Source organism: Corvus moneduloides, chromosome Z (genome assembly GCF_009650955.1).
Source record: "Corvus moneduloides isolate bCorMon1 chromosome Z, bCorMon1.pri, whole genome shotgun sequence".
Lineage (NCBI taxonomy): Eukaryota > Metazoa > Chordata > Aves > Passeriformes > Corvidae > Corvus > Corvus moneduloides.
The window spans coordinates 28,051,795-28,123,883 of NC_045511.1; the positions used below are offsets into that span (position 1 = coordinate 28,051,795).

Here is a 72,089-nt window from a genome sequence, read left to right on the forward strand (position 1 = left end):
CCACAATCTCTTATGACATTTTTGGAGAAAAAACAAGAAAAAAGGGTTCTTCAGACACAAATAGATTAAACCAGAATTTGTTTTAACTGGGGAACAAAATATTTAGATATATTAGAGAAAAATTTATCAGTGCTTTCATATCAAAGGAATGGAATAGGAAATTTATTCAGAAGAGTTTTCTGGAGCCCTGTCAGGAGCAATACAAACAAAAATTATTCTGACTTTGGGGAAGGCTGTGGGATTACTGATTTCTAAAGTTCTCTCAACTATACTTTTTTTGATTCTGTAATTACTGATATTCTTATCTACATGAATGCCCTCACATTTTAAAATAAATCCTTTTAAGGGATTCTTTTCAGGGATATCTTGTTGTATTTTCCTTCTAAATTTTAAAAAGGAACACTTCCTTTAGTTGATGTTAATTTTTTTGATAAAAGCAAATAATGAAAAGTGGTAAACTTATTTGCTTGCTTTCATGGCTAGCATTCATTGTCCAACAGGATTTTAAACAGATGTGACCAGGAAGGGTCAGTTATGCTAGGGTGTTTTGTTCTCTTAATGATGTCTTTTTGCATTTTGACTGCTGTGACATCAGTTAAGCAATAGGACATTCAATTAATCATTCAAATAACAACATAGAATATATATAAATTCTGTACAGAACATCCTGTATATATATTCTACAAATACACTCCAGTCTTAGTGCCTTTTAAGATTTGGTTGACATACTTTTGAGCAGATATGTTCATATTCTTTCTTACTCCTTACAGGAAAAATTATACATTCTTTCTGAGTATTACTTTGGTTTAGTTTGAAAATTCAGTGCTAATTTTTTTCAGGTTTTTTGTAATATTTTCACATGACTTTACTATCATTACCACAACCTTGGGGAACGAGAAAAATAATTTCTTACAGAAAAACTGGGCAAAGAGCTGACTTGAGTTTGTTTCTGTTCTGAGCATGACTCCATGAAGGCTGTGCACTCTATGTAATGATGTATTTGAGACGCAGTTAGCTCTACAGTTCGCATCTGAATGCTCACTGCATGTATACCATATCCTCTGTGTGACTGCACAGAATCTAATGGCACCATGTGGAGACAAGGAATTTTCAATAGGATAGAGAATAATTTAATATTGCTTTTTTCATGTATGCACCAGTATGAATGCATTACATCTATAGGTGCCACAGGTTTGGGTGGGGTTTTTTTGTTGCAACACCAAATAGCAAAATGACAGTATAGCTCAGAAAAGAGAGCCTTTTGTGTAGTATTAGCTAGTCATAAAGAAAAATCAATACAGAGAAAACACTTTGAACTCAGGTTATAGATGTATGTGACCTTGAGTGATCTAAAAAAAAAATCGCATCAGCAATCAAAGCTAGACTATAACGAACTAAATGCTTTGCTTAGTCTTTTTGCCATGTTTTACAGCATGCTACTTTAAAGACTACCACCTTAGAAAGTAACAGCCAAACTAGCAGTAAAAATGTTGGTTTCAGCGAGATTGTTTTTAACAGATGTGCAATATAAGAGGAGATATCAGGAAGGTGGAAAGTTTGTAGCAGAGAGGAAAACTTGTCAGGGATGTCTGTACCTAAGCAGTCAAAGGTTAAGATTAACCATTGACAAGCATGTGAATATGAAGATATGAGAGAGGACAGTAATTATTGAGATAAAATAACTGAAAAACACCTGAAGTAACATGGAACGAAAAGGGCAGATATTAAAAAAAAAAAAGCAGAAGATATTAATATCTGTGTGCTAAAGAAGTTTAAAACTGTATTTTAGAAAGTTTGGCAATATGAGTAATATATTAGCATAGTGTGGAAAGAAGAAAGAAAGAAAGAAAGAAAGAAAGAAAGAAAGGAAAAGAAAGAAAGAAAGAAAGAAAGAAAGAACGAAAGAAAGAAAGAAAGAAAGAAAGAAAGAAAGAAAGAAAGAAAGAAAGAAAGAAAGAAAGAAAGAAAGAAAGAAAGAAAGAAAGAAAGAAAGAAAGAAAGAAAGAAAGAAAGAAAGAAAGAAAGAAAGAAAGAAAGCAAGAAAGAAAGAAAAGAAAGAAAGAAAGGAAAGAAAGAAAGAAAGGAAAGAAAGAAAGAAAGAAAGAAAGAAAGAAAGAAAGAAAGAAAGAAAGAAAGAAAGAAAGAAAGAAAAAGAAAAGAAAGAAAGAAAGAAAGAAAGAAAGAAAGAAAGAAAGAAAGAAAAGGAAAGAAAGAAAGAAAGAAAAGAAAAGGAAAGAAAGAAAGAAAGAAAAGAAAGAAAGAAAAGAAAGAAAGGAAGAACTATTAAAAAAGAAAAAGAAAGAAGGAAAAAAAGAAAGAAAGAAAGAAAGAAAGAAAGAAAGAAAGAAAGAAAGAAGGAAAGAAAGAAAAGAAAGAAAAGAAAGAAAAGAAAGAAAAGAAAGAAAAGAAAGAAAGAAAGAAAGAAAGAAAGAAAGAAAGAAAGAAAGAAAAAGAAAGAAAGAAAGAAAGAAAGAAAGAAAGAAAGAAAGAAAGAAAGAAAGAAAGAAAGAAAGAAAGAAAGAAAGAAAGAAAGAAAGAAAGAAAGAAGGAAAGAAAGAAAAGAAAGAAAAGAAAGAAAAGAAAGAAAAGAAAGAAAAAGAAAGAAAGAAAGGAAGAAAGAAAGAAAGAAAGAAAGAAAAAGGGAAAAAAGGGAAAAAAAAAAGGGAAAAAAGGAAGGAAGGAAGGCAGGCGGGCAGGTGGGCAGGTGGGCAGGAAGGCAGGCAGGAAGGAAGGAAGCAGGAAGGAAGGAAGGAAGGCAGGAAGGCAGGAAGGCAGGAAGGAAGGAAGGAAGGAAGGAAAAGAAAATGGGATGAAAAGGATAAAATCCGTGTATAAATATGACTGCTGATGTTAGCTAAAGTAGAAAGTTTGTGTGTTTAATATAGAGAAGAAAGTGAACTGACAGCTGAAGAAATGGAAAAAGACTGTCATTGAGTATAGTGGGCACTCCGACAAAGGAATACCTTCCAGCATGGGGACCAAAGATGGCAATTAATATCATCAGGTATTGCTCTCTTCTACAGGTAACACAGAAAACTGAGTATCCCATTGCAGTTCTGCAAGCACTGATCTCTGTATTTGATGTACGGGCATGTGCATATGTAATTGTGATTATCACTTCATGTATTTACAAAAAATGCAGCAGGATGCTGGTAGAGATTCCCTGATCAGCTTGCAGCAGCCTACCTATGAGACTCAGGCTTAATCATAAAGTCTTCAATCTGTCCATTGCCCTCCATATCCATTGCCCTCCATACCATGTCACCAGTATAAATCAGAAGGGATTTGTTAACAAAGGAGTAAGTGCAGAACCCATCACATAAGTATTACCAGTAACCAATGGTATGAACAGTCAAATTTTGTCCAGTCACGAACCCATAGTACATGTAAAAAAGTAAGTGTTTTCCTTGGACTGGTGCCCTCAAGGCTACAAGTGTCACTACCTATGAGAATGCATCCAGTGGTGATGTGTTTCATACTAACTATGTGGATTTCTATAAAGTTACTTTTGGTGTATGACACAGACTCATCTAGTTATTGTGAATGAGTTTGGAGATTGCAATTCTGCAGGACCAACTGCTGCACTCAGTCAAGGTTTGCTATGTTCCTGGACTAACAATCACATTAACTTCACTGACCCCATTAGATATATCAGATCACAAAATCCAGAGGGTGGAAAATGAGACTGAAATTCAATCAAAACACACCACAGATGAAAAGGCCACAACTGTTGATCTCAGGAGGTACAACCTTTAAAATAGACCTGAAGTACCACGTATTAAGTTATAGCAAATAATTAACAAACAATAAATTAGACTGCAAGATTCATATCCCAAGTATTACCCCATAAAATAGATACCAAAATATCTCTGCATTATTCCATAGGAGCCAGAATTACTAATCCAGCCTTACCATAGTGTGTCCATGTCTGAGTGACACTCAGTGGTGGTTTGTTAAATGATTATGACATTACGAAGTCCTGATTAAACATTCCAAATTAAAAAAAGGGGGCATAATATCAGCCATGAAAAAAAGGAGTTTAAGCTGAGCAGTGGGTAAATGGAAGAGGGGGCAAAGAGGAATGTTTGGTCCTGGAACAGATTTCCTTGGCAAGATTCTGCTTCTTCTTAGCTTCAGCCAGGACAGGCAAGTTTTTTTTTCAACACCTGGACAAAAAAGAAGTGGCATATCCTAGACACTCCAGTTACTAAAAGAGACACAATATAGATTCAGCAATTAAAAGCCTGATCACACACTCTGGTTCTCCATGATGAGTATGTATATTGGGAAAAAGAATACTTGGGTTTCTGGACAGAAAAGTTGACCAAAGAGAGGGGTTCCCAAAACCCTTTTCACAGCACTTAAAATTGAAAAGTATCTACCAGTGTCAACATCATGCTTTTCTTATTGCAAACATATAATTTCCAGTGAATGAAAATTGCATCTAAAATTGAACTATTAAAAGCTGAGGGTAACAAAAAACTTTCCATACTCAAGTTTGGATACAGAAATATGTAATTTTTAAAATATTTTTAGGCACTCCACAGACACCTACAGATACATATAAATTTTATGTTTCTGACAAAATGAGTTAATACCAAATAAAAATCCCATGATGGATTTTTCAGGCTCCAGGAAATGCACATTGAAATGTGCTACCTCAGGCAATGTTTCCTATTCTTGAGCTGTACAGACATTCTTCAAAACATGTGTACTGGCAGGACTCACACAGAAAAGCAATATATTCATCTGCATTTGACAGAGTCTGACATAAAAATACAACAAGATGAAAAAGTTCTAAACCTGCAAAATTTTATACCTATTTATAAAGTAAAGCATAAAAAGAAAATGTTTTAAAATGTCTAGTTCCTAATTTTCTTTAAAAAACTTTACCATCTTTTACTCTTAGATTTTAGTAACAACTTTCAAAGCACACACATTTATCTTTCAAGCACTCTGGTCAGGGCAAAGTACAGACACACAGACACAGGATAGGAATTAAATTTTATTTCATGCTTCTAAGAAATAAAAATTCAAAATTTTATAAGTCTTTACCCATGAGAGAAAAGACATTGAAATAAACCTCCTCTAAAAGCTGTGTAAAGTTCCAAATTCTCATTTTTGATATTGCATCTTTCCGTGGGGAAAAAAAAAGGGAAAATGGCTTATTACTTGAGATTCCACTGGTTGTAGGTAGAATCCTTGCAGTTTTCCAAGGAAAATCAGCAACACAGCAGTTTTGACTTGACATTTTTACCCTTGGTGTTACTGAAATATAACAAAATTTTAAATTACAGTAGGATATAACACAAATGTCTTTTACAAGAAAAAAAAAAAGATCATAGCCTAGAAAAATATATGTTAAATATAAATAAAATATAAAATAAATATAAATATAAATAAAATATAAAATTTATGTTAAAATTATTTGACCATGAGATAGGAAAACACCAGTATGTAGTCCAGATGAAAAGAAAACCCATTTTAGCAAATTATATGTGTAAACAGTACCACACTTAGACAGCTCTTGATTCAGAATAAGTATTCATCTGTTATCAATGCTGAAAAAACACCAGTGTCTAAGTATCAAATTGTGGGGCCCCAAATCCTTCTTCTCTCATTTCAGACTGGAAAATAGCTTGTGGGGCTGTTCTGGAAGCATGCTTGCAGCTGTGAGTGTACTCAGGTTCTGGAGTGTGACAGGAGGAAAATTTCTGTTTTCTCTAAAAGTATCAGCATATTTCCTTTGTAAAAGATTAGAGATAAATCTCAGAGCACTAAAAATCTCATCTATGTCAAACAAAGCCCTTCCTACATAACCAATTAAAGGTTAAAGGGTATAATAAGTGAAGCTTCAGGGTAATATGTATCTGAAAAGTCACTCCTGGGCAGACCTCATACTTTTTAAATTGCTTGGTCACTCTGGTCTTCTAGCATCATAAATATGTAAGACAGAAAATAATAGTGAGAGACTGTGAAAATCACACAAATCACTATAAGGGGTCCTTAATTCTGTAAAGACTTGTGTAGACATTTGTTCTCTAAAAATCTCACAAACCCACCTCCTATTTTAAGCCTTCTCCACATTTCCTTCCAACTTATATTTCCATTTCCTTGCTTTGTCCTCTTGGAATGAAGAAAATCATTTGGAATGAATTTGGGCTATGAATAGTACTTATACTAGTACAAGAACTTGTTTCATGACTTTTATCTGAAAGGCAAAAAAAAAGAGTAACTAGCATATGAGAGTGCAAACACAAAAGAGACATGCATCTTCTATTTCCACATTTTATATAAATCTAAAAGCAGATTTTGACATGAGAAGACATTTTAATTTTCACTGGAAGATATCTTTGCAAAGAAGAATATGTGAATTATAAACTGTTGAGCCTTGTGTCTCTTCATTCAACAATTTTACCCTAAGATAATTAAATCGAGGAAAAAAGCAGCCATGGACTAGATAATTTCTTTGAGTAAAAGACACAAAAATTTTGTAACATATGAATCATGAGCTTTTATGAATGCCATTAATAAAACAGAAAAGAAACTCACATGGCTGAAAAATGTTAAGGTCATGTTAATAGGTCTTCAAGTTAAAGGAAGGGTACTTTACAAGAAACTTGGGGGGAACTCATCACTGATACATCTTGCAGAATTTGTTAAATCTGTTTTTCAAAATGATTCACTTATGCCTGCTTACTTTCAATGTCGTGACACTGTTTATTTACACATAAATTATCTTGTACAATGCAAAAATAGCCAATGCAAACATAAGGAGGCATATGAATGCTTACACCCCTCTCACCCCTCGGAATCCTCTCCTCTCCTGATTTATCAAGTGAATTCTTGATGACTTCTTATAACATGTGTCTAGGAATTTCCACAAAATATATTGGTATGGTGCTCCAATTTTACAGTTCCCAAAAAAATATTCCATTTCTAATGTTCAGATCAAGCTGCAGACATCCTCTGTCCTCTAGGTCTGCTGCTGCAATCAGTCAGAGTCCCAGCAAGATACACACGGCTGTTTCATGTTTTGGAGATGCAATAACTCAGACTTTTGAAAACAGCTTTAAATAATGAGGCTATGGAGGTATCCAGAGTTACAATAGGAAAATCTTAATCATTTTCTCTGTAAAAGGGTGGATTTCGGACCACAAATCAATGGCAGTTGCACAGTGGCACTTCAGAAGAAGTCTAGATTATTATCATTACTCTATATTTCTCATACTGAAAGAAGAAAGCCTTTCTTATAGGTAGACACAAAATAGAAAATCCATATTTCAAGAAACTCTCAGGCCAAATGGAGAGATGTAAACCAATCTATTTTTCCTTACAGATTAAACAATGTGTTAAAGAACCAGAATGGAAAGTTTGGTCCCATGCAAAGGTTTCCACGGAGGGATAGGTGAATAATCCTGTTATAACTTGGATTTTATGACAGGGACTTGCCAAAGAAACCAAAGAGTGAAAAACTTCAGTGAAAGGCGATTCTTACTGAAAAACAGGGAAGATGGAGTTTTTTGTTGGAAAAAAAATTTTTAAAAAGGCTTTAAACTAGTGAGAAGAGTAGATGTAGAAATAGCTTTGGGGGGTTGTAGAGATAATAGGTAATTTTCTTCAAACTGAGCACATAATCTCATATTTGTAGGGTCACTCATTCGCTGATTTTTTGTGTCAAATCTTAGTAAAATGTCTTAGTTAAGCAACATTTTAAGGAAAAGGATTTTTCCCAAGAGCATTAGCAGAAGACTAGTCTATGTCATTACCTGTGTCCATGGTAAGATATGGAAATTTTTCAAAAAGCCAAAGGAGGAAGGAGATTTAATCGAATTGTGTCTCAGTTCAGATTGGAAGAAAATTGAAAGAAGTTGAAAAGGGAAAAAAGAAATACTCCATAAGAATCTCTGCAAGCAAGACAGATTTATGGGCATGAAAATTGTCTGTTCATGACAAACTTGAAAATTTATGTACAGGAAATATAACTTCATTGACAAAATGATGTGATATACAGAGGACATGGAATAACAATGCATGCTTAGCAAATTTCCAACATTTTTTCGCTGTATTTCTATACAGAATGCTGGACCCTTCAGTATTACTTCTCTAGTTTCATCACCACACTTTGTAATGCAAATCAGTGTGCTACAAATCAATAAAAGAAAGTTTAACACAGAAAATCTAATCACTGTGATGGTAATGGGGAAGGTCTTAGGCTTTAGGAATGATATTCAGAACTATAAAATATCTTTTCCCTCTATTGTGTATCACATTTTATAAACATGAAACTGAACCTGTAACTTAAAATACCTTGCACACATTTTTTTCTTCTACTTTTCAGATATTTTGGATGCTTGAAGAAAGAGGAGTAGTTAAGATGGAACACAATGTTTAGCTGTCACTGTGTAGAGGAAATCAAAGATCTCTAAAATAACAGCTACTTCTGAACAGGTTTTTATTAATTCATATATTTTGTTGGATTGCTTTTGGAGAAAGAAGTGATATATCAATTAGAAGGTATCATGTTAACAGCACAAAGAAGAGTTGCTCCAGGATGCCACCCACCTATCACTCTCAAGCACAATGAGAATGCCAGTCATGTTGAAGTTTTGTCATGATAGCCTACTGAAGTAACCCACAATGTTCAATTCTTGATGTAAGTCATGATCACCTGCTTCTTCATCAAAACCAAATATCCAACAACAGGCTCACAAAGATCTCATTTTACCATGCATCCTGGCAAACAAAACCAAGAGCAAAGGCAGCTTTCTGAATGTTTAGCCTATGATTTCCCTGCTTGATCCTGTATTTTATCCTTCAAACAACAGCTGGAGTAAATATTTCTGAAGCCACCTGTAGAAAACATAGAGAGAATACACCTATCAAGCAGCAACAATTTTTTAATTATTCTTTCATGCTTCAGTAGCTCTTCCCCCTCATTAACTTAAAAGTACAGCCAAATTCAAATGTTGCATTCTCTCCATTTAATCTTTCATCCTTTTCTTCTCTGTCTTCATTGTTATCCTAACAATGCTCACATATCTGAAATGACTGTCAGGGTCATAGAGCTGTTTGTTGAGTGTTCAAGGAGGCTGTTGCATGGCGAAAGAATTGGCAAACTATTTTAGACTGAGTAAAACTGTATTCTTCAAAGAAAGATGATAAATAATTTTAGGTCATACTCTATTCTTAAATTGGATATACATGAATGAGACGTCATGATAGCAATATATTTCAAAGCACTCATGAGAACAAAAGAACTCCAATACCACCTAGTGTCAGCTGGGTACACTGTCCTTCACTGAACAAAATGGTGGAGAAAAAGGTAACCATGGTGTGGAGCCCTGAAAAGACATCCTGGGGGTGAAAGAGAGGTTTCTGCAGAAAGGAGTAATATACAAGAAATTAATCAAAAATAGCTTCCTAGACTGAAGCTGGTTAAGAGAAATGACTACTGTGAAATATAGCCTACAGAGCTAGCTTCTGGGGCCTTGCTAATAAAATGCAACTTTTTCTTAACCTTGTGACAGTGAGATAATGCTGAAGGACAAAATCTTCTTGAAGGCTAAAAGTGAGATAGAATTAGCTCACTGTTTTGGCATCCAAAATCCCTGGACTGAATTTTTCAGTTCCAGTGCAGCCTAGCTGTGCAACTAGCAAATGAATTCTTCTAATGCATCAATCCAGTTCATGATAATCAAATGGAAATACTTGAAAAGAAATAGCTTAAAATTTTTATTTCTCCTTCCTTCTTTTCTGCTTCTGAAGTCTTGGTGGGAAAATGGATTTGTCCATGTTCTTTGAGAATTACATAACATGCTATATAGGCAGTGAGGGGTTTAGGAGCTTCTGGAATAAAAACAAAATACCTAGTACTTTCTGAATATAATTTTTTGATATCAGTTATAATAATTTATCATTTCATGAAGAGGTATGCCAAGTTCTTGCTAACCAAAAACTTCATATCCAAATCCATTTTCTAATTATATGTCTTATATTATTCTCTACTTACTGTTCCCTCTTTTAAATAAACACATTGTACATTTTACTATCGCACACCTAATTTCATATTTTAAACATTCCAGTCCTGTAGAAAGAAACACATGCAGGGACAAAATGTGTCACAAAACTTTCCTCACAGCCTGACTCATCTCCAGCACAAGATTATCTGTGATGACTGGTGCTGTTTTGTCAGTCAGACGTCACTTTGTCAGTGTCTCTATCCTGGCTTCCTCCACCTTTCTCTTTTTTTTTTGTCTAATTCAGGACATTCTTATCCTTTAAACTGGAATCATGTCCTTGCTAACAATATCCATAACTCAACCCCTGTGTTTAAAACTTTCTTCATAGCACTGAATTTTCCATGTTCTCTTTACTAAAAAATGACAGTTGATAACTTTATTTTAACCCACATTTTCCTATCATAAAAGTAGCAGACAACATGAAAATCAAACAAACTTGAAGGAGGTTTCTGTACAGGACTGCAAGTCTCCCATCCAACATATTTTCCTTTCTCCCAATATCTGCTAAGGCTAATCCCCTCTGTCCTCTGTTACTCAATTCCCAAAACATAAATTACCACCTTGTAGGACTGGCTTGGATTGTCAGGGAAGGGAAGGGGAAGGGAAGGGGAAGGGAAGGGATGTTTTCCATATTGATTTTGCACAGTATAAGAGGAAAACAATTCAATATCATGGCAGAAACGTTAGAAATTTGGAAAACTTCCCTGTTCTCAGGGATGCACAACCTCCAAGATAGATTGCCTGGGGACATCACAGACTTTCCTGTCCTGGATATTTTTAAAAGCAGTACTAAGAAAGAACCCTAGGGAAAAATGTGGCAAGGGCACAATTATTCTTTCCTTTGAGCATGTCTCAAGTTTATAAGAGTGATGAAAGAATAATTATCAATCTGATAATACCTCAACAACCTGGCAGCCACACAGGGAAGATTAACATCTAGATGATTCAAGCTCCATTAGAAACTAATCAAAATCAAGCCAGTTGAAAGTTATTTTAAGGTAAATTATCAAGGTTAATGACCTGCATAAAATATTCATATTTTAATGCATTAACAGTTCTTTGGATGATTTTAAGCAATCCATTGTGGCTCTTATTGTATTCCAGACCAATAAATTTGTAACAGTAATAGCCATTACTGTAACAGAGTAACACTCATTTTCTGCTCTTGTATTACTGGATTCTTTTCAGTTGACAATTTTATTGAAACAGCTAATTTAAGGTAAGGAAAAATATGACAGACAGCACAGTTTTCTCTTTAAATCAACAAATGAAATCTCTTCTTGACAATAAGAGGTCTTTGTATTATTTGCACCAACAAAAAAACAAAATTAAGATAACAAAAAGCCACTTAACAGTCACCCACAGCAAACATGAAATTAGATCTGACAGACCACTTTCTTGCTAGTGAGTGGAAAACAGGATGAGATTTTAGCATCACATTTTTAGGGCAAATAGGGGAAAAGCAGATTCAGGTTGAGGAACTGAAAGACCTCTAAACCCAGTGCCCTTTTGTCACAACATTTTGGTCTCCATCCCTAGTGTCTCCAGATGCAGCAGAATCCCATGGGAAGGCAGGTCCCTTTGGGGCTCTGCCTTTTGCCCTCTGGGCTTACCCCTCGATTGCTGTGTTAATTCAGACCAAACCCATCAGCAGAATGGACTAACATCTGCCTGCAGCTGCTCATGTCTGGAGATGAAGATGGAGCAGGCATTCATTTCTGCCACTCTACCTGATGGCTGATGGGGGTCACCATGTGTTCAAGTGCTACTGTGAAAATTGACAACACCCTTCTGCCAGAGGCCTCACCTAGTGTCACTTCAAACTCTTTCAAGGTCAAAATGAAAATTATAACCCAGTGTATCTTTTACAGCTGTTTTGTACACTTCTTTTTCAGGTGTGTACCTATCAAAAATGGTTTGTATGTAAAGTACATTTTAGTTGTCAATATTCTTTCTCATGTAAAGAAAACCAATTATTTGCAGTAATTCCAAGATCAAAAATTGCAAAGAAGGTTTTTTTTAATTTGAAAGATTATTTAATCTGAAGCTTGTCTGCAGAGGTTTTGCGGCCTTGAAGAGACTTCTAAGAGTTGACTTAATATTAACAGAACATCATTTTAATGATATTCCAAGTAGAAAACATTAGAAGGGCCATTTTCTTTAATTTGATATGATGCTTTTGTAAGAGCAACAAACTGACTAAACAAGCAGTAACTTGTGCAGATGAGCTCCCACTCTCCACAGATTTACCAGCTGTTGCACGATCAAAGATGAAATGCTAGATTAGGGGAGTGCATACATCAACTTCAAAGTTACCTCAAGGGTTAGAAAACACAAAACAACAACAGAAAAAAAACACAGAACAGAAAAGAAAAGTACAGAAAAAACAAGCTTTCTACACAATGGCCCACTGCCTAGAAACCAGCAGTGGCATCCTGTGAAAAGCATCCTCCTCTCCAGTAGAAGAGGTGGTGAGAAGAGGGAAAATGATGAAAATTAACCTTCGTTCATTCCTTCTTAGTACGATTACAGTTTTCATTGAGACTAACATAACACCCCAGCTGGTAGTTTCTGTGTATGGCACTACTACTGCTGCTATTATCATTATTAAATAGTCTACCCTAGAGGTAGTGAGGTAGGCATCTAACTATTAGATAATGTTTATTGGAAACTGATATGATCCATTTGCTACCAACTAGGCACCATATTTTCTAATATGAATTTATAAGCTAAAAGCTATGAGGCAAAGGGTAAAGGAATTTTAGTCTACAATTATGAATCACAATCTTGAAAGAAAAAAAGATAAAAAGGCAGAGAAAGAGTGAGATGATTTAAACATCAGTGGCAATCACTATCCACAAGAAACAAGAGCCAGCAAGGTTCAGAGGAGCAAAGCCCAGGGAAGAGAGCAGCTGGGCAACTGGTTGAAAGCACAGCCAGGAGTCCTGTGGGTGTGTAGATTAAAGACTGCGAAGTAAAAAGGTGTGCTCTGGAATTGCAGAGGGAAGTCTCATAGTGTCACAGATGCTAAGGCACTGAAAGTACTGTGAAACAGCACAACAGCAAAATGCACATTTTTACCACAAAGAAAACAAAGCAAAAACAAAATCTTCAAAGATATTACAAGGCCACTATTTTATGCTTCTGTAAGAAATTAGACAGAAACCACTTGAAATCACCACCAGAAAAGAAGCAGGAAAGGGTAAAAGTAAAGTGATATTAATTTCACAGGAGCTTTACTCAAACCAGAACACCATGAGAATATCTGTGATGTGCTCAGACACTCAAGGAAATGAGCCCTTATCCCAAGTGTCAGCATCCCAGTGTACCTCCTAGCAGCAAAGACAGAAAGCCAGACAAGAAAGACAAGAAAGTTAATTCAGATGAAGCTATCACTGACAGATAGAAATTAAACAGCTGGTTTTGGCCTGATCCATATCACTCTAAATGTCCTCCTTTTACCTGACAGAAGCTTGCCCTTCAACTTCATTGCTGCCAAGTGAGATCACATTTAAATTCGATGTTTCTTGATGTAAGAGAAAAGGAAAGTACCTGAAGCAAGTGTTTCCAGGAAAGTCTTTTTCTTTGAATGTTTCTCATTACCAAGGAGAGATAACAAGGGGTATCTTTGTGGCAGCTAACTCTTTGTAAGTCACATCAGAGAGAGGGCTTTTATAGAGAGGGCATTTGAGTCAGTACGTTCTCCCTGTTACCACAGTGTCTTCCTTTCCGCTTCCCCTCCCTTTTCTTTCCCCTTCCACTTCCTAGCTACAAGACTGGTCATGGTTCATTAACTACTTTATTCTGGTATGAACAATTAAAGAAAATTGATACATAAATCTCAAAATAATGTAGACCTGTCTGTGTTAAATTAAGTTAAATCAATATGTACACTAAGGGCTTATTTTTTGTTGTTGTTTTTTGTTGTTTCTTGCTTTACATTTTGTTTCAGTGTTATTTGCAAAAATGCAAGAGAGGTATCTGATAGCTGGGAATAACCTCAACTCCTCACATACAAAACCAAAATCCCTGCTTACTATCACTGGCTTATAGTTTTTCTTTTTCTTCGTTAAAGTTGGTCTTCATTTTAAAGAGAAGATCAACCAACGTAAAACTATTTGTAGCTGATCTATTGCCAGGTTATCTCAAAATGAAGCATGATGCTCCCTTGTTCTCCTTAAAGCCATAGACCTTGTATCCAGCCCCTGTTCAGGGGCCCAGAAGCAACCACTCACGTGTGTTGAAGATCCCATTTTCAATGGTTGTTACTGCTAGTAAGTAAAAGACAAGGGAAATAACAGATGAATGATAAAGAACCCCTTTCTGTGTTCCCAGTGTGCATTAAGATACATCTTTTTCTTAATAATGCAGACATAAAACCCACAGTTAGTATGTTGCCTCTAAAATTACAGAAGACTGTACTATGCCCAACAATGAGAAATCAGTGGTGCTGTAACTATTTAAGAGTTTATACTCACAACAGCTATTTTTTCTATTAGATTTAGATGAATTTTCTTTTAATAATTCTGAAATTATGACCATAACAAACAGTCTCTTTGCTGAGGAGGAAACTTGGATTCTCTTTCATCTTTATTATCAGTGTTGTGTAAACTCAGAAAATGAGACATTACACAATACTAGAAAAGACCATCAGATCTCTTACTGATGATTTAATCACATACAAAATAGGAAAATAAATAAATCCCAGAGTCTGATTCTGTTACTTATGGCCATAGTAATTCTTACACCAAAAGATCCTGAAATAATTAGGAAGTGTTCACAAACTCTGAGTGACTAGAGGAAGTAGAGATGCTTTTCCAAAGATTAAACTGCTTAAGAGACTGGCAGGGCTAAGATGGCATTCCTGTATAATCAGACATTGACAAACTCAGTTCAGCAGACCATGTGGACTTTGCACAAGTACTAGATCTGAAATTTCCTCAGAATTAAGTATGTCTTCCTTTGGGTATGGCTACCCATCAAGTCAATCAGCATGCCTGCTTTAAAATTCTGAATAAAGACATGATAGACCAGAAGAACTAAACATAAGCAAATAAATTATCTAACCATGCAATGAAGCTGTATTAAAAATGATCTGGAATTTCAAGGGAGGAAAATGATCACAAAACACAAGAATATCAAAAGTGTATTGTCTCAGCATATATAATTCTCTCGCACCAACTCAATCACCAGATTTCATAAATTTCAAATTTATTTCGAGACAATCTATCCCACATTTACATTCTTGTCGCTGCCTCCAAAGGAGCTAATACTGTTAGAGGAAAAACCAAGAAAAGACAGGTGGGGCCTAATCCAGGGTTATATTTCCTTTCCATCTGCGTAATTAGCATCCCTGTGATACTCAGCAAAACCAGAAAGACATCAAAATGAGATTATAAACAATCCTGAAACCTCCCTGGCCCAAAAGTGAGTTGAGGGTCTCTATTATCTTTCATGATCATCCCTCAGCCATAGCTGAGGTCTTTTCCAATCTAAAAAATCCTGTGATTCTGAGATCACTGATTTACACCCAGGATTGATGCAGTGCCCATTGCACTGCTTTATGCACCTTGCCCTTTGCACACAGGCAAAGTGCTACACCACAGACTACACCCACACACACCGAACACATAGTGGGCTGCTTATGGACTTTGTTTTGTCATTCTGGTCCCAGAACACACAGGCTGTGCAAGTTTAGATGAAAGGTCCAATACGCTTCCTCTTTGCATGGGCCCAGTGACAGGAGCAGGCATGCCTGGGAATGTGGAGAGCATTTTTCTCGATCCCCAACCAGTGCCTTCAGACCAGCCCAACTGAAGTAGTTAGAGTTTGCTCTGTGCAACACAATGAATTATAAAGCTGGCATCCAGTAAAGAGAAGGAAAAACTACATGCTTATTAATGGATTATTTTTTTCTTTTTCCATGATAAAAGTCCCAAATATAATGGGGTCCTCAGGTCTTATGATAAAGGTTATTACAGAGAGCAGAGGAGAATGGGTAATAGGTGTCCTTTGCTGTACATATATTCTTATAATTTTAGCAAACAGAATTTTAAATGAATTGTGTCTTTTTGATTCAGAATTACATTTAATCCCTCATGGCTTGGTTTTGGAGTCCTTGCTCTTACTTCATAGTAATGTATGGAGCTGTTGTCTCCCAGCCCTGTCCTGAATGTTAACCTCTCACACAGCAATACGTGAATCTTCCACCTTAACTAATAAAATAAAGTTACTTAAATCAGTGAAATCAAATATTTCATGTTCTTCCATAAATGTGATAGCAGTTTATGATGTACAGGCTCAAATACAGATTATATCTCCTTTGCCAAAGTTGCCTGTATATCTCAGCAAATCAGATGGATTGTTTCAATCATTCACACTTTCATTCCATCTTGTACCAGACAGGTCAGTCAGAGAGAGGTAATGAGCTCACCTTGTTGCACATGAGATATTCACCGATAAATTAATACTCAAACTCTGGCAGAAGGAGTGTGTAGGAAGAGCACCAACTGACTTTTTTGACATTTTATACTTACTCCTTTGTAACACATAAAGGAATCAGCTTTGTTCTGCACTGAAAATGTAAAAGTCATATGTTTGAATGACCACTGAAAATGCAGTTTTGTATTAAAGAGTCATAACTAGGAATAAGTTGATCCAGAGTGAATCTCATTGCTGAGTCATGTAACAGCTGTTATTGGCTTGCAAAAAGACACACTTATTTTGTTCTGTTCCCAAGAATTGAGCAGTCTTACTGATAAGTTTTTAGGGCAGATTGACTTATATAGGAGTGGGAACTAGGAGCATAAATGGTGCTTATCAGCAGGTCAATCTGTACATTTGTCTCTTTGAATGAAGTCCTGGTCCCACTTATAGTAACAATGTTGATATTGTCGGGAAATTTTTACATCTTTCTTTGGATGAACAGTACCTAACACCTGGAGAAATCCATTTTGTGACCTCTGAATCATTCACCTCCATATGGTGGTTCTGGGTTAGTTGTGGGTCTGCTGATCCTAGAGGTTTCTTCCAAACTTAATGATTCAATGATTCTACAAAAGGGATTTTTCCTGGTGTCATAGGTTAGCAAGCACAGTCCCAGAAGGGATGTCCTTGCTAAGGGGTGCTTACAGCTTCCTCTGTGACCTGACAGAACCTATCAGTTGCCCAGTTTGAATATGGACAATTCTTTGAGCCACTTAAAGTTGTGACCGCCTCTGTGATCCACACTTAAGAATAGACAAATTCCCCTCCAAGCTCTCTCTCGTTTCCGGCGCTGGGACAGGTGGCTGCGGGCCCCGTGTGGGGGCCAGCGGTCCCGGCCCCTGCTCAGGCCAGGCCGGGCCGGGCCACGGCTCCAGAATGACCCCCCCAGCAGGGCTGTGGGCAGCCAGAGCGGCTCGGAACCCCCCCCACCTCCACTGCGGCCAAGATTTCAGCAAAAGCGGCACCGCTGTCTGGCAGAGGCCAGGTGAGCCACAGTGATAAGACACACAGCTGCAAGGCCGAGGTGAGATTAACCCTTTTAGTGCTGTGAAGAGCTGAAAACATGAGGGAAGAGAGAGAGGAGATGCTTAAAGGTGAAATTCTGTTGTGAAGCTATGATATATCAGAGTATCCTGTTGTAATTTCATGAAGATACGGGGGGTGGAGTGTTCAACTCGTAAGCAAAAGCACCTGCGCTGAGATAGGCAGATGCTGACACAGCTGTAATTTCATGAGAAGTTTGGACAGGGAGAGATGGACCAGATGAGGACTTTTGCTCCAAACGGGAAAGGAGAAAACCTCAGTTCCTGGAGATGCTCCCAGAGATAGTCCTAACGATGAAGATGAGAAGACCCTTGCTCCCAGGGAAGGAAGAGGGCCTCTGTTCTTAGAGATGAAATGCTCCCAGAGGTGGGTGAAGAGAACTTTTGTTTCTGAACGGCTCAACCTTAAAATTGTACCCCAAAAACCTTCAAGAGTGGACCCTCAAAAGCAGTTGTGGGAAAAGCTGCAAGTCGGGGGAAGGGACTCACATGCAAGCAGAGAGACTCCTCTTCCTAAATGGACTGAACAATATTTGGAAGTGGGCAGCTGTCTTGTTGTGGTAATGTTTTCATAGCACGAGCAAGAAGAGACTTCTCTTTCTAAATGGACTGAACAAGGTTATTATGGAAGTGGTAAACAGACTGAACATCTTAAGGGTTGTCTTTTTACATTGTCCTTGGGAGAAGGGAGGAAGGGGAGGGGAGGAGGAGAGTTCTGAAGGTATGGTATATTTTTTTTTTTTTCCTTCTTTTAGGTCTGTTAATAAACTTGTTTATATTCTTTCATGTTTGGTGCCTGCTTTGCATTTCTCCTAATTCTTATCTCACAGAAGATAAACAGTAATGAGTATTTTAGACCAAACCACTACACTAAATTGGTGTTTCTGCCTGGTTACAAACCGAACCTACTACACCTGGCAACAAGTATGAGTGGGAGAAAGGTAAAACAACAGTGAAAAATGCTGGAAAAAAGGGTTCTAATCCACTTCAGTATTTCTAAAGTATCTGAGATGACAGCCTGTATCGTCCATAGGTGCACAGGAAGTTCATAGCCACGGTTTTATATGCACAAAACCATGACCTGTGAAACCACCTTCTTACTCACTGTGTTCATCCCCGCTGAAATTAACTGGATTTTGTACCTAATGGCTTGTGATAAAGGGAAAAAAAACAAGAACCCCGTGAAGTTCACCTGAAATCCTCTAGGTCCAAATTAAAAATCCAATGAAATTAATAATTCCTTTCAAAGATATGAGTGTTCTTAAACTCAACATACATACAATACAGAATCAGAAGCCTACTAGCATCATGTCAAGTCCATGGTAAGCCTTTAGGAAAAAGTAGTTCAGAGAGCATTCTGACTAGCTTGTCTTGATTTCTGTATACATGGCTGAATGAGAAGTTATACATAAAAAACAGAAATAAATTATAAATAATACATGTTTTTTGCACAGTGAAAATCTGAAGAGATTTAGACTGGTAAATAAATAGTACATCCATAGTTCTTGTGTGGATACAGAAAATGTCCTATGATTTTCTAAAGAATCAAAAGTAAGGGAGAAGATCTTTCAGATGAAAATACCTGGATGTACACAGAAGATATTTATAAACTTTTGTTTCTTTTTAAACAGTTTTGACATATGACATTTGGGTTTTTCTTCCTTTTCTCTTTCAAACATTTAATAACTTCACTGTTTGTTTCATTGGCCTATACATTATTTTAGAGAGTGAGATATTCTGATGGTGATACTTGGAATTTTGCTTCATGAAAAAGGTCAGCTCCAAGATGCTCATTTGTTAAAGGAATCAAAATGCCAGTGATAAAATTTTGCAAGATGTGATGTATCCATGTACCAAAGGTCATCCCTCCAGAGAGTACAAATTGGTCCAGCTCTACTGAAATAGATAAATTTATATCAATGTTTATCATTTGCCTTACAGAAACTTAGTTGTCATGTCAGGTGGTAAAAAATAAAGTGGAAAGACAGTAGCTTTACTGGTAACAGAATACTAGAAGGGACTTATATACAAGAGGACATCATAATCTTACCACAGTCTGTAGACATTTGCCCTAGACACCAGCCAGGAGCAATAGATCCCCCCACAGCTGGAGTTCTAACAGCACTTCTCTCACATTTTATAAGAAGTACATTTTTCCTCACATAAAACACCTACCTTTCCGATTTGTATTCAGTAGTGGAAAAAAGTCATTTGCTCCTATTGCAAGGTTGTATTGTTTAGGTTTTTTTCCTTGTGATCACACTTCAATATTTGTGGTTCAAAGAAAAACTGAAAATTAACTGTCAACATCTGGAAATAAACTGTGGTATGGACCGATGCCTGTCTTCCATTTGCATGACAAGATATTCCTTCACTTGGCTCAGAATGAAGAAAGTTAAGCCCCTGATCTTCAAAGAGAAGCCTCACCAACCTGCTCCAAACCTTTCAGATGATGATCTACCAGCTGTGACTATCCAAGAGCAGATGAAACAAATTTTCTGCAGTACACCAGAACTGGACAAACTAAGAGGTCTTATGGAATACTGCTAAATGAATACTGGCGGGGGGTGGGGGAGGAGAATCTGTACTGGTTTATTTTCAATGGATCTAACTCAGCTGGGGATATATGAATACAGTTAGTGGCTTCTTATATGAGAGAACAGTCACATCAAGAAAGCAAAGACAATATTTCAACCAAGAAACAGTGATTTCAGACAGAAACTGCAAGTACTCAAGATGAGAAATTGTATCAGATCCCTTGTGGGATAAGAGATTTCTTCTTAACCCTGCAGAATTGCACTGAGTCAACGAGTCTTACGCTGTCAGGAAGCCTACTCTTCAAGCATCTTCTTCACTGGGCATTCTCCCTCCAGAGAGCTGCTCTAAGATTGTTGAATTTTTTCTAAAAATGGATATTCAAGAAAGGTGCTTTTCTGGGGCATATTCTGTACTCCTACAAATGATCAGAACCATTCTAATGAATGCCTTTTGCCGCTGAGAAGAAAAAAAAAAAAAAGGAGAAATTAAAATAAATAAATAAAGAACCATTTTTCTCATCAGTCACATTATTCTCCATAAAGCTAAGAATTCCAAAGTCCCCATACACTTGAAAAGTTCTATTCATAAGTAATAAAATCAGGTTTAAAAAAGTGTAGAGCACCTAGGATACTCCTTTAACTATTTACACAAATCATTTACCACTGCATTCATTAAACATAGACAGTAAAATCAGACCAATTAGTTTCACAGTGTTCTGCAACCTTACAATTTTAATAGGAATGAAACCAATCAGGTGAATAGAAATGCAGTACAGTTAAACAGAAATTATCCTTAAAAAGAGAGAAGCAGATCTCCCCACTTCTAACTAACCTCAAAGCATGCTGTGCCGGAAGTACAACCCTGTCACATTCTATATTTTTCCAAGACCAGGTATTAAGATTAACCCTTTCATGCTTCCATTATAGCTGGAAGTATTTAACAAAACAGTCTCAGCAGACAAGACAGCAGGTGGAATCTGTATAACTCTAGAATCATTTGCATGCTTCTTTCCATGTCTACTGCCTAAAATCATCACACTCTGCTATGGATTTCCACTAATATGGAACAATGTTTGTGTTAAACCCTTAATAGCATTTATTTTACAAAAAGCATATGCCTTTCTGCCTCTGGAAAACATGAAACACCAGTTTCTGCCCTCTCTTTCATCATTTTTCAGTCAGTAACCACTTCAGTGTCTTCAGCAGTATTTCACCCTTGCAAAATGGACTGAAGGCAGAGTGACATTTCTAGAATACAAAATGGAGAGTTTTAAATTTATTTCCCCCTGACATTAAGTGTATATTTTGAACAGTGAGTCCTGATAATTATTCCTTTTTATCCTTATATCAACTTACCTTTTATCCACATATTCAACTTATGTAAATATATCCCTTTCCCTTCAATGTAGGTGGCTGTGAGGAAAAAAAATTTTTAAAAGCATGCAGCAGCATTCTGTGCTGCTTAGGAAATGACCAGTGCTTTGCTAACAAAGGGCTGCAGTCAGCCTACTCTGCTGGCTGGGATGGTTTGCCAGGATGAGCTGTGACTTGGGCCGGGTCTATCTGGTATGGCAGACAAAGGCATGCAGTATTCCAAAGCTGTGCTTCTGTGGAGCACTGCAACACTGTGCTGATGGAAATGCTGGTCCAGGCCCTCTGAAGCACAGTGCAGTGTCAGGTCAGGGCTGTACCTTATCTTCCAAGCCCTGCCTTTTTCCAAGGTTAATCAGCTTCTTAGTAGCACTTTTTTCTTTTAAGCTGACTGCAGGTGCATCTATGATCCATGCACTTGTATGGCATGAGGACACTCTGATAGTTCCAAGTATAGTCTCTCACGTAATGGGAAGATTAAGCATAAACACCTCTGAAATGGGGTGAATTGCCTATGAGTCATGAACACCTCCTACATAATCCTGATCTAATATGACAGATCAGGAAGTTAATTAAAAATTATAAAAGCTCAACTGTTTAGCATGGTGTTTGTTGCAAGCAAGCCTTCTTTCCACTCCCTCCACCTTCAGTACTTACTCAGCAATTTGACAACTTTGCATTTACACAGCATCCATAATGCAGCACAAGCTGAAATTTTTCAAGCACACCCAGAACAGCAGACTGGTGTGGCGAGGGTAATGCATTAAAGATTTTATAGCAGAAGCACTATATTACACATTTGTAAGCTTGCCAGTAATGCTTATTCTGTTCTTTACGCACACTGCATGCATCGTTATCTTGACATACAGTCACTAGTAGGCAAGAAGAAAGGATACTGTCAGTTGTCACATGCTATTTTTTGCTGGGACTTTCTGAATTGTTGCAGAAATAAAGTTTTATTATACACCAGCATATATTCCAGATACAGCCTTAAATAATCCAATGAAAAGTACAATTCTTCAGGACTTACCTTTGCATATTAGACCCCAGCAACAGAGTAAGGGTTAAAATTTTGGGGCAATAAATCTAGTCACCAGCTGCAATACTGTTTGAGAGAAATCCATTGCTGCTGTTGTCATAAGGCTGGATAGGCTTCTTAGGCAAATCACAGAAGAGTTAGACTGCCCTGGAGCCAGGACAGAGAGCAGGCAAACAAATATTTCACAATTGCTGTAGGTAGCTGTGGTAGCCCACTGCTGGATTATCAAGAAGCATTTGTTTGCTTCTGCAATTAGAGAACTGTGGAGATATTTAGCACCTTGGGGGGTTGGGGAGGGGAGAGGAGGGGGGAGGGGCTGAGATAATACTAATGGGTATACTTAGAGTAGAAAGGTATGATAAGAAAACTAAAATATTCAAAGCACCAGTTTCCTATGCAGAGAAAGTCAGTGTGCAGTTTGACAATCCACTGGTAGTTCATGCCATCCTTCTTATGCCATCATCCTTGTCTTGCAATAGGATACTCTGTCATATTCTCATATCAGCTCTATAACTCAAGAAAACAAATTTCTTTAACAATGTCTTTTTTTCAGAGAATTGAGAATATTTTTCAACTTAGGAAGCTTTCCTCAAATTCTTAATAAAAAGCCACATGAATGTACTGCTGTACACAGCACCTTGAGCAAAATAAAAGATGTATTTATCCATTTTTTTAACCAACTCTTATGAGTTTGTCTGATATTATTTTCATCCTTATTATGGTTTTACTTCATCCTGAAAAGCAGAAGAGCTGCCTGCATAGCTACAAGAAATATTGCAATTATGGTATCTAACACCTGATAAACACTGGAAATATATCTAGGTTTGATACTAAATTTCTAAATTTTTTTTGCAGACCTGAAAAAGAGCAGCTTCTTCAGAAAAATGCTCTGAAAAGCACGTGAATGTTAGGAAACTCCCCATAAGTCTCACCACTTACCTTTTAAGTGTGCCTGAACCTGATTTGTCTGTCACTGAAAACCGAATGTGTTAATACTCAGGTTGCTTATATTAATTATTGATAGTATAGGTCTGCCATCAAAGCATTATCAAAGACTGTTAATGAGTTCGACAGACTCAAATTATTTGATTCACCGGCCACTAGATAGAATTGAAAGTATTAGGCTGAAACAAGGCATTATGACAGAAACACTTGTGGACTCTTGCCCAAATTCTTGCCTTATTCTGTTTTGTGTAGATGCAGGTAATTTACTTTACTGCATTTACTTACTGCATTTGCTGAATTGCAGTATTTTAGAGGAAATGGATGGTTTTCTGAAATGTAGATCAGTTTCTTAGAATAATTTTCTCCCAGGCAAAAAAAAAGACACACACAAATACACACAGACACACACACATAAAAAATAAAAATGTGGAAGAGGGGAAGAGTAAACAATTTAAAATAAACATATATGCTTCAATTATTTCTGGATGATTCTTATGTTTTGCTGCTACCAAGGTGAAATATTTTCTTGGGGAAAAAAAAGGCAAAGGCCAGCTGAAATAATACTGAAACACTAGTTCATTTGGGGATATAAAGACTTCAGAGCCTGTTCCATAGCAAAGACTGAGAGATCCCTGAACTCTAGTCCAGCAGAAAATATAAACTTCAAGTTAAACTATTTCAGTGCACAATGTGATTTTCAGTGGAAGATGAAACTACAAAACATGCGTTCTAACTGTCACTAGTTTGTGCCCATGACCTGTGCTACTTCTTCAAGCTACTTAAACAAAACTTGTTTTCATATTCCACTTTTCACTTAAGATAAGAGAAACAGGTTAAAGTTACAAAAGCCCTTACTATTTCTAAGGAATTACTGAGCATTTTACTTAATTTTCTTTGATGTAGTAAAATCTAAGTGATGAAAAACATGTAAATGGTAAACAAAATATTGGGCATTCATGTAAAACTACCATAAACTTGCACTTGACAAATTCAATTCTAAATACTGGCATTTATAATTAATTGTAACGTGATTAGATGCACAACAAAATTCTTAAGGAAAAAAAAAAGTCACTCATTTTGAAGAAAAGCCTTCTAGACATAAAAAGACTGGACATTTTCTCATTATCTCAGTTACAAGGATTCCTGCACAGACAACTCGATTTCTCCCTAGAACTAGAGAGTGATCAGATTCTTGTGAGTCTGAAAGGAAATCTAAGACTGCATAATCTTTTCCATGGAGCAATTCATTCTGTTGTTTTGATTGGCAGACTACAACATAGAGATTTCAGGCCTTGGTTCTGTCTTCTGTAGTTTCATACTCTGACTTCTGTGTTTGGTTTTGTGTTGACTGAAAGAAGAGCCATAAGGTTTTTAAAGGAAGTCCACAGATGTGATAATATTTGAATTATATTATTTGTACCTTACTGTTATATGAACAACTACAAAAATAATGGTTTGCACTCAGATCACCAGAGTAAAGTAGAATTTTGTACTTATGACTTTCTAGAAAGTAATACCCAAACGATACTAAAATTAAGAGTCAAAAAAACATAAATGAAGTAACATATACAGTCATTTTATGAAGCTAGAATAAGCTACAATATTTTTATTTGGGAAAAAAAGGACAGTAAAGTGTAGACTTCAGTCAGCAAACTCAGATAAGATGCTGATGACTTTGGTTTAGACTGGATCACAAAGATTCCAACACAAAAACCAGATCCATCAAATAATCTGGATTAAAGCTATAAGACATACAGCACAATCTATTGTTCAATACTTTTTTCACATAGTACATTAAAGATTTGCAACTTTCCTTCCATAAGCTTTGTTTTCGTAGCCACCATATTGACTGTAACTGACTGCACTTCTTATCCTCAAAAACTTTTGAATATCTTGTTCAAAACTTTTGAGAAAATCTGATCGATACTGAAGTCTGAAAGGTATGAAATTTCTATAAATACCCTAAGAAGGCCCTAATTTATACACTGAAGCAGAGAACAGTATGATTTTAATACCAGTACATTCTGTTTAACGTTTGTTGGCTAATCAACGTGGTTACCCCAGGCCATTCGTGCCCTTTCTTAGTCAGCCGGCAGCAAAGAGGGAAGATTAAATTTAGAGGGTTATAAGGGATGGTTTAGAGCCTCCTGCACAAGAAAAGTAGTGTTATTTTGGCATCAGAGAGAAGAAAAGGAGTACTTCAGTGTTCAAAGAAGGAAGAAGAAGGGTACTGGTGTACCTAATGCATAGAGTTGAGTAAGAGATCAAACTTCATGAGCTACAGGTGGAACAATTTATTCTTATTTTTAATCATAAGGTAGGAAGTGGTAATATTATCCTCATATGCATATGAGTTCACGTCCTGTTCATCAATACTTGTGTTTTGTTGAGGAAGAAATCTTTTTGGCAGCCTCCCCAGAGATATGTATTAGAAATTACCTGCAAATCTTTTTTAAAATTGTATATTCATAACTAGAAATACACATTTTATTAATAGCTCAGTAGTAAATAGATTTATTTATGCAAGGTTCATTGGTACACTTGGAAATTTTTTATCCTGGTTATTCAAATGGATCATCTTACCTCATACACACTATAAAGATGGAAACACCTGTTTTATGTATCATGCAGAAACATAATTTAATCCCTTGAAATTATACCATAAAATGTATTTCTCATAATAAAAGTTTTTACTGAAAAAATATTTGATATGAGGCATAAGTTTTTTGACATGATTTTTTGTTTGGTTGGTTTTTGGGGGCTTTAAGGAGCAGGAGGTAGGGATTCATTTTGTTTTTGCCAAGATGCTTTTGAAGAAATGGTCATAAGGCAGCACTGAGTTTCTGAGCATCATTTGGTCTCATATTTTTTCTGAATCCATTTACACTATGTCTTTCAGTTTCTTCCCCAAGGCAAACCATTTCTGAACATCTATGAAGAAAAACGGTGATGTCAGACTCAGTTGTGCTCAATACATTCTGAATAAGAACAGGTTTGTGCTTAATTCACCTCTTTCTTACTTGCACTTCTGAAATGAGTTTTCTGTGTCAGGAAATCAATATGTTACGCAGTTTGTTGTGCATCAGTTATAATGTGCTTTAATCACCCTTGTGCATCTAGCACTTGCTACCACAGAAAGAGTTTATTGGGATGTTTGTCTCCCATCCTTTGGGCATGAAGAGTTTTGTTGAATTAGCTCCTGTTGAAAGTGCTAGAAATACACTGTAGAGTTACCAAAAGCAATAAGAAAGACAATTTACACTTGGTGTTACTATAGAAATGCATCCAAGAAAGGGGAAAATGTTTTGCTCTATTTAGTGTGTTGTGGTATATAAAAGGTTAATTCAGTGAACTGCAGAAGTCTGATTTTTCAACCTCTGATGAAACATGAAAATTATGAGAAAAGCATGTGATAATTTATTCATCATGTGGCACAATTCTTGATTCAGCTTAAAGCTGAAAACACTGATGAAATATGCCTTTATAACCACAAATGTAGCCCTAACAGTATTTGTATGAATTAAAAATACAGATTTATCCCTGAAAGGGGGAGCAGAACAAAAAGTGCTTGTTTGCTAGATGAATACCCTAACAAGTTAGGCAACAGACAGAAAGATCTGAAATTCCAATGTGTAGCTGGAATTTCAGATGTGTTTCCTCCATCCTGAGAGTTTTCAGCTGACTGGATATTATCTTGGGCTCCAATTCGGATCACACTCCCACAGGGCTCAGCTTTGCACATTGTTTTGGCTGGTGGGTGCCTGATTCCTGGCTCCAGAGCTCATGTCAGCCAAATGATAGAAATAGAGCATACCCACCACTGACTGGATTTGGTATTCAGTTTCTGGACTTTGGCATTTGCACAGTTACATGTTAGACACATCGTGTTCTGTTCTGGGCCTCCTCATCCTTTTTTTGACTTTGCTTCTTTGAGAAGACACTTAACAAGTATCCACAGGTAAGCATGATGTTAAATAACAAGTATTATCTTCAAATCTTGCTGTCCTTTAGTGAAAATATTTCTACACACACCCCCTCACTACTCCAGAAAAAAAATTAACCTTTATTCTGAAACTTTTGCTAGCCTCCCTAGCTTCACCGAACAGATGGACACACTTATAAAAAGACTGTGTTTCCTAGTTCAGCAGCATTTTGGGGATGGGAGCTCTTTCACTGCTGGCCCCATGCAGCACTCAGCTTAATTGAGTCCCAGTAATTTAGTTTCCTCAATGTAGGGGGATTGGGAGAGGAATTTAGTTAGTAATTTAATATCCCCTCAATAGAGGAGGGGGATGAGGAGAGGAAGGGAGAGAGGGAGGGGAGGAGGAGGGAAGGCAAAGCAAGGCAAGGGACTAATATGTTATCAATATGAATTTATGATTTTCCATTTGCTTCTTACTCCATCTTGTTACTATTTTTGGGTTTTAATGGAAATTTCACATTACACTTGAGGTTTTTCTGTAAGCTTAACCCCCCATTCCTTTTCTCACTCTCTTACAACAAGCCTTTTCCCCTGAATGGACTTGCCCACAGAAAGGTAGAAGAAACGATGGTCTGAGGTTTCTGGGCTGTGGATGATAAGCAGGAGGACGACATCCTGTATCACCATGAATGAAAAATCAGCACTAAACAGGAGGAGGAACAGAGTTTTATCATGCTCAACACAGTTGTCATCCTCCACCCTCAAAATCAGAAGTACCTCTCACCATCAAAACCACTGTGTAAGGGGGAATGCAGGTGCCAGGCCTCATATTCCAAAAAAATGGTGCCACTAGTTGCTGGACCCTTCAAAAATTTACAGGCACGTAAAATACGGCAACATCCAGAATTCTCAAAAATGGGCACACTCTGCTAAGTAGGAGATATATCTTGAACAAAAACCTCCAAAAAAAAGCATGTCAAGTTTTGTTAGTTTGGGATTTTAATGAGAGTGCTTCTGTTTCCTTCCTGCTTTTTGTTTCCCCTCTCAGAATATCTCTCTCATTTTCCATTCCTGTGACAGATGTTAGCTACCTGATACCAAAAAGCTGCAACCTGCAGAATATCCAGATGCTAATAACTGCTTCATTGCATTAACATCAGTTTCACATAGCAATAGAAAACCCCTTTATTGGAAGCACTCTTGTATGCTAGAAAATCAGCAGAAAATCTCAGAAAGATTAACATCAAGGAGACGTCTTAAAAAGAGATCACTTTGGAAAAAGTTCCATACATTTAAAAGGGTTCTTTATTAGCCTCTTTGAGTTGTCAAAAACACCTGCTTTTACCTGATCCTGAGAACTGACAAAATGGATGAATGTTTCAAATATGGATGGTACAAAACAAGATTGGGCAATGCAGCAGAAATAGTTACAGAAGCAGGAAAAGCTGCTATGAAGAAAGGTCAAATTTGAAAAATGTTCTGCTGTCTAATATTCTGAAGGATTAAGGAGAATTTGGGTCTTCACAGAAGTCAGTCAAAAGATTGCTGTCACATCCTGAGATGGAAGCAATCATTCGTTCACAAGTTTTCCTTCTAGACATACTCTCAATGAAATTCAGATAATTATTTCCCTGGAGCAATGCTGAGCTGCCGCTTAGAGATGCCTCCTCCAAAAGCAGAGTTAAACCCTATTAGATTAGGTTTTCTTTTTTATTTATTTATTTTATTTTCTCCTACTGCTGCTACTGTTGATCTCACAGTTACAGCTAGGAGATAGGCATAAAGTACAGTTTCCCTGCAGAAAGGGAAAATTTGATGCTGCTTCCACGTGGGCTTATTCAAGCAAACCCTGATTTCCTGGAGGGCAGAGGGGTGCATCGAGGAGGAAGAGATGAGAAGTGATCAATCACTGCTGCAGTTTCTGCATATGAAAAGAACCAGAAATCTGCCCTTTCAAGTCATTGGATCCTACTGGCATTGCAGTAGCTTAAACAAACTCAAAGGGTCAAGGTCCAAGAAGGCTCTGCATACCTCCTGGGTTTCTGCACCTGCTAGACACCACTGGGTCCAAAGATAGCAGGGAGGGTTCTGGGCTAGCTGAGCTAACTAGCAGATCTAGATGAGGAAGGTTCCACAACACTCCTTGAAGAATCAGTGCAAATACCATATGTAACCACTCCAGTTACACCTCTAAGAGAACCCAGAGGTGGGTATTTATTAAAGGACAGAAATAATGTCTTGGAAAGAGCAGGAAAGGCAGAGAAAAAAATGGATTTTCTTTTCACTAGATAACACACAGGTAACATCAGAAATGAGAATGACCTCAGTGGCAGTGTTTAAAGCAAATAAATATTTCGGTTATATCAGGTTTCCAGCAGGAAAAAAAAAAATCTCTGTTTCATTTATGAAATGACTAGGAAATCAGACAGAGCTTAAGGCATTGCAAACTTTGACAGTTCCTAATTCTTTCCCCTATCCACTTTTTTTAAAATAAATTAGGATTTGGATCAGAAAAAATTGTCTTCCTTCATCTATGATGGTTTGGGAAGGTGTGGTGTGTTGACCCTGGCTAGATGCTAAGTGCCCACCAAACTTGCTTTATCACTTCTCTCCTCCTCAGCTGCACAGGGGAGAGAAAATATAAGGAAAGGAAGTCAAATTAAGGATGGGGAGAGATCCCTTACCAATTACCCTTACCCTCACTGTCACACAGAAAACAGTCTTAACTCAGGGAAATTAGTTTAGTTTATTACCAATGACATCAGGACAGAATAATAAAAAATAAATGCAAATCTTAAAATATCTTCTCCCCCTCTCCTCCTTTCTTCCTGAACAAAACTTCACCTCCAAATTCCCTGTCTCCTCTCTTCACAGTGGTTCAGGGGGATGGGGAATCCTGGCTATAGTCAGTATAGCATAGCATAGCATAGCATAGCATGGCATGGCATGGCATAGTATAGTATAGTATAGTATAGTATAGTATAGTATAGTATAGTATAGTTAAGTCAGTCATTACATGTTGTCTTTGATGCTCCTTCCTCCTCAGGGACCTCCTCACATTCTTCTCCTGCTGAAGTGCATGGTCCCTCCCATGGGAAACTGTCCTTCACAAACTTTTTCAGTGTTGGTCCTTACCAGGGGCTGCAGTTCTTCGCTATCTGATCTAGCATGGGTCCCTTCCACATGGTTCATCCCTCAGGAACAGCCTGCTCCAGCATGGGTTCCCCATGGGGTCACAAATCCTGACAGTGAAACTGCCCCAGGGTAGGCTCCTCTCTCCACAGGTCCACAGGTTCTGCCAGGCACCTGCTCCAGTGTGGGGTCCCCACAGGGTCACAGCCTCCTTCATGGAATCACTTGCTCCAGCATGGGGTCCTCCATGGGCTGCAGGTGGATATCTGCTCCACCTTGGACCTTCGTGGGTTTAGGCGGAACATCTTGCCTCACCATGGTCTTCTTCAGGAGCTGCAGGGGAATCTCTGGTCCAGTGCCTGGAGCACCTCCTCTCTCTCCTTGACTGGCCTTGGTGTCTATGGATCTGTTTTTCTCACCTATTCTGGCTTCTCTTCTGGCTGTTTTAGCACAGAAGTTTTTCCCCTTCCTCAGTATCCCAGTATCCCAGAAGATGCTACTGCTCTCACAGATGGCTCTCTCACAGATGGGCTCTGTCTTGGCCAGTGGAATATCTGCCGTGGAACTGGCCGCCACTGGCTATATCTGACATGAGTGAAGCTTCTAGAAGCTTCACACAGAAGCCACCCCTGTAGCCCCCTGCCTCACAAATAAAATCTTGCCATGTAAACTCACTGGGTAGTTCCAGAATAGGATTATCCTCCTTGTTTAATAAGGTTTGATTCTGAACTGCTCCTCCCAAATTGAACAGCCTTGCCCTTCTGCACAGCTCCGCTCTTGCAGGGATAAAACTAGATATTAACAAGAATTTTTCCCCTGCCACTTTCTCAGGGCTTCAATATAACCTAATCTGAAGAATTCCTTACATTTAGAATCAAGTGTTCACAAACACAAAGCATCTTGTGTAGGCTTCTCCATACAGTGTAACAGAACAAAATACTCCTTTTTGGAAAAATGACAAGGAGATAGACTTTTGTCAGCATTGTGCTTAGTGCTGGGAAATAGAAAAAGCAGATAGCAGGGTGTCATGGTTTGGTATAGTTTGGGTGGTTTTTAGTTGAAGAGGGCTTCATCAGCCACAGAAGTGATTCTTTGCAAAGACGTGCTTACAGCTTCCTCTAGACCCAATAGAACCAATCAGCTGGCCAGTTTGAATATTGGCAACTTTTTAAAGCCGCTTAAGAAGCTTGACACACCTCTGTGATCCACATTTAAGAACGAACAAAGCCCGGGAAAGCTCTCTTGCTTCTGGCTCTCGGACAGGTAACTGGGGGGGCCTGCAGTGTGGCCCAGAGGGGCGGGGCTGGGCCCTGCTCGGTGCAGCCCGGCCGGGTCGGCCGCAGTGCAGCTTGGCTGAGATCTCAGCCGCTGCTGCTCGCTGGACACCCGGCACAGCCCCATCAGTGCAGGCCGGGCTGGCCGAGAGACAGCCACCCCAGAGCCCCCGCAGCCCTGCTCCGTGCAGGTGGGCCAGCAGCGCGGCTCGGCCAGGCCGGCCCTCACCCAGTGCGGCCGAAATTCATCTCAGGCCGCTGCCCGGCAAAGAGCAGGTGACCAACAGCGATAAGGGAATTCCAGCTGCGGGGCCGGGTGACATTAACCCTTGTAGGGCTGTAAGCTCCCTCCAGAACAGATGACGCCTGCAGACATCAATCCTCTCCCAAGTCAGAGGAAAAGGAAAGGTGAAGGCACGTGACGAAAACACCAAAGTCAGTGAAGAAGGAAGAGCTGAAATCCTGAGACAGGAGAAAGAGGAAGAAGCTTCAAACCTAGAAGCTGAAATTCTGTTGTAAAGCTATGGTGATGGGCTATGATACATCAGAGTACCTGTTGTAATTTCATGAAAGCATGGGGGGGTGGAGCGTTCAAACTGCAATTGTGAGCAAAAGTACCTGTGCTGAAATGAGCAAATGTTGAAGTAGCTGTGATTTCATGAGAAGATTGAACAGAGAGAGATGAAAGTGATGAAGACCCTTGCTCCCAGGGAAGAAGAAGACCTCTCTGTTCCTAGAGATGAAGATGCTCCCAGAGATGGGTGAAGAGAACCTTTGCTTGTGGACAGCTCATCCTTAAAATGGTACCCCAGTAGCTCAAGATTGAACCCTTGAAAGCAGTTGTGGGGAAAGCTGTAAGACGAGGGAAGGGACTTTCACATGTGAGCAGAGAACCAACCCAGGCGGCTGTCTGGCTGTGACATTGAAGCCATGAGAGAACTGTTTCTTGTGGAGATGTCTCCATAGCATGAGCAAGAGAGACTCTTCTCCCTAAGTGAACTGAAAAAGAGATTATCATAGAGGTCGTAAACTGACTGAAAATCTCAAGGGTTGTCTTTTTACGTTGTCAGTGGGAGAAGGGAGAAAGGTGGGGGTAAGAGAAGTGTTCTGAAGGTTTAGTCTGACTTTTTTTCCTTTCTTTTAGGTCTGTTAATAAACTTCTTTATATTCTTTTAAATTTTGTGCCTGCTTTGCTTTCTCCTAATTCTTATCTCACAGAAGGAAAATAAGTAATGGATATTTTGAACCAAATCACTACACAGGGAATAGTGGAAACACAAATGTGCATCAAGGATATTTTCTCTAGGTTGCTCAAAATTTTTCTATCACAGAAAACCAAAATATTTCTTCACTGTACTCCAGCCAATATGAACCTGAAAAATATTCAAGTATTCTGATAAATCAGTCTAAATTCAGGCAAACGAACTGCCTCCCTCCAAGATGTGATTTATGCTCTCTGTATTTCTGTGCCTTCTTTTCTATTTGGCTAACTGAGAAATCATTTTCAACCAAAAAGACTTAATCCCCTGGCAAAGGTCTGCACAAGACTTATTAAGACAAAGCAAATGTGAAGGCATCTCTCTGTTTATGAGCTAACATGTTGCAATCAGGCAATATAATTGTGATACACACTAGTCTTCCAAACTCAGGAATGATCAGCCCTTGTTACTGAAATTTGTCTAGAAGTATTTTACCTCTCCATATGTATTCTTCATATAAACACAGCACTGTCAAGAACACATTGTCATGGAGAGGAACCTGCTCTCACTACTGCTTGTCACTGCATCTCGTCTTCCACATTTTAATGAATGACCTTGGCTAAGTCTGCACAATACTTTGCAACAGTAAGTCGCAAATAAATAAAGAACAAACACACCCTGGAGAACTGCGTAGACGGAAAGAAGAGACAGAAAGGGAGAAATTCAAGTAGGTATTTCTAGTTATCTTAATTATTCTCATCTACATATTTGGAGGTGTAACATTGTCTGGGTTTTTTGACTTGTAGCCAACCTAAGCTGTCTCCAAAATTCCAAACCAAAAGTATTTCAGTCAGGCTTGTCAAGAGTACTACAAAAGCCAGTGACCTGCTAACTGGTGATACAGTGGAAGCAATGACTCAAAGTTGAATGCCTACAGTAATAGACCTGAATATGAAAAACAAAATTAGACACTAGAGGCAAAATGAATGATGACAAGGAACAATTTTATTATCCAGGAACAGAATGGAACAGAACCACCTCAAGATTTAACTCCTGAAAACTACAATAGGTTTGTGCATAAAGGTGCACTCTTTTTCTAGCCTTGACACTGAATATTGCTTCACTTTTGTAAACTGTAATATTTGTCAGAAGAAAATCCATAATATGAAACCAGGAAGGATGCTGAAGGCTTCATAGGTCACAGACATTTAGAAGTGTTCAATCCAAAAGGTTAAACCATACAGTAAGTGCTGTCCCAGGAAGAGCAGAAGCCAGTTGTCTTGGTGAAATCAAAACTTCATCCACAGCTTGCTAAAGACCATATTAACTGACTGAGAAAAAAAAGGTATGTTCACTAGCACTAGCACTGTGTGGAATGACAAAAATGGTAGACTTGACTCACAGAAAATCTGTCAAGGCTCAGTCCATGCTCAGAGACAACAGCAAGGATCTAACATTAAGGTATGCTTTTGATTTGTTTATTATCCTTCCCAATACTGATAGACCTCCCCTCCTATCTGTCCTTGGACTACAATCTTGCAATGGAGAATATAATTTCATGACCACACACTGCATATATATTTGAATGAGCAAGGTTCTTTGGTTTACTTATTATTCTTGAGGTAAGTAAAACATTCAAATTCAACACCTATAGTTAACTTTAGCTTACTTGCACACCAGGTAGAATGAAATAAAGTATCTATAAATTATTTGACTACTGCTTTCTTTTGTAGAAGTAAAGAAGAGCTGAATTGGAAGATTAGGTTCCCCCCCAAAAACCACAACAGTAGAGGAATTCAAAGTACCACAGTTACACAACATGAGGCTGGAAGGATACTATTCTTAAAGATAAGAGGAGTTTGGAATGCTGAGAGATCACAAGAAAAAAAATTGTTCAGAAAGGCTGTTTCAGTTTAAATCACTTTCTAAGCAAGTTCTCAAGAGTCAAAAAAATGGGGATTATTTTCCTACAAGCACATATTTTTTAATTTCAAATCCAGAGGCAAAGTCACAAACCCATTTCACTCTGGTGTATAAATATGAGATGCAGTGTCCATGTAGCAGAAAATTAATAAAGGTATAAGGACTCCTTTTGTAGATTCCTTTCCATATTTCATCCAGGAGACATTGCCACTGAGGTTGTCAAAATAACCTTTTCCAATCCTCCCTATTATTTAAGCATCTCTAGCACATTAAGAAAAGGAAAAACATTAGCTTCATGCAGCTTGTTTATATTTAGAAGCATAAAAGGTGGGTTAAGGCACCTCACTTCATTTCAAAATTCCCATGTTTTAATTAATGCACTTACAAAAAACCCAGTCTGAAAGTCATATTTTAAGGCACACTAGAACACATTTTTTGATTACCAGATGCAATGCCTTCATCTGACACTCAGCACTGAAAGTGTTTTCTTATTTCATGCTATGAATGCTGTATGTTAACTACCTCTCTCTATGTTGGGATTTAGCTGTATAGTAAATACCACAAATTAGCTAATTCAGAAAGAACTCCCTTTACCTTCCACTGGCACCTGGAAGACTGACTGGAAAAAGTGTTTCCCATCTTTTCCCAAACCACAAAGAACTTTTTTTGGCTAATGGATCAAGTTAACATTCACAGACCTGTGGAATAGCTGGAATTAAACACCTGAATAAATTACAGTAAAGCAACAAACTCCATTGTGCCTAACCCCATATTGCAATATTACTGACTTTACTCAAACTTTTTTTTTTGTCACCTAAATATGAGTTTTAAAAAGTTACTTCCTAACCACAGAATCATCATAGAATCTAAGAATGGTTTGGGTTGAAAGAGGACCTCGAAAAACACCTAGTTCCAACCCACCTGCCAAGGGCAAGGACACTTTCACTTAAACCAGGTTGCTCAGCGCTCCATCCAACCTGGCCTTGAACACCTCCAGGGATGGAACATCCATAGATACTCAGGGCCCTGTGCCAGTTTCTCAGCACCCTCACAGTCAAGAATTTTTTTCTAATATCAAATCTAAACCTACTCTTTTTCCATTTGAACACATTTCCCCTTGTCCTGTCACTACATGCTCTTGTAAATAACTTTGCCCCATTTTTCCTGTAAGTTCCCTTCAGGTACTGGAAGGCCACAATTAGGTCACCTTGAAGCCTTCTTTTTTCCAGGGTGAACAAAGCCAATTCTCTCAGCTCTTCCCGATAGGAGAGGTGGCCCCTCCCCCTAATCCTCTTGCTGGCCTCCTCTGGACTCACTCCAACAGGTCCATGTCCTTCCTGTGCTGGGACCCCAGAGCTGGATGCAGTGTTCCAGGTGGGGTCTCACCAGAGCAGAGCAGAGGGGCAGAATCCCCTCCCTCTCCCTGCTGCCCGTGTTGCTTTGGATGCTGCCCAGGATCCCACTTGTGGGGAAACACAAAAGGTAGAAAGGATTTTAGGTGTGAGAAATAAAAGCAGGCTTCAGAAAATAAAGCAAAAATACTTAGAATTCAGCTTTGCTTGTGAAAAACTAGAAGATACAGTTACGCAGCGCTAAGGACATTAAAACAATGGTTAGGGGTTTTAGGTTTGGCCTAGATAGATTTAGGAGTTGCAAAAAATATACTTAGCAAGATAGATAAGTTTAAGCCTTATAATGGGATATTGTGTATTGTTATGTCAAGGCATAATAAGCCAGTATTGTATTCAACAGTTGTATGTGCGCTATTATGAATTGGTTAAGACAGCTGTCTGTAACTTTTAGAAGCATGCTGATTGGCTAAAAAGCTTTTAAGAATGTTTTGCAACCAGAAAGTGTTTAGATGTCTCAGACACGTGAGCCCGGTACCATCTCTTGTGAGACTGATGCCGAAATAAAATAATAAAAGGCTCTTGGAATGCTTGTCTGCGCTCCCCATCCCGTTTGTCAGAGATCACCGACACTGCTGGCTTTTTGGACTGGGAGTGCAGCTGTCCAGCTTCTCATCTCAGCAGGGTTGCTCTCAATCTGTTCATCCCTCAACCTGTCTTCATACCAGGGATTGTCCTCATCCAGGTACAGCACCGTCAACTTGGTCTTGTGTCTTGGTTTAACACACTTTAAGAAGAAACACTCTGGAATGAGATGCTTCCCCTTATAGGTTTAGCCAATGCCTTTCCACCAATAAGGAATGAATACAAGTAGATAAAAGTGAAAAAGTGAGAGTAGACTAACAAGATGAGCAGCAACAGGCAAACAAACTAACTGTAAATAACTGCTAGATACAAAACTGCTAAATCTCAGGAACCCCACAGGAACTATGAAGCACCAGAATGACTGGATACTGCCCCCTTCCAAGATGGCACTCTGCAGCCGAGGGTGCCTCAAAGGACAAAGTAAGAAGATGATTTCAATCTTCCCCTTACCTCCTTTTGTTCTCTTATCTCCCCAGCAGCTGGAGCCCCAACTGGTATTCTTCGGATCAAGGGGCTCGAACTCGCAGTGGGACTTCACCTTCATCACAGCAGGAGATGACAGGAGGAGTTGGCTGGAGCATCTCAGACTCGGTGCTTTTCACACTTCAGCCAGACTGGAGTGAGTGTGGTGTGGCAGCATGCAGTCATTCCCAAAGCTGCCTCAGCTCTTCAAATCCAAATGACCAAGAAGCAAGAGAGGCAAGGGACATGAAAACAAACCAAAAGGCAAGAGAGAGAGAGACTCTGCATGAGTTAAAAGACTATGACTCTGCATGCACTCTGCTTCCATGTTCCAACTTAAAAAGCCCGGGGCCTGTTTCCAGCCACTGGGCCTTAAAGAGGCAGCAACAATTTGGGCACACATGGACATGGAATACAATAACATTTTGGGTTACCTATGGCAGTCTTATTAAACCATATAAGATTCTTATGGGCCCACTTCTCAAGCCTGTCTAGAGCCCCCTGGATGGCACCCCATCCTTCAAGTGAGTCGAGTGGACCAAATCTTACACATCTGTCAAATCCATGATTCCATTCACTCACTCAGGAATCAGCTCTCTTGTTGCTGTTGTCTGCAAAACAAGCTCTAACACCTGTAAAAATAACTATGCATATACAAAATCCATTTGTTGCATCAATATGGCTTTTTTTCTACTAATGATATGACACAGAACTTAAGCTAGCTCATTTTTTTTTACAGATAGTTGATCTCAAACTTGCTGCTTCAGTTCTTCCTGCAACTCAAGTACTGGAAGTACTGGAAACTCAAGTCAAATTACTCATTAACATGATACACAATGAATTAGGTGCTCCAGTCTGTAAGGTAGCTGAAAATAAGGATGCTGTGTTTGTAAATTGTCAGGTACTTGAAGGGATACAAAACCTGTCCATCTCTGATGCAATAGTTCCATCCTCTCACTCTGATTTAATTAAGTACTGTTTCAGCTTTCTCATTAACTCCTCCAGTCCTGATAACCCAGTTGCTCAATATTCAACATGGCCACAGGAATCTGTAAAAAGTCCTGCTTCAAGAGCTTTTCATGTTCACTTAACATCAGCATTTCCAGCTACATGTAAGGAAACTGAAGAATTAGATGTTATCCTCAAAACTGAGGCAAGGTTTACAGGCCTCTTTTCCTGTGGGGCTATGAAAGTATGCCTTAGAAATGAAGAATCATGCTGCTCAGCCACACTTCATCCTCCTAGCACTTTCTCAGTCCTTAGAGAATCCAAATCTTTGTTGAAGCAATTCCTGTGTTCTCAGCTATTCTTCACAGTTTAGGCTATTCAACTGAAGCAGGTTGCTGCCAACCTTTATTTTAACAGATCTGCGGCTTTTATGGTTCAACATATTTTCCCAGCTAGAAGAAAAGAGATCCCAGTTTCTTTGGCTCTGTCTTCATAATTGTTTTCCAAGAAACTCAGTCAGAACTCCTGCATTTTACAACTTCTCTCCATCTAACTGTGGAAACTGCATTTTTCTAATACTGAACATTTTCATAAAAATATAATATTTTCTGATATATTTATTTCTCTGAATATTTTAATAATCTTTAATATTCTTTACATTGCTCTTGTACACATTTTCATTATCCTAATATGTCATCTGGAATATCCATTTCCTTTTTCTTTAATCACATCATGAACTACCTCCTTTGGTCAATATAATCTCATCTGTTTTGATCTGATTTTACAAGTGATCTTAATATTATTAAAGAACTTGAAAAACACCACTGTGATCAGTGGAGCTTATTAAAGGATAAGCCATCCAACATATTAGCAGATCTGTTTCAATGAGATGGTTCTCTGAGATTAATTTAGAGATCCTAATTCATAACCGAAATTTGGGGTTAAAACACTCATTTAATGCAGAAACAAGATTTGAGGCAAAAATGGTGTCTAAAATCCCTCTTAACTGTGACATGTTTCAATCTTTTACTTTTTGAGGAAGACTCGCAGTAAAAAACCTCTTGAGGAGTTTCCTCAAAGGCTGTTTGAGGCTCTCATCAATGCAAGTCAGGAGGAACCTGTTCTGCATTCAGGGAGATAGAACACTGCCAATTTGACATGAAAAAAATGAAAAGTCTCCCTCTATGAAAGTCTTTTAAAAACACATTTAAAAAGTAAGATGTAGCATCAACCATTCATCCAAGACAAAGCCAGAGAGCATTTCAGTTGTGAACTTGCTCAACTGAGGCTTCATATGTCACATGGGGAGGGATTTTACACACAATTTCTAGTCATGTCCCTGCAAGCCCGAAACAACCATAAAATTCAATGTGCTAATTAAGAGCTATGAGATTAAATAATAAAGAAAATGATATATCACTGCAAATGGATATTACTGTAAGCACTGCATATGAGTGGACTGCAATTCATCATGCAGAGCATGACTGCTTGCATATTGTCACTCTCTTTCTCATATATATTAAAATTAATGTCCCTCATGAATTTTGATGGCTCTTTTCCATCTCCAGTTTGGAATATGCAATGCTTTTCCACTGACCACTTCAGAAGTGGCTGTCAGAGTCCTGCAGATCACAGCCCTGCTGCAGCCCTGCCCTGTTTTCCCCATCTACTGACCCAAGGATGCTGCCAAGGCACACTTGAGGGGATGGTCCTGGTGCCCTTGGGCAACCCTGACCTCACTGCTACTGTGGTTGGGTTGTGGCCACTGCTCCTCTGACCAGGGCAAGCCAGGAGCTGAGCTGCCATTGCTAGGTCCCCTACACGATCTACTTCTCTTGCCTAATACTTCTCCCCAAATTGCTTGGGGCCTTCTGCCCTTGCAGTCTGTCATCACAGACTGCACTTGCTGCGTAAGAGTTGCTGGAAGCTGTCTCTGCACAAATCTTGTACTTTTCTCCATTCAAACCCCACAGTAAAACTTATCCACTTGCCAAACCAAGAAGGCTAGCAAAGATGTTGGGCCACAGGGCTTTGTGTGAGTAGGAGGCAGGCTGCTCCAGTATAAGGCAATGCTGCAGGCTCCTCGTCCCTGTCCAAGCACAAGACAAGATGCTCTGGTAGAGCAGGGGTCCACCAGGCCTTGCAACTTGCAAGCTCAGGGTGTTCACTCTCTGTACTGCCTGGTGTATGACAGGCTCCATCAGGAGGAGGAATGTAGGAGTTTTTAAAATGTGCCCACATTATGTTTTTAATTGCCTCTCCCTCATTAAAAGCCTGAGCAGTGAGTGAAGAGCATGGCACAAGTGACGCCAGGTTTAATAAAGATGGAGGCTTGGCTGGGCATAGACAGCTGGAACAAGATGGACCAGATGTACAGGAGTATATTTTTTTGTCTTTCATTCCCTGACCTAAGGAACAGCTTTTGGTCATCAAAAGTTTCAGATGTCGTTTCAACTGGCAAATCTGACAACCAGTTAAGCGCTTGTCAGGCCTTTCCTGCTACCAATTCAGTCATTCTAAATGGTGGAAAAGATCACTTTTGAATGAACTTGGAGAACTAAAGAAAACCTGGAGAACCAGTTCAGAGCAGCACTTACCTGTAAATGGAACTCCCAAAAGCTTTTAAGATCTAGGTAGAGTGAACTGGCAGATGAATCTGTAAAGACACTGTCTTTCATATTTGAAAAGCCATGACAGACTGGTGAATTTCCAGAGGAAACATAACCACAGTTTTAGAAAGGGCATCCTCTGAAGCATCCCCTCTAAAGCTCTATTAGCTGTCTTCTTTAAGAAAAGGATGCTAGCTTTGGAGAAGGCAATCAGGGCAAATTAGAAGGACTGAAAGAGTAAGCTTTGCAATATTTCCCAGTGTTATGAAGTGACTGGTAGAGTATTGGAGTTTCCCTGCAAACTGAAAGCCTAATTTACAAACCCTTGTTTCTATTAGTTAGCTCTTGCAGCTGCACAGTTTGATTTGGAAGGAAGGTGGCGTAGTGAAGTATTTCTCTGTTCAGAACACTTCTTTAAGACCTTTAAGATAGCTTCCTAAAATGACTCTTATATGAAGGGGAGCAAGGTTGCAGTATCTTAATGAATGGAGTCACTCTGCTGTAGATCAGCTGTGGAAATGAGAAACTTCATGCTTCAGAATTAAAAAGACAGGGACTTGAAAACTGCCTTAGAATACCTTGGAAGCTGCACAATAAAACTACAAGCTTTCAAGTGCCTTAGGAAACCCTCCAGTGGAACATCATAGAATTTATTAATGTTGTTGATCTACTCAGTCATATGTCATTCTGCAAAGCTGACCTGTTGATCAGATGTTAAAATTAACTTCCTGCTGAGTTGCCTGTAGGGATTTTTGAATGGCATGTTCTGCTAGGCCACTGAGAAAAGCATGTGGCTTTCTTTTTTTGATAGTAGTATCATTTCTCTGAGTTAATGGAAATGCACTTCTAGAAAAAAAATAGCAGCCACTGTATTGATTGCACTGGAGACATATTACATTTGTGTTCCCATAACATGGCTGACAATTGCATAAAGCAAATCTCGTCCTCCTCAAGCAGCTGCTTTCTCAGTTTCACCATACCATTTTGCCATCTGCATTGGGCCAAATATGCTGGGCTCAGTCAAAGATAGCTCCCACTTGAAGTGCTGATGAAGACAAATGACAAGACACCATGAATTTACAAATTGGCTACATCCTCCCAGGTCGATCAGAGCATTCCTGCTGAGAGATGCCTTGCTGTCTCCTCTGTTGAACCTCTGTGTTGGAGTTTCATGTCAAAAGATTTAGAGTACTGGAGTATTTAGAATACTGCAACTTTTGTTACCCTCATTGCTTCTTGGTTCCACAGTATTTTCCATGGAAATTGATTTCTTTTGTGGGACTTCGAACTTGTGGTTCAGTTATTTGGATCAGGCTTTTAAGTGGCTATCTGACCATTCTGTAACCTCTACACAGCAATGATACCTGCAATTGCAGGACACTAATAAGTTCATCCTTTTCTTCTAAGGAAGGATCAAATTCCTCTTGGAGATGTGTTTAAACAGAGCCCACTCAAATTCTTCAAATGCAACTCTTCCAGATTTTTCTTTCTGGTGTTTTAATTTCTCACCTTTTGCAGTTATATGTTTGATCCAAGCATGCAGCTGGGCTATCTCCTGCTTTTTCTTTTCCAGCGTTTCATGGATTTGCCAGTTTTTCTCTGCCATTGCCATGCCCTTTTCTTGCTCGATTAAATTCTTTGCATCACACATCTGCATAATCAGCAGTTCAGTCTTCTCAGCCACATGAGCCTCTGTACAGCAGGTATGAGGGTTGGTGAAGGTTGATGGCCAGTCAATGGATAAGGATGATGATCCATCTACACCAGAGATGTTACCAGAATCAAACAGACCTGCCCCCGGTACCATGACCACCACCAAAAGGAAGAAAAAATGGTTATATTTATAGGCAATTTCCTTCTAAAGGGTACAAAGGACTCAATATGCTGGACAGACCCTCCTCTTAGGGAGGTTTTTTGCCTCCCTGGAGCCGGGGTTAAGGACATCACGAGGAAACTTCCTAGTCTGATACATCCCATGGATTACTATCATTACTGCTCTTTCACGTGGGTGACAATGAAGTCACAACATTTAGTCCAAGGATGATAAAAGGGTCTGTAGGACCTTGGCACACTTGATAGGTGCACTTGGAGCACAAGTTATTGTTTCCCCTATCATACCAGTTCTGGGCAGTGATGTTGGAAGAAAGAGATGCACCCAGTCTATTAATTTTGGGGGGCAGGGGGGAGGGTTGATGATAGGATGACCTACACAGCAACAGGCTTGCTGACATCAGAGGGATTCACCTTTCTCAAAAGGGGAAGAGGGTCATGAGCTGGTGAATAGTTGACCTTTAAATGTCCCTTCCAACTCAAACTGTTCTAAGATTCTATGATTCTGTAATCTTTCAGTTTATCAGCTGAAGAACCCACATATCAACATGGTGCCCTCATCCTGGTATATGACCTCCAGACCAGAGTCAGGCCTAGTCATAGGAAAGGGTGTGTCCTGAGCATTGCAGACAGCTCCATTTCCCCATTAAAAGCTCTGAAGCAGACACTGCTGAGAGTTGTCTCCAAGATCCTCTGCTTCTAAGTCAGATGCTTTAGCTGGAAGAGCCTCTCCCTCATGCACAGGGACCTCTGTCACAGAGGGTAAGTGGGGTGAGAGGGTTCTGTAGAAGGCAGACCAAGCCTTTCACTGCTTACCCAGTCTATCTCCGTAGCCCATTCTGCTTTCAACAACTTACTCCTCAGGTGGAATCAAACACAGGCCTAATGCTCCTGGGCAACACTTCAGAGCTGGTGATTGCAGCACAAGTTCAGGCTCAGGCTAACCACACAATTTCTGAGGTTCAAGTTTCATGCTGATTTTCAGGTTTTCATGTTTTCAGTGGAGGTTTATACATCCCTTTTTCTTTCCTGGGCAATTCTTGTCCTTCCTTCCTTCCTTCCTTCCTTCCTGGGGCTGTGTTTGACCCTGAGTCCCCTCACTATACCTGATCTTTAAACTGCTCACAGGCTCAGCTCAGCATGAGCTCAGTCTGTCCCTGTCTTCAGGAAGGCACCAGTTTCCTGGGACTGGGGCTGCCCCAGCTGTCTCTCAGCTGTCCTGTTACCTTGTGGAACAGTGGGACAGTCCTGACTGCCAGGTCCCCGTGTGCCATCCCTCAGTGACCCCCACTATGCTCCAGTCCTCAGAAGACCCCGGCCCCTACCACACCCTGGTAAAGGACTAGAAAAAACTTCTCTTCGTAGAAAACAATTTAAATCTGTGACTGAAAACTTTTCTAAATTAGGTTAACTTATGTTAGGATGTGTATTTGAACTTTCTTTATTACACAGGCAAGCTTTCAGCAGCATGAGCTTGTGAAGCACCGAGGCATAAGCTTCTATTTAGCAAATAGTTCTGTCTGACATTCCTCACTTCACACACTGGTCAGTTCTCCAGCATGGAAAAAATACTCTCAAAGTCCAGTTACCTGATGTCCAAGCAACTAAAAAACAACAGCCAAAATGCTAAGCCACATCAAAGTCACTAGTGCTCAGTTTTTTCAAGAAGATGGCATTTTGGGCTGAAGCTGATGAGCAGTTAGCTCATTTTTTTTCACTGGAATAAGGATTTCCTCAGGTGCGTGAAGTATGAGCTGGGACTGGGGAAAATCCTCAAAGGTCTTGGATTGTCTCTCTTCCATTTTTCTTGATCCATTCAAGGTCCATGCAAATATGGAACCAAATTGAAGTCAGTGCAACAGCACTGCTCAGCAGTAAGCTACAATCAGGAGAAAGGAGAACTTGTCAGGGAGATGGTTTGTTCATTGAGGGGATGACTCATTTGCCTCAATCTACTAGCACAGGTGTTTTAGCATACCTTAGGTGATCCATCTACCTCAAGGCCTTAGCTGCCTGAAACTTCATTTCTGTGATTTGTGATTTTCTTGAAAATATGCTTGGAAGCAAAACCCCATTAAAAAGAAATATATAAAATGCTTGCATCCCCGCAGAAGTAATTTCTCAAATATGGTGTTTTCATGGGCCTTTATTATAAACATGATAAAATTACATGGACATGGGACACTAGCATACTAATAGCAAAGTGAGGGGACGTGATATCAATATTTGTTTATTTTCATTAGAGTTTCAAGTCAGTAATTATTTAACCAAGGCTAGCTGATTTGCATTCCCTCACAAAAGATTTCAAGTGCTTTATTATAGTGTACCTGTAAATCTAACCACAAGTAGTGAAATGAAAGGTGCTGTGGCTGAGAAGTACTTTTATACTAAAAGAAAACTGGAAATGCGATAGTTAATCCAGTTTTTTTCCCCTGACGTGAGTGAGAATGATACACAGTAATGGAGATAATGAAGCCTTCATCAGACTGAAGATGAGGGAACCCAATGTAATTGCAGAACTTGCCACAAGCCTCTCAAAACTTGGAAATGAGGGACTCAGATATGGAATGAAATATTTTTCCAATATTTTTGAGAAATCATGTGCTTGATGAATAAAGACTTTCAAGTTTTATTCATTTTAAGCAGTCTGACCTTCACCAAATTAATTTACATCTCAGTTAAAATAGTGGTGAGGAAACCTGGGTATTTGATGAGATGCTTTGAAGCCAAATATAAAACCACAGTTGTTGTTAGGCTCAGGTAGAATTCATAAGAAAGCAGAACAGGAAGGATTCTTTCCTCATAATACTCCTGGAGGTTCCAGAATTCCTGTGGGAAATCTCAGTAAAGACTTCAAGATTATTTTTGTCTGCAGGATTTCAAACCCTATCTAGTCTGAGTTTAATTCCTTTTCAGAAGAACAATGGCTTATGTGACTCCAAGGCCAAGGGCTGTGCTGTATGCATACAGGCATATCAAACCTTTCATTCTAAAGCATATCCATACTTGCTTTTGGAAGAAAAGTGCACATGTGTAAACTTGCGTACATGTTCATCTGTTTGTTGCCATCCACACGAGTTCAAGCACTATGTAGAAATGCAACTAAAGTTTGTGCATCACTTACTTTTAATAATAAATATTGTAATAATAATAAAGTTTGAATTACTCTGTTCAAACATGCTTCCCTTCAAAGCCATCAAAGATTGCTTCACAGATATCAAAACTATTTTTAAAAGTATTTGAAACTCAGGTGTCTTCTTAGCAAAAATGGATCTTTGAGCATTGGATATCTAGAAATAATCTGATTTTTCAGAAACTCCAAACTACTTCTTTTAGGATGATTAATGAGTTTCTGGATGTAGTCAGTCAATTTCTTCTCTCCTAAAAGAGTGCTTAGCTTATTGAAGATCCTAACATATTAGAATTTCCAATACAGGAGGTCTTGCAAAAATCAATTAAGATTAGGATCTCTTGCACCAAGGTATTCTTCACCAGAGAAATACACTGAGATATTTTAACAATCCAGCAAAGAAATTAAATTTATTTGATTGTTCATAGTGCAACTTACACAGTTCAAGAAATAGAAAGTTTTGCAGAAGTACATAAATGCCAGTTTAAGCAGTCCCAGGTGATGAAGCTTTGTCTTTCAAAAAAGTACATAAATGACAGTTATCCTAAGAAAAACTGGAATATTTTAAGCCATTGGCAATACCAGCAAAATATGATGAAATTTGTATTCATTGACAATAAAAACCTTTGTCTGGTAAACCGAGCTGTTCACCCTTTCCTTGATCTTAGGGTGTGCAATAAACTCAGAGATAAGAAATTTTTTGTCTATAAACAAAGAGGTAGAAAGCTAAATATAAATGCCCACATGAAAACAGATGAGTGTTTCCAAGAAGGCAACATGGGCTATATTAGCATGAATAGACAAATAATTGGAAGTTCTCCAGAAGGCCTGCCAAACATAATAAGCAAATCATGACAGCTTTCTCACCCTCAGTATTTCATTTGAAGGAGGTCATGTTTATATGACCTTTCACTTCAGTCCAACATAAAACTATTCTTCATAAAGGATCATGGAATAAAAGCTCCAATTTTCCCCCTCTATTGATTTTCATTACTTTTCATAATTTTCTTTTTTTTTTTTAATTATTTCTATTAGGGATTTTCTATGTTAAAATGACAAATATTATTTGCAGATGATATTTAACATATGCTCACATGGGATTTCTCAGTTGCAAAGCTGTATTTTGCAATAACGATCTGCCTATGCATAATTTTTTCTTTTATCTATCTTAATTGACATAATATTGACCAAACCCATTTATACCGGGAAAGGAGAAAATAAATTTGAAACTATTCCCCAATGTAGGGAATAACCTTTTGTGTTCTTGAGGTTTATGAAGTTCACAATGCAATTAACTAAGATAAAATATTTCTTCTGACATTCTCAGCTGTGAATTAAACACTAGTTGGTTTCCTACATGCAAATAAACTGTTTTCTTCTATCCCTGTTTACAGGATTAATTATCAACTTTTGCAAAAAAATCCTATCCTCCACACTTCACATGTCTGACAGTCCTTCCAAAGTCTGCCAGTATTTAAAATATTCTGGCCTTCAAAGAGCATACACACAAATTTGAGGTGAATGTCTGGGGAAATGAGCAGGCAGAGGAAGCAGACAGAGAGTGGCAGAGAGGAAGAGGGAAGGATTTGAAAGGAAATGGGGAAAACATTCTCTCATAATGTCCAGATAAGGGGGTAATAAAACCACTGCTAGTGAATCAATTGTTCAAAACACAAACAGTGTAAGTGTTACACCTGTCTAAATAAGGTAGTTAAAAGAAAAGGTCCTGTCCTTCAGAATGTAGAGAAAGAATTAAGTTGAGGCAAAGATGAAGAAAACTTGCTCAATCACTACAAATACTGATGATGAGTCTTTATCTTGCTAAGCCAAAGTCTTCATACAGTTTCTAATGACTAGGACATGTGTATTGAAGCAGGATTTAGACATTTTAGACTAGGTATAAAGCACTAATTTGGGTTCTCAAGGCAGTTTAACATGGCAGTTTGGATTCAGCACAAAGTAACTTTGTTAAAAATCCCTTATAGTGACAACTTTAGCAAATCTAAACAAACTACTCTATTTTCTATTTATAAGCTGAAAGGAAAAGTGTGCCTGGCGCTTTTCCAAAAATACAAAAAGTAAAATCTTATATTAATATTTTATGTGTTCACAACCAGGAAGTTTGTTCAAAGCCCACTTGGGAATCTTCCCACCTCTTTGCAGTATAGACACACTGCTGGAACACTGCTCATTTTTAATGAGCTCATTGGCTTTGGTGCAATCTTCTCTGCTGCTGGAATTTCATATATAACAAAGACTTCATCTGATGGAAGAAATATTGAACTGAAGCCAGATAGCACAGTGAGTCTACCTACAGGCAGTGAAAAGCGCACACACACACACACAAACAAACACTCACACCCGTGCCAGTGTAGACATCTATAATCAGGATTTCAGTCCTGATTGCATACCATAAGCAGGTTTACACTCGGTTGAAATTCATAATCTTGTGCCTTAGAGTGTAGTGATCGAAGATCTAAAGGGTGCTAGAATAATGCAGACATCACTTACTTTTTTTGGTGGTTTGTTTTCTTAAAAAAAAAAATAAAACAACAACAATGTTTCAGTGTTGGAAGAACATTAGGGCATTTGAAGTAACATTGAAAAAGCCATTCACAATTAGCCTGAGAGAAACAAAGCAATACCTTTGGAAGTTTTGCAGTATGTACTTCCAGACCAAATACTCTACAGATTCAGAGCTCTAAGGCAGGATATATGTAGGCATCATACAGGACAGGGAACGATTTGCCAGAAGGACAGAATAGACGAACAACATGGTCTAGGATACAGAAGGATTGAATAAAAAAGCCTAAGTGTAATTTAAAAGCTACCTGTTTTAGGGCCATCTTTATTGCACTATTTAAAATTATTTATACTGCTATCTGTGTTTAGAAAAAGGAAAAAAAATAGAGGAGCATCTGCAATATTACATGTCTTTAACTGCAATTAGTGAATTTTGATAATAGTTTATCACATTAATTTCCCTCTCAGTATTCCTCTGTCTCAATTTCTGTACTGGAAATCCTCCAGTATTTTCAGGTTTTTGGTTTCTTTGGACTCAGATCACAAAGGAAGAGGAGAAAACATTTGCCAAGGACCTGGAAAATTGTTCCGGGACAAAAAAAATGGGAAAGGTGGGGGCCTAGCACTTATTAGCATTTTGGAATAAGGCTGATGCAGCAAACAACCCAAATGGTTCCCTGAAGATTAATCTGGGGGGAAAAAAAGGAACATAATTGCTGTTAACATCCTATGATTCTTTTATGCCCTGACAGAAAGGCAAGAGCTGACTCACAATAAATGTGATTGCAAATTAAATGCCTTTGCAGAAGGGGCTGGTGATAGGGGCATTGGATGATTCCTCACAAAAGAAGAGCTGTTAGCTTTTGCAGGTCTTCTTAGAGGTAGAGAAGAATGTTTATACTCAGACATGTTCACTGAAAGGAGAGTCCTTAGCTTCCATTTGTCAACTCCATGCAGCATTCTTCAGAGAGAGATTAAAGTCTGCTGGCTTGAGCATCATGAATGATTACTCTGTTTCAAAACATGTGAATGCAGACATTCTAGCAGAATCATCAGGAGAAGACAATGTACCACCATCTGCAGGGAAACCTGAAAGGCAATCAGAACAACATAACTAAAAAGAGATAAAGTTGGATTGGGAATAGCCATGTACTGAGAAGTCTAAAAAATGAAGTAGAGTGATAAGAAATAGAATGATATAAAATAAAAGCTCAATATGGTGCTTCAACATTAAAGGATAATTTATTCTTGCTACAGGACAGTATGAGATTTCCAGATTATTTATTTTACACATAGACATAAAATTGGAACATTTCTCCCTTTTTTTTTTCCTTTGTCGCTCCCCAGTTTGAATCACAGAACCAGCGATTAATTTATGACAAAAGGGATCTTTGGGGGTCTAGTCTGACCCATTGCTATGGTAAGTACAGTTATATCAGATGTTTCAGGGCCTTATTGAGTCGATTTTCGAATGTCACTGGGGTTGGAGTCTCCACAGCCACTCTAGACACCTGTTTATCAGTTTGGCAAGTCTCACACTGAAAAAGTTTTTTCCTTATATTTTGTTGGAAATTCTCATGTCATGACTTGAGTCTGTTGGTCTTTTCCCTACCATTATGCTTCTCGTTCAAGTGTACACACAGTGCCACGAGAAATGATCATGTGCCTTTTTAGATGAGGATACTACACATCAGAACTGAGTCCCTGCTGGGGCCAGAGGCTGCTGATCCTGTTTTGCTGCAGAAAGTAGAAGACTGGGGGCTTTTTAATCCCAAATACAAGAAATTAAAAGGAAGGCATGAAGTTTCTAGAACAGGTGTATTTCGTCTTTTAACTTTGAGTCCTAAGTGACTGCCTGAAAATATCTTCGGTGGTTGTCTGTACTTCTATAGATCTCCAAACTGGTGTATAGGGAAAGCTGCTTATTACTAATCTTGATAATGGCACTGCAAGGATTTCACTAACACAGTGGAGCTTTTGACTGAACAATGATAGTTTAAAAAGTCTGATTTGATTAGAATACAGGAAAATGCCATATGAAAGGGTATTTGTGCTTTTTTTTCTAACAGGTTCTCTACAGCAGACATGCTGACTGGCAATTTAATCCTGATAAATATGTTTACAAAGCAAACCACTACAGCTTAAATAGCTCATTTTACAGACTGTGTGTGGAATCATGTAGGAAGCATATAAGTGGTTTTAATAAAATTACAAAACCAGAAAATAAACTGTCAACACAAATGCAATTTCAGAGGAGCAGTTTATCTCCTGGATTTGTGTTTTTCCACATGCAAAGCAAAGGAGATAAAGCTTGCTGATATTGATCTCGAAGCCTGATCATAAAAAATTAAAAGTAATTTGTCAGAAAAGAAAAAAGAATGTTTTCCATTTTGCTTAGAGAGCTCTTGAGTGCTTGTGTGAATGCAATTTACAGCATTAATAAAATCCTCTTGCAAATATTATTTTATTTTTATTGTTTCTTTTTCTTCTCTGATTAAATAAAATACTCTGTAGTGCTTGGTTTACTTTCCTGCCCTTAAATGTTCTGGAGTATTTTACTTCAAGTTTGCATATGCATGTCACCAAATCCAGGACACCAGTACCCTAGCTGGGTTTGGGCTATAGGAAAGTGGACTCAGTGGATGATTCTCCTTTTCTTCATTGACCTTTGAAACAGGAGGAAGTGGAAATAACTCTCCATAAGTGTGGTGACTGGGATCTGGGCAGGTGCCTGAGCAGGCTACTGAGTGAGGTAACAGGATTTACTTCTCTGAGGTTTTTTTATATCTGAGTTTGAGGAGTGTCCATTTCAACAAAAAGACTTCTTTGCACCCAGTGAAGACAGCTGTCCAGAAGGTGATGTTGCTTCCAAGGAAAACTGAGGCAGATATGCCTTGATCTTCAGGAGGTTAATCCCTGTACTTTGTGTCACATGATCCATGATAATCAGCTCAGAAACCACTGACACTGAAGTTGGAAAAAAATTGTAACAAATCACTGATTGTAAAATCATCTTTTTCAGCACTGCAAGCAGCTTTCAAGTGCTTTCTGGGAAGGTCCACAAGAAGCCCTCACTTCACACAGTATGGATAAATGCATCACTTACATGATACATAGAAGAAGGGAGACAAACCCTTTGTGAAAGAAAGTATTCTGATACTGCATTGACGTGTATGTAAACACAGTTTATATGGGGTGGTAGAAACAAAATGGGAGCTCTTTGGGAAATTCTCATTCCTCAAAAGCCTATTCTTACCTCAAATATCTCCTTCCTTTTCGGTGTCACTCAGGGGTGGTACAGCTTACATCCTCTTTGAGGATAATATGAAAAGCGAAGCTTTTTAAGTTACTCTGCTTCTTCTTTGCTTCCCATTCTGGATTTACATTATGACAGCTTGCTCTCCTGTGCATTTTGTTATTTTCTCCCTCTCCAATAAAATAACTCCAAGGTAGCCTAAGAAGTCAATGTTCTGTCAGATGTTGTTGCACATATTTAATAAGGATCAGTTGTCTCCTTGCCACAATAGTGTTGCCTCCAGAAATTTGACTCTAATGTCAATACTACCCACCCCTCTGAATCTAGAAACTGTTCGTAATACTTGTTGGTGATGTTTCATTTCAGAAAGATTATTTAAAATTTTTGCTCACCAGAGCACTGGAATATACTGCTAATCCCTAGAAAAGTTGTGTAATTGTGGAGGTTGACACGACTGAAGGAGTGATGGGCAGACCATGTCAAAGTCCGATCCACAGTTGTAGCTGGAAGCTGAAAATTGGTTAATTTTGTATAGGTAGAGATTGGAAGCCTTTGAGAGACATAGAAAAGTGTCTGCAGTACAGACCCGACAGCTGGATGAGAACGTATATCAGACAATGATATAAATGCATTTCTGCTCTTGTCACATCACACAACCAACAATTGCAGCACGGAGAATGGACCTTGCAAATATTGGGAAGCCTGTTTATCTGCAGACACTGTAATTTGCTTTAATGAGCATTTTAAACTGCCTGAGATTCTTTACCCTGGCTCAGTGAGTGTTCATGCCACCCTGAGCACTAACAAATCACGTTGGCTGTGCTGAGCTGTCAGACCAGTGTATTTTTTCAGCCCATTGCAGATGCAAAGCAACCTTACTGCTATGCTCATGAAGACTTTGTTTCTTAGTGATCTAACTCCTGCAGGCAGGGTAATTTGTTCCTGCTAGTTTTGCCTTTCCAGACTCTCAAAATTATCTTATTTTTGTCAAATGCAATTAAACCTAACTTTGCTAAGAATGTTGAATTTGCTGAATACTTCCTTTGGCTGCCAATATATAGCAGAAGTGGTGTAGAAATCCAGCTGATTGCAGTTTTTGGGGAGACAGCCTATTAAAAGTAGGTTACAATGCCATTCTGAACTCCAGCACTAATTAAAAGTAGAACTATGGGGTGACAGGGTCAAATAATCAGCTGATGTAAACCTGTTGGGGAGTTCTTGATGTGCTATCTGATGAATGACAGGGGAACATTGTAGAGGAAATAAGCAAACATGATGGCATAATCTGGATATTATTTCACTGCATTTAAGACAAGGCCTTTTAGACCTAAGAACCTTTTACTTACTTTGCATGTATGTAATCACTTACACTACAATTTCTTTTGTCTTTTCACAGTTTAAATGATGGTTCACCTGTTGGTTTTTAATAAATAGTTTATTGAACAAAAGGGCTAGTATATGCAAAAGTAGATATGTATTACTGCTTTACAAATTTATCACCAAAGTCTTATTACAACATACACATATAATGCACCACACAGTTCAAGATGAAGTTCTGAAAACCCACAAACTGGCATCTCAGTTGGTTAGCAATTCCAGCTAGGCTGATCTGCTTCTGACTGTTTGTGACAGCATCATCCATATCCTCCAGCATGGTTATTTGAAAGAAGTCTAGTCTGATTTGTCAGACATTCACAACTCTTTGGCAAAGTCACAGAAAAGCTGTACAGACTGCTCTAACTTAGCATTCAGATTCACTGACTAGGGGCAGGAAGAAGGATTGTAATTGCTTTCTCTTGTCTTTAAAGTCATTAAGCTGGACATCTGTATGATGCACATGAACATTGAGACAGCTTGCTTTGGGGAAGGAAGCACTGTTCCATCTTTCTGTGGAAATTAAATGCTGCTCAGGGATATACCTTGAATAAAGGAGCTTTGTTTGCTATTTGTAACACCCTCATGAAACTTGTAGTGGCAATGGGTGGGAGACATGTGCTACCCTGGTAGCAACTAGAGGCCCACAGTTTGTCACATATCCCAAGAATAACTGTGCTTAGCCAGCTGAAAGCCATAACCATGAAGTCCCTATGTCTTTGTGACCATAAGTTCCTGCAGTAATTTCTGGATTACTGGCAAACTTTTAATTCTGCAGATCAGCCATAATGCATTTCACTGACAAAATTTGTGATGCTAACTTCTGCTTCCATGCTAGCATTGTAGTTAACCAGCTTCCCTTGAAAGTGTGCCAAGCTAGTGTCTTCAAAATACTATAAAGATAGACTTCTAATATCCAACAGGCACCTTGCCAGACTAATTTGGAATTCAGACAGATTATTTCCTGAGAACCACAGTAAATCAATCCTTTTTTTTCTTTCACAGTACACTTATCCTGAGTCCATATGACTTGATGCCATATCTGTTTGGGTTTTCTCTTGTACCCCATTGCTACCTGGCAAGAACTGTCAGCTTGCAGCAGTCTTAATGCAGCTTTGGTGGTAACTGTGGACAAATAAGAAAGCACTACAGTGACAAAATAATTCACTCTTTTCCTTGCCCTCTCTCACAAAACTTAAGTGCTCAAGAGCACCCATAGGCTATCTGTCAACTGGGGCTTGTTTAGGGACTAGCAAGTTCAGAGTTTTTACCCTGATTGTTCAGCTCACACTCTCACTCAAATCTCTGCTTCAGATGTGCAATCACACATAATAATCTGCTTCCAGTCAGCATTCACTACTTAATACTTTTTAGTTGTTGTAGTTTTTTTGCCTACCGCAGTTGATTTTTGTTTGCATCATAGTGGTTTTTGCTTGCATCATGCAGTAAACTCTAGAAATCCCATTCACAGTCGGGTAGGACAGCTCTTAATGGCATCTTGCTCTTTCCCCTCAAAAACTCAGGATGTAAATACACATATTAGAGGGCAGGGAGAAAGGAGTAGCTGAGACAGAGATTTTAAGGGATGTGTTTGAACTCACATACAAAGTCTGTGTTTAACAGGAAATCAAAACCATTTCTCATTTCAACAACTGGTTTACCTACAAGCAGCTTATCTTCTGCGTTTCCACATGCACAGTGAAGCTCATTATATGTGAATGCATTTTTAATTGCCATCTAAATTCCTGGGGGCCACAAACATGACCACACACATAAAAATTACTACTATGATAGACATTCAGACATTTGCTTTTCAAATTGTTTGTGACATGTTTCTTATTGTCAGGTGAAGAAGAGTCATAATTTAAACCATAATTACAGTCAAAATTCAGCAGTTCAGCACATTGTATTAGCCTCTTAGAAAAGTAATGTGAGTTGAATAAGTTGGGATGTTCCCCAGATTGAGCTATTCCCCATCATCAGCAGTAGTCACTCCTGAATAGTGGTAGTTTGGAAAAGACTTTGCAGAGTATGATTTTGTAGAGCATACAGGGAAATAACCTAGCTTTACAGTTAAAATTAATATAAAGAATCTTTCTCCCTAGGATTGCAAGTTTCCTGAGTAACCTTAGGCTGGTCAAATATTCTAGATGGTCCTTGACTTTTCAGTATATACAACTGGAAAATTACAAATATATACATACAAGCTTCTTGTCTAATGACATCAACATACATACAAAATAATCATCTACAAATTCACTCATTTATACAACTCTCTGGTCTGGAGAAAACTGGTCACAGCTTTGGTCTAGTGACTCCCAGGGCCACTATATTTGAATAGAAGAATTTCTTTCAAGAAAAGCCCACAGTGTTTAAACAATATTTGTAAGTCTTTCCTGGTCTCTTAAACTCATTTCTAGATCACAGGTCCCTTCTTCTTACAAAGCTGAGTAGGACCCAATGTCCCCAAATCAGTGTTAAACCCACAACATGTCCCTTTAGCACATGAAAAACACTCATTTTCAGAGCCTCTTTTGAGAGGCTCATTTTTTGGCAATTAAGAGCAAAACCAAATAACACAGAGACTGTGTAAAATGAATCTCTCAAATGGCATGCTCACACTTTACTATGAAGTAAAAGTGAGAGTAAGTATGCAAAATGTGTTTTTTCTTCTGGGTAACATAGTTTTTCTGCCCTATTTATGAAGTCTCATTCTAACAGATAGATTATCTGTGCAAAACAAACACATTACTTGAGTCCTAGAGACCTCTGTCTTGATCTGAGAGGTATTTAGGGCCAGCAAGCTGATTATGCTGGAGTGACAAGAGTATTTCTCATCTGTCAGACCACAGGGTGTGGAGAAAAATGACATCAGTACCTTGTACATGATTAATATATTTCCCCACAGAGTCATGGTTACAATATTTTGGTCAAAGCCTGTCTGTTTACTGAGAAGGGAGAACTATCTGTCCTGATTTCTCACATTTAACATGCATCCCGATATCCAAAACATCCCAGCACTTTATCACATTTAATGCAATTATTTCACAATTGTATTGAGGTGGAGAATTAGAATCTTGAATGGAGAGGCTAAATTCAGTCTGAGGAGTGGGTTTGAATATTAAGTTCCAGGTAAGTGTCCAGCATAGCAGCTGCTCTTTGCAAAAAGAGCTGCATTTCCCAAGCTTCTTTCACAGATCGTCATAGTCATTTTACAGAATAGACAGCTGAGGAAAAAAGATCTTCCTTCAGAGAGGTCTTACCAGTTGAGGTCTCTTTCTATTTTCTTTCACAAAGACATATATTTTGGGGTGTTTTTTCATCCTATGTGTTGGAAGTATGTCATTCTATTTCATTTACAAATTCTTGCTATTTCTGTGTCAAAATTTTTAGGATACAACAGCAATAGAGAAAAATTAGGTTTCTAACAACGCCCACATTTTCCATTGCATTTTAAATACCAGTTACCCTTAAGACCAAATTTTACTGCAGTGTTTCTGTAGCATTTGAATGAGAAATCTGGGTTTCTATCATCAAAACCGATTTGTTTGAAACTGTTTGTCCTGGTCACTGCTCACTTAGGAACTGTAGAGGAGAAGTATAAGTTTTATATTTGTTCTTTGCTGTCTTCTGTAAGGACCTAAATTAAATTCTTTTATTCTACACAACAGTCCCTGAACAGCAGTCTATTAATTAATAAATTTTGCAGAATTATGAGATATAGGTTACAAAAGACATTACAAAAATTTCATTTGCATCATATTTCTCCAGTTCTGGAATGAATGACAGTTATGAGAGTGCACAATGAATACTCATCCTGTTTTAATTTCTATTCTCCAGAATTTCATTGATTTATCCATTCTTTAGAACAGTTTTCTTCTTATAAATAAGTTGTGTTTAGGGGGTTCCTCCCTCTCCACCAGGTAACATATTGCTATTCATTCAGATTTCATAAAGAGCAATTTTCCCCCATCAACTTCTACAGAAGGACTCATGCAGAAATCAACATGTATTTCTTATCCTGGAGACCTTAACTAGAGAAGGAATCACTGAACGTAGTAATGATTTACTACATCATGGAGAGCTCCAGATTTGCCTACAGCTTCTCCTAGTAAGAGAAAACCATACTAACTTCTACAACTTGACTAAATAGTAACAAGAAAACAGGAAAAAATGTAACTCAAACCAAAATAGAAAATAAAAATTCTAAAATATTTTATTATTTTACATTGTTATATTTTATTAGATGAAATAATCTTCCACTCTAGTATGAAAATAAAAACTTGCATATATATTTTCTCCAGATTTTGAAAGGACTTGAAGTAGAAACAGTATTTTTAAAACTTCATGTTTACATTGAGTCTTTGACCAGTCAGTTAAAGAGCTAAAACGAGACTTACCAAAATGACACAAACTCTTACTTATGTAAGAGAACATGAAATCTAGCTTCCTTGTGATGAAGTATAAAATATATTTTCTGCCTGGATTCAGATGCTTTTATCCTTTCAATATGATATGAATGACAATAAGTGCAACAATTGAGGCTTCTATTATGCAACATCACTTTAGCGAAGCAAAATGAATCTGGGTTTGAAGAAATTACAACCCTTCTTAACGTAACAAACAACCCATCAAAACTAAGCAAGGAATGGTGGACGAGTTGAGGATGATAATAAATGCTTGAAATCTGTGATGCTTCATTGATCAAGTAGTGCATCCATACGTTTGAAAGAGCTGGATAGCAGTTTGGGTTTTCATACCTGTAGATACACATCAGTGTCTGTTGTGTGACTGTGCTCTGTATCACTACAGAATTGCTCTAGTAAGACTGAGTATTTGTAATGGAAGAGAAAAAAACCATGAGAAATGCCTTCTTAATGTTCCTAGAATAGCATCATTTGACTAAAAAATAGTAATTTAGACTAGTACAACTTAGTGATAAATGCATAAGGGAAAACATAAGCCCCTGGTGACTTAGTGCCCAAGGAATCCCAGAAGTAAAGATGTGAGAGAACAGACTTGAGCAGAGAGCATGTTGGTGCAGTGGAAGGAACAAAGGGGAAAAAAGTGGAAAAATGCCATGGGCAGGCCTGAAGCACAGTTTTGAATTTTATCTGAAAAGCACTTCTATGAGAAAGACTCTAAAATGTGAAGTCCAAGTTTTCAGCTATAATAATGTCTGTCTATGCCATTTCACTCTGTTTTAAATATGCTTGAGATAAGAGATTGGGCTCGTGGAAGATAAAATGTGCCCTTTAAGACCCGGGGAGTAAAGGTCAGAACCTAGGAAAGCAAAAGTCAGTCAAGGGATCATTGTAAGCTCAAAGTGTTGTTCTCCACCTCATCACACCACCAGCATATCAACATAATTTTCTCTCAGCAGCTCAGTGTAGAGTTTGGACCAGTTTTCAGTGAACAAAGACAGCTCTCCTTCAAAACTGTCCTTGGGAAAGTTAGTTAGCAACAAGTGAAAAGAAGGCAAAAAAAGTTTCAGGAACTATATGCCATTTGAACCTTCTTTAAAATGCCAGGAAGTTTGACTTGGAAACTCTGATGGAGATAGCATAGGAAAGTTCATAGGATCATAGAATGGTTTGTGTTGGAAGGTACCATAAACACAGATTTATAGATTCATAGAAAGTTAAGGATTGGAAAGGACCCTAGAGATCATCCAACTCCAACCCTCCCACCAAGGGCAGAGACACCTTCCACTACATCAGGTTCCTCAGAGCTCCATCCACCCTGGCTTTGAACACCTTCAGGGATGGGTCATCCACAGCTCCTCTGGGCACTCTGTTCCAGGGCCTCACCACCCTCACAGTAAAGAAATTCTTCCTAATATCTGATCTAAGCCTACTCTCTTTCAGTTTGAAGTCATTCTCCTTTGTCCAGTCACCACCTGCCCTTTTAAAAGATTTCTCTCAGTCTTTTTTGTAGGCTCCCTTCCAGTACTGGAAGGCCTCAAATAAATCACCCTGAAGCCTTCTTTATTGCTGGCTGAACATAAGCAGATCCACCCAGCAGCTAGACTCAGATATTGTGTTTACCCTGTAGCAACCCCTTGATCTGTCTTGATAGACCTCAGGCCTGAATGATGGGACTGAAACTGGTTGAGGCCGAGAGAGTTTGCTCTTTCCTCTGAGTCCATAATTTGGGTTACTGGTAGCTGTTTTGCTCCACCTTGGGTTTGCAAACAGCTTTTATCACATAACCTAACAGGTGTGCCATATTCAAAACGATACATCATTCACATGTAAAATAAGTGACAACTGGGTTTGGGTTTTGTTTTTTGTCTCCCCAACAAGAAGTACAGGCAGCAATTTCAGAGTGAAGCAGTAGAAACTGCAGAGTTTATTTTCTGTTGTTGCTGAATTGCTCAGTTTTGATTAAACCTTTGGGTTTGCTTGCAAAATTAGCCATGTGCTACCTAGTGATTGGGAATGCATTTTCAAGCTGAATGAGGTGGGATGGATTGCAAAAGATTAGTTGTCCAGAGAGTGATTATAATCTTTTGTGCATAGAGTGCTGCTCCAAAGCTATTCCAGAATGATAACTGCTGATAGCAAGTCAATCAAAAGTCTCTGTGATAAAAATTGGAAGTCTCACTCTCTTTCTTGGCAGAAATCTACCTCAGCAGTTGCCCAGCACCAGCAGATCTTTCTGGCACCTGTGTGGTTCACAGACGTGTGATCAGCCTCTTGTTTCTGCAGACGGAGGAGTTTCTGTGGGTGTTCACAAGCCTTGAAAAGAAGCAGCCTTGCAATAAATGACTGGAGCTCTCCAGGCTGTCATTACTGTGCCCAGCACATTCACAGTCATAAAAGCTGAAAATGCAGCAGAGTAAAAGCAGCAGCACAAGTGTACTATTTGCTAAGCTCTGAAAGCATACTTATGGCTTGGTAGATGAAACACCAAAAGGAGCTGACAGTTCGTGTGTTTGTGGAAAAGAACAAGGATGAAATTCTAAGAAAATGAAGTTCTGGGAATGAAAGGGGTGTAATGTCACCATACTGAGGGACTTACTAATGGAAATAATGAATTCTTTGATTGTTCAGATATCTGAATTGTCAGAAAATATTTCCTGAATCACAAGATTAGACTGCAAAAGCCTCCTTTCATCATGGCACAGCATGTATAAGGGTTGTTGTGCTTTTTCAGGCTGATCTTCCCTAACTCAAAACAAAGTGTGGTAGTCTTGAACACTCAAATTTTTGCATATCTCTCTTAACCAATGGTGCCATAATTGTACTCAGTTACCAAAACAGCTGAAAAAAGCCTGCCCTGTGCATAATTGTGTGAAAGATCCTTTGGGCATATCTTTTCAGTTTGTCATATTTTAGAGTAACTGTAAAACAGATGTCATTTAGTGGTAACTAATTCAAATAGCTGATAGCTACCAGGGGTAATCAGTCTTTGAATTAGCCATTATAAAGGATTCAGCACAAAGAAAGATAAATTGGAATTTTCTTCATCAGCCACCTGTTCAGGTGAGCTTTTAGAAAAAATATTTGTATTATCATTTTTCAGGTTTGGTCGGGGTAGAGTTAATTTTCCCCACAGTAGCTAGTATAGGACTATGTTTGCATTTGTGCTGAGAAAGATGTTGATAATATAGAGATGTTTATGTTACAGCTGAGCTGCACATACCCAGCATCAAGACCTTTGCTTCTTGTTGTGCTGCCCTGCCAGTGAGAAGGCTGTGGTTGCACCAGGAGTTGGGAGGGGACCAAGCTGGAACTGACCCAAGGGATATCCCACACGATACGGCATCATGCTCAGCACATAAAGCTGGGAGGATAAGAAGGAAGGTTGCACACTTGGGGTGATGGCATTTGTCTGCCCAAGTCACTGCTTGTCTGGGGATGGTTGAACACCTGCCTGCCCCTTAGCAGCAGTGAATGAAATCTTTGTTTTGCTTTGCTTGTATGTGAGATGTTTACCTATTAAACTGTCTTTATCTCAGCACATGAAATTTTTCACTTTTATTTTTCAAGTCCCTCCCCAGTCCTGCTGCTGGGGGCACGAGCAAGTGGCTGTGTGGTTCTTCGTTGCCAACTGGGATTAAACCATATCATAGATACCAGCAGCTTTGAACTGCTTACCACAGCTCCTTGTGCAACTAAAGCCACAGTGGTAAAATATTTTGTCCCAAACAAACAAGGGAATACAGGTTCTGTGTAGTTAGGCAATTTCAAAAGACAGAGAAATTATCAAGATACTGGTTTTGGGGTGTTAGGAGCTTGGCCACCTGCTCCAACCTGGGGGGGCCCTGACCAGATGCTAGAGGGCAGCCCGATGCCCCAGGGACATGGGCTGCTGCTTTCCTGGTTGTAGGCTCAAATAGTAACAAAGATGTGTAGCAAATTGCCAGGTTGCTTTCCTAGCAAGCACACATGTCCCCTGTCTGTGTCTCTACATATTTTTTCTCTATCTTCCTCCTTCTTGTTATCCCTTGTTGCATTTAAAAGGGGCTTTGTCCAGATAACTTTTAAGGAGCAGGAATTCTCCTCCAACATACACCTCCAGCTTCCTCCTCAAATGGGGAAAAAGTACTGATGTACTCCGTTCTTTTAAGAATTTCATTCACTATGTGAAAAATTATTTCATTTTGCTTTTGTAATTCTTCAAAGTATATCTTTAGCACTGATGATCCCCCTTTTCTCTGTCGGCTCTAGCCTTTACCTATCAAAAAACCCCAAACCTATGTAATAGAACTTCTGTTATGCTAAATAACTATGAGAAATATCAGTTATTACAGCCTACAATGTGAATGCAGAATAGACATAAAAAGTCTACCTTTTATTTGGAGATCAGGGATAAGGGGCAGGTACAGCAGTTTTCCAATACAGTCTTTACAGTGATATAAATGACCAATTTGCAGGTTGTAAGTGCAGATGACTATTTGGTTTTAATTACTTTTCTTTCTGCCCAAACCAGCACATGTCCTTTCTTTCTGTTTTTTTCCTTGTTAGCACAGAGTATAGTTTTGGTTTGTTTCCATCACTTCGAGGTATGATGGCAAATAACAAAAAACCAATAAAGAAAAAGGAGGAGCTTTATATCAACCAAGTCTGATGCTTTTTTTAGCTAGAGTTGTCATCATGCTGCCACACAAGCATAGTTTTCTTTCAGTCCCAGGTTCCAGGGGGAGGATTTCTGTCTTCTCTCTTACATTATCCAAAAATGGTGCATCTGCAGAATTATACATAAAAGTTCTGACATTGAGTCAAAAAATCTTCTAAAGTTGTGAAAATCATGAAAATAAAGGTTGTCCCTGTCATACAAAGTAAACATTTTTATTAAGTAGAAAGTTCAGTATTTTGCATGTTTTGCCATCCTACCCACTGAAGCAGGACTGAAAGACTGAGGGAGGGTGATTATTTCTAGATTAAAGAGATGAAGGGAATAACAAAAACAAATGATTAACATACTGACGTAATTTCAGTAAATTACCCACTACACATTCATCTCTCTCCAATTAGCAAATTGAGAGTGAAGCTACAGGAAGCTGACATCTGCTTTCATTAAAAAAAAACAAAAAACAAAAAAAAACCAAAAAAACTATGTCCCAGCTAAAGCAGCTTAGAAGCTTATTGACAATTGTAAAGGTCACAATTTCCATGGAAATATACAATCAGCATGCTCTGTGATACTTTCTTTAATTCAGGGGTCAGTACAAAGCAGGTAGATATGTTCAAAAAATCAAATTTAAATGAGCTTTAGATTCAAGTTAGTAAGTTCTTTATCACATCTGGTAAAAATAAGTTTTAAATCCTCATTTTTTTTTTACACAATACATAAATGAAGAAGCACACAAGCTGTCTCAGAAGTCAAAGCCAACTTGATATAATCCTGTGACAGCATGGCTGTTGCACCTGAAATATTCTTAGCAATAATGAAAGAAAGTTTGTCAGGAGAGGTAACAAACCAATTTCAATAGCTGGGGAAATATAAATTAAATAAATAAATAAATAAATAACCTCTAAGAACAGGAACTTTTGAGGAGTAATTTACTGTATAGCTGCACAAAGCAGAAAGAACCAGTTCTGCTGGTAGATGAGCCTTAACTACAGCAAGGCACTTACATCCCAGAGTATCTCCTCTATAGGAACCAGCTGCGATACTTAAAAATTCATATCCTAGCTTATGTCTCACAAACATACCCAGGTAGATAAGCCCTGAGGTTACTTTAACAAAGCCAGAGTAAATTCTCTGTTTAGAAAAAGGCCTAAAGCCTTCAAATGAAAGACCAGATTTTCAAGGATCCAGCTGCTCCTGCTGTAAAAAACAAATGCTGTTTTTTTCCAAATCCAGTCGATGAGAATTTCAAAGGCTCACAATAACTTTGTGTTCTCTAAGCAGCGGCTGGTCTCATCTTATCTATGTTAATCTTAACAAATATGTCCTTTTCACTTGCCTATGCAGCATGAAGTTACTACATTTTTTGTAAAATGTCCGCAGGTCACGTATGTATGAAAACTGAACAGTAGTAATCATATTAAGGAAAAATAGTATTCTTTTTTAAAAATAAAAATGTAGGAAATACAAATATTCTTGAAAATTAAACAGCAAATGCTTCATTTTTAGTGTATTGTATTTAACCCTGCAGATTACAACTATGATTGTTATATCTGACATTGTAGAAGAAAACTGCTTAGAGCAGGTAGAAATACTGGAAATGAAAATGAGAAATTAAAAAAACATCCTGCAGTGAGGGGTTTTTTTTCAAAGTTTGTTCTCATTTTTGCTATCAACAGAACTGCAGAAGAAATTATCAGAAGCCTTATAAAAAAGTTATTACAGCTATTTGTGCTCCAATACTAAATAGAAGTGCAGTGCAAAAGGTTGGATACAGAAAGCCTTGTGGAAAACTTTTATGAAAAGTCTCACTAATGGAAGGAGTAAATGCTTAGCTTCCAAGAATAAAGAGCAACCTTACACAGCGAAAAATGGCTCTGATTTTGTCTAGAAAGGAGACTGACAAAGTCAGAGCAGATGTCAACAGCCTTTGTTGTTTGAAACTGTCTGGCAAGTCCCTTATGACAGCAAATGTTTTATTGCTTCCAATGAAAAATTTTGATATAACATTTTTGCTTCAGATATTAAGATGCAGCCCATGTATCAAGTAGAACATTTGTTCAAGGCAATGTGCATGCGCTCAAGGTCAACAATGCCCTGAGTAGCCACAGCTTTACCCATTTATAAACACTTCTCTCAGTCAGACCATCTCTGGCCTTTGACTGATAAAAGGATTACTGTCTCCCACATTCTCGCTGCTTAAGTAGAAGTGAACCCGCAGATCTTGCTTTGTGCTTCAGAACTGGTAACCTTATTTCATAACTTGGCTCATGACTTAATCCCATTCTATTTGACGATTTTGCTACATGTATGATTGGACATCAATTATAACAATCTAACATCTGAAGTCTAAAAAAAGTCAAACTGCTAGAGAAAGTTAAAGCTCTAATAGTAAGGTTACTGAGCAAATAAAAAGCAGGCACAGGACATAAATTAAGAGTTATTTAAATTGTGGTTCTGGGCGTCTAATTATCCACTGTGAAACTGAAGTGAAGGACAAGAGAATTCAATTATATCAAAACAAATGTGGCTACTAGTACAACACTAAAAGGCCATTGCTTCTTGACAGCGTATTCTGACAGCATCATATACTCACTAGGTCATGCTAATGAAGCCGTGTTTATAGAAAATGTCCTATGGAAGCATCCTTGTTAAGTGCTATGTCTAATATAAAATCAAGGTTTTACTGAATAAAAGAAAATTTAACGAGACTAGATATTTGTCCTGAAGTAGGCACCAGAGCAAACTAGTCTAATCTAATCTAGTTTAGTCTAATCTAGGGTAAATGATAAACTAATATTTTAAGCGCTGTGAATATTCTGTCTTTTTTTTTTTTTTTAAGTTTGTTTAAGAAATTAAAAAGAAGTCCACAATTTCTGCTAATGATAAGCAGTGTGGTCTTCAGTACTTCTGAAATGCAAACTAGCAAGCACTGATGGGCTAGTTCCAAAAGAATTTTCTTCTTTCATGATAAAAGTCAGAAAAGGAGTCGCAGAAGAAAGGATTTCAGAACATCTTACCACCAGTACTTCAAATCTTTCTAGTGCTTGAAGCAGGTAAGTAACACTGCAATATATAAAGACTGTTTATATAAGTTGAAGCAATAACATATTTTACATGGTTTTATCATTTGCTGGTCTATGACTACAAATTACCACCATACAGATGTAAAAAGCAAGACTTAAACATTAATCCCTAATTAAATAACTCTGCCTTTCTAAATTGCAGCACTCCACCCTACACCACTCTTTCCAAAAACTAATTAATTGTGTTGGGAAAACACATTTTTCTCTATAATCACATAAACTGACACTGCACAGGGAATACACTTTTCCTTATTAAAAACATGATCCTCCCTTATGGTATTTACTGCCACAGAATGACAAGATTGAAGGCAAAATTTAAAGATCATCTAGCCTATCTCTTTGCATAAGGCAAATTCAGCAATATTGATTTGATTCCTGACTGATGTTTGTCCAAGTTACAGTTAGAGAAACTCCATGTCATCCTCAGACAATGTATTTGAGTGCTTTATTGTCAGCCGCTAGGAAAGCTGTCCTAATGCATAATTTAAAGCTGTCTCTTTTTTCTATGGCAGATAAATTTTACTTTGTCCTCCATGTGAATAGAAGATAGAGCATCTTTTTTCTGCTTGAGGCAATTTTTCTATCAGTCAAATATCTATGTTTCCACTGTTCTGTAGATGCAAAGCAAAATGTTCAGTTTTCCTTCTAGGTCAAATTTACTGCACTTCTGAAAATTATTCTTATTCCCTGTAGTCTCTCATTTGATTTGTTACTTTCTTGGAGAGCAACACCTAAAACTGAGGGCTTTTTGTCATACAGCAGTTTACTAATTCAGTTGCTTCTGGAGGAACTATTGGACCCTAAGGAATGAGGACTCCAGAAAAGGAAAAATTTAGTGGCAGTCAAAAAATTTCATTGTGAATGAAAGTAAGCTATTGTATTCATAAGAATAATGTTACACAACAATACTGCACACTAGTTTCATGGAAAAATAGAGAAAATTTCATATGATTTCAATGCCTTATAGTTTTCTGCCTGCAATTTTACTTAGAGTATCTGCAGCTGGGGTGGAGGGAGTGGGAATATGTAGAGTATTCCATTATTACATTTAAAATAACAGTTCCAGTCAAAGTGTCAAGTGTTTCCAATAATCTAGTAACCTTCTCAACATCAAGCAGTAGCTAATATAAATATAATTTCTTTAATTACCTTTGCCTACAGAAAAACTGCCAATTTTTAATACATGTACTGCAATCAGGACTGTATTATTTTGACACATAAAATATGTTATACTAATTTTTTTTTAAATAATTCAGGTTAAGGAATAGGTATTCATTGATATTTTACTTTGTTCTTTAATGGTTTATTACAGAAGTAATAGGACTGGTAGATCCTCAGAGTTGGCATTAATAGAGATCATGCTCAACAGTTTTTTGGGGGTTTTTTTAAACTCACATCTGAATTGGGAATAAATTAGAAAATTATGAATCCTGGCAGAAAGTTGCTTCTATCCTCACCTATTTATTTTGTATTATTTTTTAATCCATGAAGACATTTCAGATCCTAGCTCAGGGGTTTCTCTCTATTTATTCTGTGCTCCTTTAGCATACAGAGCAACTGATACCAGACTTAAGAATACTTCAGAAACTAATTTCTGCACTTCATCTGACAAGCAACATCAATTGATTATTTTTTCACTTGTCTAAATATAAACACACACAAAAACTCTTATTTCAATAAAACATAATAATACTTCACATAGAGATTTTTGAGTCAGCTTATGTAGCAGGTTATGTTGATGTAGAGAAGTCTGTGGTAGATGTCTTCCTAGCAGCAGAAGCATCTAAGGATGAGTGGACAGTACAACTCTGTTTTGTCACTATTAAAAGGACATCCTCAAAATACTCTCTGATCCTTCTGTTCATCACCACCCAATAATTTAACACTTAACAACTTAAAACTGCCTAATATTTGTCCACAGCATGTGTAGTATCTGTTGTCACTGCATTTGTGCTTCTGCAATGGGATTCATAAGGCTTGGGGGAAGAAATTAAACCCTTTCAGCAGCAGTCAAGAAGTGATCATCATCTGCTGTCCACAGTTAATAGCAGAAAGCACTCTTGTATGTGATGATGGTGATGCCATGGGGATTTTTTCATTCACACCACCCATGTTTGCTCACAGACAGAAAAACTCTGCCAGAGGGAAGCCCTTAACTCTGGAATTCAGCAATCTGGCCTCGGAATTCCAATTTCCCAGGCAGTTTATGTAGGTTACTACAAAAACACTTCAAAACAGCACTTTAAAATACTAAAAAGCAACTAGTTTTAGCAAGCAGTAAATTCACGCGTGCGAAAATCTGGTCTCAAAAGGATTCGAACCCACAATTTCCCGATGTCCCAACCAACCAACCCACCAACCTCTGAGCCACTCCTGCAGATGCATAGGGTGCAGCCTCTGGGCTCCTGTGGACCCCACAGAGGGCGTCCCCTCCTTTCCACAGTTTGCAGGGGAAAAGTTTAAGCTTTCCCCTTTTGTGGGCCTCTCTGCCCCCAACCTTTCCAACCCCCTCGGAGATCTCCTTCTCTAGAGCTAGCACAGTCTCGGTAGTATCGATTCCCTTTTCACTCACCTCTTTCCGTGCTTCCGCCTTTCCGTGCTCGGTCCTAAAGTCCTGGTCACAGTCTTAGATTGCTGCTCTGTCCCCTCTGTCATTTGCCAGCTAAGAGAGGGGCAAAGCAAGATGTGTTCCAACCCAAGACTGCGAGTTTCAAGGGGTTTAGGGTCCCTTCGTGGTCGCCAGCAACTGATGCCTTTTCCTGGTCTTAAAATCAAGAATCATACACAGTTAGAAGGGGGAAAGGGACTTTACCTTGGTATTTATTTTAAGGATCCTTAGGTGCACACGTCCAGGTCATATGCATCGAGATGCACCCCACCAAGATCCCAAAGATCGGGTATAACATTATGGGTTTTACTAATTAGCATATCTATCAAAGATTCCCCAATGAGAGGCTCAAGTGAGCCCCCCTCCCCAAGGAACCTTCCCCTGGATGGTTCTATCTTGGTTTACAGAATGTGTTCTGGAGAGGACCTTGGGGTCTGGGGCACACTGATCCCTAGCTATGAAGCCTCTAAAAATGTTTAGTCTCTCAGCTTGACAAACAAGTCCAAGAATGTAGGGAAAAAGCACCAAGAATACAGAAGTTGTAAAAGGCACAACAGGGGTATAAAAGAAAAGGCAAAAAATCCCCATGGCATCACATCAAAAAAAAACCAAAAATAATATGGAAGAACATAAATAAAAGAGAACAATTTCTCTTACAAACTAATGGAAATAAAGACAGATTTATATAGGTAAATGTTCCTAGAATTAAATATTTACTCTCAGGTGTCATCAGGATTAGAAGGAAATAATTTAAAAATGTAGATATAACCCGCATATTTCCTCAGAGCAGTGAATCCAGACACTGTTGAGCTAAACCTTTTATAAAAAAAAGGCGGATTTTTCACAGTATAATTAGCTGATTAATCAATAATTGAGTAATTGTTTAGTTACATAAGGCAATACACTGTTTGAATTTCCTTGTCATGGATCACTATAAATTAATTGCAATAGCTGTAAAAGCAGTATAAGGAACTCATAAAAAGGAGATAGGCTTGGAGGTTTATGAGACAATAAAGTTTAATTGGCTGTATTCCATTAAGATTAAGAAATACCCATGTAAAAGCACAAAACAGTACGCTTTTGAGACCTTAATTATAATTCCATTTAACTTGTAGACTACCTCTGCAGGCACATTCTAGGCTAGATATCAGAATATAACTTGCAAAAGATCAACCATTTCTCAAAACACCAAGAATGTTTTCATGTTTCCATGCCTAAGTTCTTTCTTTCAGTTCATTATCCTGTTATTGTTCTGCTCTTTTGCTAACTTTTGTCACAGTTTTCCCTCTAATTCAGACGCCTAATGCATTCTAATTCTGGTATTCTGTTAAATTTGTAAAAGTGTCTTGATGACATTGGGCATTCAGTGACATTGGTGAGGTTATAGCTGATAAGAAAGTCAGCTTAGTTTCCTAACATTTATAGTTCAGATTTCTTAAAATCTTAAATTAGGGGGAATAAGTTAATAAATATTATTTAAACGATATTCAGTCCAAAATTAATAAAATTATTAGCATGATTTTAAAATACATTTGATTTTACTAATAAAGCTAAGAAGCTGTTTTACAACAGGGAGAGAGAACGACATAATTTGAACAAACTGAGTTACACCATGTCACAGTAGAAGTTTATTTAATGAAATCACTGTTTTGCTGAACTTTCACTGAACTTCCTGAAGAATACATGAACAGGGAGGTTGAATAATTTCTCAGAGATGCATTTGACATCTAAAGGTAATGCCTTACTGTACTGCTGTCTAGCAGAGCAGCTCCTGTGTTTAGCAGGAAACAGTAGGAGTGGAGAGAAGAAAGCCATAAGTTATATAAAGTTATTTTGTGTGCTTGTTCCAAACATGCTTAATATTTTAACTCTTGAAGGTTGTATTGACCAAAATTATGCCTGGTAATGAAATTATTCCTTTGAGTTTTGTCTGAGACATTGCATATTTCTCTTTTTTTTTTTTACAAAAACACTTGAAACTGATATTGGAGAAGAGTTCCGAACAATTCTGTAGTGGCAATCCTTTGCAATGATGCTACGGACTGTCACTTCTTTCTTTTGCTTAGTCAAATTAATCAAGCACTGCACAGGTGAACTCAAATCCAATGGCTCCTTCATTTTCTACTTGGATGGCTAAGTGTAGCCATCAGCTAGAGTGTTATTTCTGTATTTCTCTCTTCCCCTCGCAAGCAGATCAGAGAGTAAATTTAATTAAGTTAACATATATGGTGCTTTCCATTGAGAAAGCATAAAGCTATCCACATTTTGGTGTCTGGTTGTGCAGCTAATGACTGCAAAAGGTAGACAGTCTTAAATACAGTATTGACATCTCATACAGGCAAGTGCTTAAAACAGTTTGTGGAGCTAAACTGTTCCATATCCTACCAAAGTGTGGAAGAACCTTATACACCTTGGGCTGGTTTCCATGTCTAAATTTCAACAAGCATCTGATTTATACATGAGTTATCCATGTTAGCATTAGATAAGGTGTATCTGTGAGAAATTATCTCCTGGAAAGGCATTTTCCCCTTGATGCCATGGGGATTTTTTGCCTTTTCTTTTATACCCATGTTGTGCCTTTTACAACTTCTGTATTCTTAGTGCTTTTTCCCTACATTCTTGGACTTGTTTGTCAAGCCGAGAGACTAAACATTTTTAGAGGCTTCATAGCTAGGGATCAGTGTGCCCCAGACCCCAAGGTCCTCTCCAGAACACATTCTGTAAACCAAGATAGAACCATCCAGGGGAAGGTTCCTTGGGGAGGGGGGCTCACTTGAGCCTCTCATTGGGGAATCTTTGATAGATATGCTAATTAGTAAAACCCATAATGTTATACCCGATCTTTGGGATCTTGGTGGGGTGCATCTCGATGCATATGACCTGGACGTGTGCACCTAAGGATCCTTAAAATAAATACCAAGGTAAAGTCCCTTTCCCCCTTCTAACTGTGTATGATTCTTGATTTTAAGACCAGGAAAAGGCATCAGATGGAGCTTTATCTTGACAAGCCCACTCAACTGATTTCTATTCAGTATTGCTCTTCATTTTAATTTTACATCGTGACTTAGTGCCAAACTGAACAGTGTTATCTAAAAGCAAAATCTGGCCCATCATTATTTATTTCCTGAGGTCTCCAAAAATTTCTTATATGTAGATATTTTGGGTTATCTGCATTTATTCAAGTCATTTCAAGTACTTTTCCAAGAAAGGCTCTCAGGGAGCCCTACTCTAGAGTTAGTCAATTAGCTTTATTGCAAATATCTGGTCCCCCCACAGGCAGGTGAGCCTCCATGCCCTTTCTTACACTGTCTCACCATCACACACCTGTATTCCCACAACCTGAGCTATGGTTTAAGTTAGTTATTCCAGCCAACCCAAATCTCAGTTGAAGATATGGTGTTTCACCTGTTCTGTACACAACTCTTGACGCCATCATACAAAGCCTGTGCCTATTAGACACTTGGCTACAATGCTAAGGCAATTAACCATCTAAATAAATGGAAGTGTAGCAAACCTCTTAATGAATATGAAATAAAGGTCAAATTTGCAGCATGCTTGAGCTAACATTTCCATTTGTTTTCAGAGAAATAACTTAGGAGATGTAATTGCATCTCTTCAAAGATCTCATTTTCAGTTACATAAAATGTTGGGGGTTGAAAATTGTTTACTTGGTAGACATTAGCAGAACTGTAATTTTCATGTGCTGTTTATTATTCATGAGATTAACTATCAAACGGCTATGTAAATAAAGCACAATGCAGTGCCTATAATTCTGAGAAAGTAACCACTCCAAGTCACAATTCCTAGACAGTACTACTGTTTTTTATGAGTGACATAATCCAGATTCAGACACAGCATGACATATTACTAACTCCTTCCGTTGTCAAGAAACTGGTATACTCAAAAAATTCAATTGCTACAAAATTCTGGAGCTTTGTGTACCACATGCCATGCTCTTGTCCTTCACAACTAACAAAGTTCCAGATGTTATCTATAGATAAAGAATTATTGCAGCTAGAAAGCTTTGGAAAATCTTCTCAATATATATTAGTGAGACTATTCCCCCTTAAGGATACTGAAAGATTTATAAAATAATGCCCAGATACATGGCATATATGGATTTTACAAGACAGTCCTGAAATGCTGTTGTTTTGACAACAAACAATATGAAGTATGCAAATATGTATAGATCTCAGAACTCAGAAAAATTCCAGTGATTGAAATATATTTTAAGAAATTATATGCCTAAGGTCACATGCCACTGATAAAAACATATCATTCTGAAACTAATACCAATA

The 72,089-nt window shown here is 38.2% G+C and overlaps 1 long non-coding RNA gene across 1 annotated transcript; it reads right to left on the bottom strand.

Annotated features, from left to right (window-relative positions):
- Positions 1–5,025: 5,025 nt before the first annotated feature.
- On the bottom strand, positions 5,026–21,669 carry LOC116438350. Its single transcript, XR_004237689.1, has 3 exons — positions 21,445–21,669; positions 6,063–6,211; positions 5,026–5,268 (listed from the first exon to the last, which is right to left on the bottom strand). It is a non-coding gene; the product is annotated as an uncharacterized LOC116438350 (long non-coding RNA).
- Positions 21,670–72,089: the final 50,420 nt, after the last annotated feature.